Genomic DNA, 72,089 nt, shown 5'->3' with positions numbered 1-72,089 from the left:
CTCCCCTGTCCTTCACTATCTCCAGGAGTTTGCTCAGATTCACCTCCATTGAGTCAGTGATGCCATCCAACCATCTCATCCTCTGCCACCTCCTTCTCCTTTTGCTTTCAATCTTTCCCAGCATTAGGGTCATTTCCAATGAGTCAGCTCTCTGCATCAGGTGGCCAAAGTATTGGCCCTTCAGCCTCAGCATCAGCCCTGCCAGTGGATTAGGGGGTGGGTATTATTTAACATGTGTGTGTGTCAGGTGGTGGTGCTGAGTCCAGAACCGGCCATGAGGGTAGGTAGCTTGTGAATAGAGATCCGAAGGAGTGAGTCATGTGGACATCTGCAGGAAGAGCATTGTGGGCAGTGGAGACATCAAAGACAAAGGCCTAAAGATGCAAATGCACTTGAATGACATGAAGAGTAGCAAGAAGGCTTTTCTTAGCAGGATAAGGGGTAGAGACGTGGGAGAGATGAAGGAGAGAAACATGGGGTCAGATCGTATAGGCATGATGAGCACTTTGGATTTTTTAAAAGCAGCCTTGGTGGTGGTGTTAGTCGCTCAGTCCTGTTTGATTCTTTGCAACCCATAGACTGTAGCCCACCTGGCCCCTCTGTCCACAGAATTCGCTAGGCAAGAACACTGAAGTGGGTAGCCATTCCCTCTCCAGGGGATCTTCCTGACCCAGGGATAAAACCCAAATCTCCTGCACTGCAGGCAGATTCTTTGCCATCTAAGCCACCAAGGAAGCCCACTGAGATTTAAATATGCAATAAAATAAAATATATGCAATAAAATAAGCCCATTTAAAGTGTTCGCTGGATGGGTTTTGACAAATGTGTATACCCATCCAGCTACCGCCACCATCATGATACAGGGCATTTCCATCATCCTTGTTCACCCTTGCCAGCAATCCCTGCCCCTTCTGGAACCGTCATCTCGCAGTATTTGCACTGTGTCTGACTCCTTTTGCTCAGCACATTCATCCAGCTTGTGGTAATTTGTATGCTGCTCCTTATTATTGCAGAGCACCTTTCCCTGTAGTTCATACCCAAGGTATTCATCCATTCACCTGTTGATGACGTCTGGAATTTTCTAGTTTGGAACTCTAATGAAGAAAGATGCTATGAACATTCTTGTCCACTTGTTGCGGACATATGTGTTCATTTCTCTTGGGTAAAAACCTAGGAGTGGAATTGTGGCTCATAGGGTTAGTGTACGTTTCAATTTATTAGAAACTGCCAGTCTTCTAAAGCGGTAGTGCCATTTTACACTTTCACCAAGAGTGTGCAAGAGTGCCAAGGGCTCCACACCCGCACCTCCATTTGGTAGGGCGAGTCTTTTTAATGGTCCCATTCCATGGCTGTGTAATCGTATCTCATGTTTTACTTTGCTAGCAGCATCTTGATCTCAGGCAATGTACTCAAATTCCCTGAACTTTGGTTTCTGTGTCTGTAAAACAGGAGTAGTAATAGTTCCCACCTCCTAGTGATGCTATGAGGATTACATGTAGAACTGCAGGTAAAGCATTAGCTCAGGACTGAGCATATGTCTAGTGCTCAGGAGAGAGCTAACTATGTTATCCCTTGGCATAAGAGATGCTCTGTCTGTTCCCCAACACAGCCACCTCTCTTTCGTCATCAACCTTCTATGGTGTTGCTGGGGCCCACTGACCCCCCCCCCCCTTGGTGAGGCTGTGTTTTCTTGTATCCCCTTATCCTTCTCCCCTGACCTCTAATTACTGAAAGATAAAGCCTCCAAAGGAATAAACTACCTAATAAAACCTATGTTGGGTCTCACCTTCTACACCAAATACCTCTTTGGGGCATTTTCCCATTGAACTTAATTTTTGCCTGAGAAGAGTTCTGGGGACAGCCATTAAGATAATTGTCAATTATCGCCTCAAGCCCTGCCAAGACCAATTCTTATGGGATTGAGGACTCTCCTAGGGACGCCTGGGATAGACAGTGGAGCTGAGGCTGGAACCGGGCATCCCTCAAAGGAGAAGGACTTTCATGCGTCCCTTTGGCTGCCTCCACCCAACATTGGCGATGATCACCCCCTCACCCAGCTCTCCGTACATGCTTCCTCAAGGAGATCTTGAATATTTATCATGTATTAGGTGAAAAAAGAAGTAGAACAGGAGGAAATTGTGTCACTGCATATGAAATTTGCCTGAAAAGTTTCCACTTTTCTCTAGTTGGAAAATAGTTTTGATTTGAAATATGAAGCTTCTCTCCAACTTATTATCTCAGAGACAAGAACAGAAAGCGATGCTCCTTGGGCTTCAGGTGGAGCCGCTGGATGTGGTGGGCGGTTGCAGGCACTGCGGGTTGTCTGCAGCAATTGCCCCTATGCATCAAAATTGCAAATTTTCTTTTTTTCTTCTCTTGCTTTCCCCCCCTCCAAAATTTGCCTATCGCTAACAGGCAGCAGTGAGCCAAGCGGAAGCTCTTCAGGGAGCAGCAGGGTCCCTGCATCAGACAGAATGCCCAGGCTCATTTTGTCCTGGACACTCATTTGAATGCAGTAGCCTTGACTCCATTTCACTTAGTTCTAGGCTGGAAAGGATCTCTTAGGTCAAGAGGCCAATCCCCTCTGCTGCAGATATACTGTGCTTTACTGGGTCACTGCTTCCTCTGAGACTCAGTAGACAGCCTGTGGATCCACGCTGCGAATAAATGCACATATTCCCCAACAGGTGCATGCACCTGGTGAGGAGCGGGGAGTAGGGATTCACAAAATTTAATTCACAGGACACCTTCAGGTCAAGAGCACTCTGTGTAAAGTGACTTCAGTCGTGACTGACTCTTTGCAACCCTATGGACTGTAGCCCACAGGGGTCCCCTATCCATGGGATTTTCTAGGCAAGATTACTGGAGAGGGTTGCCATTTCCTTCTCCAGGGGATCATCTCAACCCAGGGCTCTCGACCCACGTCCCTTAAGTCTCCTGCATTATTAGCAAGTGGTTTCTTTACCACTAGTGCCACCTGGGAAGCCCCCAAGATCTTGCATGACATTAAAAACACCACAATAAAATCATGATAGGTGTCTTTAAGGAACACTTAGGTACCAGTCACTACACTCAGCATCTCTAAGTGAGTTAGCACAAGCGGAGGTGCTTAGCAGAGTGCCTGGCACTTAGTAAGTGCTCTTATGATTGTAATTCTCACATCATCCACACAACAACCCCTCACTGTTGCATTATCTCTATACTATAGATAAGATAGATAGATACTATAGATAAGAGGCTCAGAAACTTTAAGTCATTTGTCAAATGTCCCCAGCAGTAAGCAGCAGGAACAGGTCTTTCTGACTCCAGCCTTGTGTTCTTCAAGTATTCACGGTACAGGTGGTCCTTGCCTCTCTTTCTACACCTCCTATGATAGGGCCTCTGCAATCACTCAAGCTGGGCGTCTTTCCAGGTCTGGGTTGTTCTGACACTTAGAAAGACTTTCTCTCCTCCAGGGTCCAAACTTATGCTGGGTCTTAGCTCTATCCTCTGGCCACAGGCAGCGTAGGTGCTCTAGTGGTTTTACAATTACCCTGCAAAGGTCTGGATCCTGTGACCCTTTCCTCCAGCTCAGTTCTTTTCACTGCATCTCAAAGACTTGTTCAAGGTCATATTCATGTGGAGGCAGGATTCTCACTGGCTCTATTAGTTTCTTGGGGGTGTTGTAACAAACGAGTGTAGACTGGGGAGTTGGAAACAAAGAAATGTATTCCCTGATAGTTCTAGAAACCAGAACTCTGAGATGGAGGTGTTGCCAGGGCTGGTTCCTTCTAGAGATGCCAGGAAGGAAACTGTGTGTGTCAGACCTTTTCCAGCTCTCAGTGACTGACAACACTCCCTGGGGTGGAGCCACAACTTCTCTGCCTGTCTTCACATTGCCTTCTCCTTTGTGGGTTTTTTTCTCTCTTAAGGGCCCTTGTTACTGAATTTTGAGCCCACCCAGATGATCCAGGATGGTCTCATCTCTAGATCCTTAATCAATTAATAAAGTAGCAGCCAAATGTAAAGCAACAAAACTTATGAGAAATACAAACAGGAAGAGAAACACAAGAATAGTGGAAGATTTTACTTTATTTTGTGTTTGACAGAGTAATTAGGTAAATGACAAACATGAGAAAACAAGACTGAAATAGTATAGTTAACAAGGTCGACATATATACGACAAAAAGAGACAGAGGGAGAACTCTTCTGCTACAGCCTGCCTTTAGGTGTCCATGAGACGTTTTCAAAAATTGGCCATTCCCTGGTTATTCAGCAGTAAAGAAACCATCTGCCCATGCAGGAGACACAGGTTAAATCCCTGGGTGGGGAAGATCCCCTGGAGAGGGAAATGGCAACCCACTGAAGTAGTCTTGCCTGAGAAATCCTATGGACAGAGAAGCCTGGTGGGCTCTAGTCTGTGAGGCTATGGTCCAATTCTCACATTTGTACATGACTACTAGAAAAATCATAGGTTTGACTATATGGCCTTTGTTGGCAAAGTGCCTTAAATACTCCACCTAAAATTCAATAAACAAGAATGACAATAAAGCATCCAACCACAAAGTTAGAAAAGGATAACAAAATAAACTTAGAAGTAGAAGCAAAAGGTAACAAAGTAATTTGAAAGAATAGTTTAATGGTCTAGAAGATAGAATAACAGTAGATAATTGAGATCCAAAAAAGGTTTAAAAAACGATGGTAAGACAGATATATTTATAGCTCTAAATAAAGAACAAATTTAGAAGGCAAATATACACAGAATAAGATAAAGAGGAACTAGCCCAGAGACAAAATTAATCATTAACTTTTTTTGTTTAGCTCTATAAAAACAAATTTGAAAACCAGAATGGCTATGGAATTTTCTGATTCCAGCAGACAAAAAAAAAATTCTGAATGTAATGATACACATGGAAAAATGGAGAAAATTGTCAAAGAGTTATATTCCCAAAATCACTAGGCTAAATGTCTTGACAGAAGAATTTCATCAGCTTGAAAACAAATAATTCCAATATTTCAATATTAATTGTTCTGTTCTAGAAGTTGAAGAAGGAAAAAATCCACATTATTTAAATGAATCAAACAATCCACTGAGATTAAATCTTAGTGAAAATTGAACATAGAAAGAAAATGCCAAACTAATTTCATTTATGAATGTCAATTTTGAAATCCTAAATGAAACATTACCAAACAGAATCAGCAGCACTTAAAAGTATAATAAAATATATCCAAGTGGAATTTATTCTAGAAATGCAAGGATGGCTTAACATTAAAAAAAAAAGATTACTTGACTCATCATATTGAAATGATTCATCTGTGAAAAGGAAAGACCAATTTTTTATTTTAAAAAATTCAATAAAATAGAAATAGATGGATATTTTCTTAACATGAAAAAGAATCATAAGGAATAGGAAAATGCTGGAAGATTTCCTACTAAAGTGAAGAACAAGAGAAGAAGTCCCCCTTTCAGTACTATTACTTAATATTGTACTGGAAGCAGCAGTGAAATTAGATAAGATGAAGAAATTAGAAGTATGAAAATTATAAAAGAGAAAATAAAATTATAATACTCAGATGATATTATTATATATCTGGAAAACCTAGAAAGATACATTTTGGAACTGTTGTCAAGAACTAAATCCAATAATGTAGCAGTGTACAAAATAAATATACAGAAATCATTAATATATATATATGTGCATCCCTTGTGGCTCAGAGCTAAAGAAGCTGCTTGCAAAGCATAAGACACAAGAGACATGGGTTCAATCCCTGGGTCAGGAAGATCCCCTGGAGGAGGGCGCGGCAACCCGCTCCAGTATTCTTTCCTGGAGAATGGCATGGACAGTGGAGCCTGATGGACAGCAGTCCATAGGGTCGCATAGAGTTGGACATGACTGAAGCAATTGAGTAGGCACGCACACATATATATACGTATAGAACCATGTGGATTGATGGATGAGTGGATAGACAGACACAACTAGAGTATATAATGGAGGACACAAGCTCATTTACAACAGCAACAAAAAGATAAAATATCTAGTAATAAATTTGGCAAGAAATGTTCAAGGCATACATGAAGAAAAGTTGTTTTTAAGACCTCTGAAGACTCTTGAACAAATGGGAAATCTGTCTGTATTCTTGGATGGAATGACTTGAACTCATAACTATTTCATTTCTCCAAAGTTAATTTTTATCCAAGTTAATATTTAAGCTTAACAAAATCCTAATAAAAATGCCAGTAGTTCTTTTGGGGAGAGAAAGTTCAGTTCAGTTCAGTTCAGTCGCTCAGTCGTGTCCGACTCTTTGTGACCCCATGAATCACAGCACGCCAGGCCTCCCTGTCCATCACCATCTCCCGGAGTTCACTCAGACTCACGTCCATCAAGTCCGTGATGCCATCCAGCCATCTCATCCTCGGTTGTCCCCTTCTCCTCCTGCCCCCAATCCCTCCCAGCATCAGAGTTTTTTCCAGTGAGTCAACTCTTTGCATGAGGTGGCCAAAGTACTGGAGTTTCAGCTTTAGCATCATTCCTTCCAAAGAAATCCCAGGGTTTATCTCCTTCAGAATGGACTGGTTGGATCTCCTTGCAGTCCAAGGGACTCTCAAGAGTCTTCTCCAACACCACAGCTCAAAAGCATCCATTCTTCAGCGCTCAGCCTTCTTCACAGTCCAACTCTCACATCCATACATGACCACAGGAAAAACCATAGCCTTGACTAGACGGACCTTAGTCAGCAAAGTAATGTCTCTGCTTTTGAATATACTATCTTGATTGGTCATAACTTTTCTTCCAAGGAGCAAGCGTCTTTTAATTTCATGGCTGCAGTCACCATCTGCAGTGATTTTGGAGCCCCAAAAATAAAGTCTGACACTGTTTCTACTGTTTCCCCGTCTATTTCCCATGAAGTGATGGGACCAGATGCCATGATCTTCGTTTTCTGAATGTTGAGCTTTAAGCCAACTTTTTCACTCTCCTCTTTCACTTTCATCAAGAGGCTTTTTAGCTCCTCTTCACTTTCTGCCATAAGGGTGGTATCATCTGCATATCTGAGGTTATTGAGATTTCTCCCGGCAATCTTGATTCCAGCTTGTGCTTCCTCCAGCCCAGCGTTTCTCATGATGTACTTTGCATATAAGTTAAATAAGCAGGGTGACAATATATAGCCTTGATGTACTCCTTTTCCTATTTGGAACCAGTCTGTTGTTCCATGGGGGATTGAGAAATTGATAAGGTATTTACAAAATTCACATGGAAAAGTAAACAAGCATAATCCTTCTGCAATTTGTTCCTTCTTACTCAAAATTATTATTTTTTAAAAAATGTATCTGTGTTGATACATATACATCATTCATTCTAAATGCAGCATAATACTTTTCTGTTGTATGAAGACACTTTATTAGTTTTCCTGTTGATGGGTATTCAGATTGTCTCCTGGGTTATGGAACGCCCTTAAACGGTTCCGATCATCCTTTGTGTTTGTATGTGTGTGTGTCAGAGAGAGAGAGAGAGGCAGGATGGGGGTCGGGGGACAGAGGCATCTTGGGCTTGAGGCTCCTATACTACCTCTAGCATATAAATTCAGACCTATACATGACAGTCACCTGGGATTTTGAATTTTTTCAGACCACTTGAATTTTTTGTTTCCATAGTGACTTGCCTGATGCATCCTTGGGCTGATGGAAAAAGTTTTCCTTGACCCTGTGTAAGAGTTTTATGCTCTCTACCTGCACAGACTGAAGACCACGGTGCTGCCTGTAAATCGCAACCCTTGGGATTTAAGTCATTAGGTTCAAGACCCTTGTGGGTCACCATAGTATCAGTTTCTGCTTCCACCTCCGGCTTTGCGGTGCCTTGTTTTATCTGACTTCTGGGAATTCCAGTTCTTTCTTTCAAGCTTGACTAGTATTTGTAATCTTTCAGTTGTGCTTTACTTAGCATTTCTATGTGGCTGTGGGAGGTGGGAGGCCCTTTTGTGTCAGCTCTGTTCAGGGCAGGGCTGGGAGTCCCAGGACCGCAGTGGGTCCCCAGGACATTGCATCTTGTCTGGTTGCTCCAGCCAGTGAGTTCATGTTCTGCTTCTGGCTCACCAGTACCTGCTTTGTCAGCCCTGGTTGCCTTTATCCAGGTCATGGAGGGGTGGAATCTGGGAAAGTGCTGTGCACGGCACCCAGCACAGAGGCTGCCCCCAAAGAGTGTGTGCTGATTTAGGACATGAAAAACAGACATTAAGAGCATTTAAACAGTTCTTCAGGTTGGCACTAACCCATTAATCAATATGAACAATCAGTTATTTTCAAACCTATGGGATTACGTTACCAACCAGACCCTGAGCCTCCAGAACCTCTGTATTCAGAGCCGGGGGAATGAAGGATGTGGGGACAGGGAAAAAAACCTGAACAAGGCCAGTCCAAGTCTGGGGAAATGAACTCCCCTCTGGACATGCCCTACAGGAATCATGACCTTCAGGCTCAACGGAAAGCAGGTTTAGTGTGATCTGCAGATCCTTCTAAGGGCTCTGATTTGGGGTTTGGCCCATAGCCAGTGTGATCTCTGGACCAGAATCTTTCCTATCATAAAAGATTCTGCAGAACAAGGTTTAGGGTAATCTATGTAAGTGGAGAAGAATTTGTAGAGGTTGGAAAGAGTTTCTACCAGGGAGAAGCTCAAGATGGGGCTCCATCCCAGGGACATGGCAGGAGAGGGCAGCTCAGCAGCCCCCTGAGAGCTGCACAAACACTTGGATTTTCTATCCACTGGTGGAGGGGTAGGTGGGGCTCCTGGTATGCAGCCAGGAAGCTCCCCAGGGCCTACCAGTGGAAAGATTGTGGCAAAACATGTGAGTGATGGGGTGGGAAGTCTCAATGTATTTGGACAGTGTCACTCACCTCAGACTTTAAAAAGCAGAGACATTACTTTGCCAACGAAGATCCATGTAGTCAAAGCTATGGTTTTTCTAGTAGTCATGTGCAGATGTGAGAGTTGGGCCATAAAGGCCAAGCACCAAAGAACTGATACTTTCAAACTGTGGTGCTGGAGAAGAATCTTGAGAGTCCCCTGGACAGCAAGCAGATCAAGCCTGTCAATCCTAGAGGAAATTAATCCTGAATATTCATCTGAAGGACTGATGCTGAAGCTGAAGCTCCAATACTTTGGCCACCTGATGCAAAGAGCTGACTCATTGGAAAAGACCCTGATGCTGAGAAAGATTGAAGGCAGGAGAATGGGATGACAGAGGATGAGATGGTTGGATGGCATCACTGACTCAATGGACATGAGTTTGAGCAAACTCCAGGAGTTAGTGAAGGACAGGGAAGCCTGGCATGCTATAGTCCATGGGGTAGCAAAGAGTGAGACATGACTGAGCGAATGAACAACAACTTGCTCAGAAGGACTCAGTGGAGCAGGAGATTCCATAAAGTGCTGGATCATCTTGAGGAGGTGGGGTTGAATTCTCAGTCACAGAACAGTGTTCATTCTCTTCTGTTCAGTAGAGGACTACTTTCTGATGGAGAGGGAGCACAGATCCTGCAAACGTGTTAGTCTTTGTCAGAAGAGTCTGTCTTGGAGGATGAAAGACATTTAGGGGATTCGGGGGATGCATTAGGCAGTTTGTCAAAAGTTATCCTTATATTGACTGCCAAAGTTCCCACAGATTTGATCCAAAGAACAGTAGGGCCTCCTGACCTGAAGGGGCAGCCAAGAGCAGCTCAAGGCACAGAGAGCAGAAAGGAATCACTGGTCCATCAGCCCAGGTGGGGAAAGAAGGGGGAGCATGTAAGCAGGCAGGTGGACAGAGTGGGGTGAGGAGGTAACACTCTAACTGCCTCCGGGGACCCGAAGGCTGCCTTCCTTCTACTCACCAGTGCCACCTTGAAAGGCCTGGGGGTGATGCTACGCCAGGAGGATGCTAAGAAAGGAGACCCAAGGTTTTTCACTGGTTGTAGCCTATTTTGTAACACAGTGGAGAAGGTACTTCCCACCTCCATCACTCGTACATTTTGCCCTGATCCCTCCGAAGGGTAGGCCTTGGAGAACTGCCCGGCTGAGTATCAGGAGTACCCCCCAACCCCTCCCCTACTAGTAGATAGAAGATCCAAGTGGTTGTGTGGCTCCCATGGGCTCACTGAGGTGCCCTCTCCCAGGTCCCTGGGATGGAACCTCATCTTGAGTTTCTGCCTGATGGACTTGCCTGATTCCTGGAACCTCAAAGCATCCCTCTTTTCACTCTAGGGGAAGCTATGCAATCCCCAAGTTGGGCAGTTTCCACAAGGCCTCTATTAATAGCTTTTACTTTTCTTTCCTTTAAAAAAAATTATCTGGAAGAAGGTTCTCAATCAGGGGCAATTTTGCATGCTCCGCCCCCTTCCCCCCCCACCCGCCCCCAGGGGAAGTTTGGCAATGTTTGGAGATACTTGGTTATTACACTTGTAAGTGTGGATGAGGTGGGTAGTGCATCTGTGGACCGGGGATGCTGCTAAACATCCTACCAAGAGACCTCACAACAGAGAACTACCCATCCCCAAATGTCAGTGGCGCTGGGGTTGAAAAACCCTGATCTAGAATCATTTTCTCACCGAGTTTCTGTTTTTTCCAAAGGCAAGTGCCAAGCTCCAGGCTACTTTTGCTTTCAGTTCAGCCAATGCCACATCTCCAAGGCAAAACGTCCTGGGTATGTTCTTAGAATTGGTGAGGAAAAATGACAGAGAATAAAAAACTCATTGGTCTCTGATTCTCCGACATCAGGAAAACAACATGTAAATTAAATTTTCGATCCATTATTCTGCCACACCTTCAACCTGCAAAGCTCTGAGATGCCCGAGGACTTCCAATGCCGCAATTTCACTTTGCTTCCTTTTCTCTGCCCACTTTCAGGTTTATGTATCCGTGTGGGGACACAAGTCCAAAGTGTGGGGGTGGATGAGATCACTCCCAGAGCGTTCTCTCCGTGGGGGGTAGGGGGAGTAGAGGAGCAAGGACAGGGCCCCATTCAGAGATGCTGGTGTGAGCCAAGAGAATGCGAGATCTGTTCATTCATCCACTCACTCATTCATCCACTCACACTATTGAGTGTTATGTGTCAGATGCTGTTCTGGACACTGAAGCTGTGCTTGCGCTCAGCTGCTCAGGTGTGTCTGGCTCTTTGTGACTCTACGGACTGTCGCTCGGCAGTCTCCCCTCTCCATGGGGTTCTCCAGGCAAGAATCCTGGAGCAGATTGCCATTTCCTCCTTCAGAGGATCTTCCCGACCCAGGAAGACCTGCATCTCCTGTGCCCACTGCTTTGGCAGGCAGATTCTCTACCACTGACCCACCTGGGAAGCCCTGGATACTGAGATCAGTGGTCATCAAAACAAAGTTTCCCCACTCGGATGACAAAGACACGGGGGAAAGGGTGAAGAAATGTTGCCAAAGAAGTTAATTGGGATGAGAATTGGAAAGAGGCCGTTCAATCTGCCTTCCCTGGGGGGGCCACAGAAGAGCAGTTCTGGGGGACGGCTGCTTGCCAAACCTGGTGGTCCAGTGGTTAGGACCCCATCTTCCAGTGCAGGGGGTGGGGGGTTCGGTCCCTGGTCAGAGAACTAAGATTCCACATGCCTTGCGGTCAAAAAACCAAAACATAAGACAGAAGCAATATTGTAATGCATTCAATAAAGACTTTAAAAACTGGTCCACATCAAAAAATAAAACAACAACAAAAAAAATGGCCCAGCGCAGGGGCCAAGGTGGGGACACGGGAGGGCCTGGCACGTAGTGGGCCTCACCAAACATTGGATCAACCAGCTAGTTTCTGGGTCACTGCCTAGAAATAGTCCCCATCCCCTTCCCGGGTGATTTATTGAATCTGCTGTTACAGCCTCTGCGATTTTTCTGAAAAGTTTTATGGAGAGCAGGAAAGGAAAAGTGCCGGAGTCCTAGATTCAGAAAGGGGGAAGGAGGTATTTATTATTCCTTTAGTATACGACAAGGCACAGCACCAGGAAAGGAATAATCAAAGTTGACAGCCCAGAGGAGATGACAGGAAATGGTTTGGAGGAATCTCCTTTGGTCAGGAATGCTAAGAGAATTTGTGCCGAACCAGGGAGTTAACTGTGAGAGATTTTGCCTCAAAAACATGTCTAATTTCATTTTTTAAACCCTGCTAGTAGAGGTGAAGCAGGCTTGTATCTGTGGATTATACCACCCCGAGAGGGCTTCATAACAGACATGAAAATAAATGAGTTATGACAGTCACTTCCTGAAGTCGGCAACACTGCTTCTCACTGGAGATCCGGTGGCCGTCAGAGTTGCAGTGAAAGGAGTTTCTGAAAGCCTTCATGTGGGTGGGTTTTAGGGCCTGGAATCAGGGAAAGTCCGCGGTGATGGTAAGACCTCCAAATATGTTAAGAACAAGAGTTGTTCCTTGAGGGCTTGTTTGGAAAAAAAAAAAAAAAAGATCTTGATACCAAACCCTGATGAGACTTAATGTTCACACCAAATCTGAAGCCAGGAGGCTTGAGTCTGTTGCCGTGTCCACACCTGACCTCTCTGAGTCTCTGCAAAACCAGGAGACTGGACCCATGACCTGTGAGGGTCTGATCTTGCTTGTGCTTGTCTAGCACCCACTGTCTGTTTGTTTGGTAATGACATGTCCATTTCCTTCAGGCTAGCCCGTTGCCCATCATGAACACTGTTCATGAGCTTGGCAGTCTATTCTCCTCCTCTGATTATGATGGTGGGGTGTCATCTCTGCTCCCCATCTTCCGGGAAGCCTGGACCTCCAGTCTTTCCTTCAGTCCTGCACACCATCCCATTCTTTCCACTGAAGTTTCTTTTTGCCTCCATTAGCAAGCATTGTTTCTGTTGTGTTGCATCCTAAAGGCTCTGGATTTTGAAGTCTGGGTGGGAATAATCCCACTTTACAGTATTGTTGAAGAGATGAAAGGAAACAATGTATATGAAGAATGTATATGAAGCTCCTGGCCCAGTGCCTGGCAGGGCCAGTGCAAGGTGAATTCCCTTCTTTCCATGTCTCTATATCTCATCCATTGGACATGCCATGGGTGATGGATTTCCTCCATCATATCCTTCCAAGAGGAGCTTTTGTAAGAACTAAACTGAGCAAAGATTATTGTGGAGAATAAATGAGATCATTCATTCTTTCTTTTGGCAAATATTTAATGAGTACCACCTAATAAGTGCCAGGCCCTTCTAGGCACTGCAGATGCAGCAGTGAGTAAAACCAAGGTGCTGCTGACCAGCAGTTCACAGTATAATGGAAGTTACACTTACAGTTCGGTCGCTCAGTTGTGTCCAACTCTTTGCGACCCCATGGACTGCAGCATGCTAGGCTTCCCTGTCCATCACCAACTCCCGGAGCTTGCTCAAATTCACGTCCATCGGGTCAGTGATGTCATCCACCCATCTCATCCGCTGTCGTACCCTTCTCCTGCCTTCAATCTTTCCCAACATCTGGGTCTTTTCCAATGAGTCAGTTCTTCTCATCAGGTGGCCAAAGTATTGGAGCTTCAGCTTCAGCATCAGTCCTTCCAATGATATTTGGCACTGATTTCCTTTAGGATTGACTGGTTTGATCTCCTTGCAGTCCAAGGGACTCTCAAGAACCTTCTCCAACACCACAGTTCAAAAGCATCAGGTCATCAGTGCTCAGCTTTCTTTATAGTACAACTCTCACATCTATACATGACTACTGGAAAAACCATAGCTTTGACTAGATTGACCTTTGTCAGCAAAGTAATGTCTCTGCTTTTTAATATACTGTCTAGTTTGGTCACAGCTTTTCTTCCAAGGAGCAAGCATCTTTTAACTTCATGGTTGCAGTCACCATCTGCAGTGATTTTGGAGCCCAAGAAAATAAAGTCTGTCACTGTTTCCATTGTTTCCCCATCTATTTGCCATGAAGGAATGGACCAGATGCCATGATCTTGAGGAAGGCAATAAACCAACAGATATTTGGTTTAAATGGAGTAGTCAGGGAATGTGCCTCTCTGGAGATGACAGATGGGCAGAAATATGACTGAAACGAAGGAGGGGGATATGCCAGTATCTAGGGGAGGAGCTTTCTAGGCAAGGAGGAAAGTAAGTTCAAAGGCCCTGAGGCAGGTGTGGCTGGGAAATAGCAAAGAAGCTAGTGTGTCTGAAGTACATGGAGCAGGGAAGAGAAAGGTAGGAAAGGAGGCCAGAGAAGTAGCAAGACTCTACAGCATCCCTGCCAAGTGGTCCATCCTGCCTTTGCTTACATACCTCCAGAGATGGGGAGCTTACTCCCACCCATATTAGGACAAGTTTGACCCTCAGTATTTCTTCTCACTCTGAACCTCCACCCATCAGCCTTATTTTGCTTCTTGAAGTCCCACAGAACCCATTGCTTCTCCTGGCCAACTCCTTGGAGACCTGAAGATCTTAATCTTATTCCTTGAGATGTTGCTCTTCAGTTATCATTTGGAATCTCTTTGGAATTCATCAGGACATTTCCGCCCCTTGTTGTAGGCACAACACCTCCCTTAATTCTGCCTGAGATGATGTTGGTGTTTATAGCAGGCTGTTCCACAACTATCAGTGCCCACGGCACCAGGCTTTTCTTTTTTAAAAAAATATCTGTTTATTTGACTGCATCCAGTCCTAGTTGTGGCACACAGGATCTTCATTTCTTCCCAGGGAGTCTTTGAACAGGGCAGGGACTCTCCAGTTTTGACGTGCGGGCTCAGTACTTGCAGCGGGCAGGCTCCAGGGCGTGCGGCCTCTCTAGCTGTGGTACATGGGCCCAGTCACTTTGTGCGTGAGATCCTAGCTTCTGGGCCTGGGACCAAAACTGCACCCCCCACACTGCAAGGCAGATCCCCAACCGCTGAACCACCAGGGGAGTCCTAGGCTTTCCTTTCATGAAAGAGACTGTTCACCCTCTCCCGTGGGTGAGTCCTCTCCCGTGCTGAAGTCACTGGTTTGAAATACAGGTGCAGAATATGACATTTACTTCTGTTAAATGTCTTCCTGTTGGATTAAGCTCATGGGTCCGACAAGTTAGACCTCTTGAGACCCTGATTCTGTCACCCATCAGACTGATTCTTTTTCTCCTCTTCTCACACACAAGTCTTACCCCAAGCCCTCTGTGCAGGGCTCTGACCAGGCACTGCAGGTGCAGAGATTCCCTCAGGGAACCTACAATCGTGGTGGAGGACGTGAAATCACTGTCATTACAGTCCAGTGTGGAGCTTCTGTGGGAAGCTGGCAGCAGTAGGTGTCAGGAAATGCCAGTGGAGGTGACCTGGAGCAGGTACTTGTCAACAGTCCAGCTGGAAGGGAAGGCATTCCAGGAAGAAGGCATAGCAAATGCAAAGTCATGGAGACAGGGCAAGTCAGTGCTGTGTTCGTGGAACCCTTGTCGTGTGAGGCATCTAACATGTGTACAGAGTATGGAGAAGCTCTGTCTGGCCAGAACAAGTAGATTATCAGAGCATGCATGTCTTGAGTGTTTCCCAAGGACCAACTGGATCCAGGGAACTCTCAGTTTTCAGTGTAAACACACCCTGTGGGTTTTCTGCAGGGGCTCTTGTGGGTGCACAGTAGTCATTTAGTGGGGCTACCCTGTGAGACCACCACAGATCAGATGTTCCTCTCTGGGGTGGGAGGTGGGCTGTTCCTTTTGAGTCCCAGCCAGGCCAGGACTGGCTTGACCTCTGAGCTGGTGGGAGCTGGTCACAAACACTCCATTTTCACTCAACACCTTCCATGGTCTTGATCCAGACTTTCTCCAGTCTCTTTACCTTTCCTGTGAGCTGGTGGGAGCTGGTCACAAACACTCCATTTTCACTCAACACCTTCCATGGTCTTGATCCAGACTTTCTCCAGTCTCTTTACCTTTCCTGTGCTACGTCTGTCCCTGTAAGGTCCTTGAAATTTTGGGGACCCAGAATGACTTCTGTTCCAAATTTAGCACCTGAGCCCAGCAGCATTCTGTCTTGCAAAACTACTACTATGCCAGCTTCACATGAAGGGCCCATTTAATATGCAGCTGAGAAACAGCCCTACAAAGCAAGGAAGATAAGGTGGGAATGTTGAATATTCATTTCTGTGGTTAGAGGGTGTTTTTCCTGGGATTCTGTTATTCAAATTAGCTTGGATTGTAACTTCCATTTCAACAACAAATACTTAAAGAAACACAACAGGATAATACTCCCTGATGTGTTCTCCTGAGATCTCCTCTAGAGTGACCTGCTTCCCCAAAATGCCACCTTGAAGGCAGGGACCATGGCTGACCACTTCCTGCAGCCTCACGGGCCTAACCCAGCAGACAGGAGGAGCATGGATGACAGCTAGCTGACCTCTGGTCCTGAGGTCAGTGCCTGCAGTCCCAAGATCTGCCAGTTGATCTATAGCATTTGGCAGGGCAATGGGCCATCCTGACCCTCGGCTCAGCGTAGGAAGTAACCAGGCAGGGAGGTCAGCTGAAGATGTCTGGAAGCCACTGCCCCTTGTTCCCAGTGGAACTGGTGAAGCCTGTTCTACCCGTCCTGGAAACTCAGTCGGAGACCAGACAACAATGATCAGTGATGGAAAGCCAAGCAGCAGTTTGCATTTCTATTATGATCAAATAGTTTTGCATCCATCTGTGTCTTTCCATCTCCCCTGACACCTCTTTGTTCAAACCTGGATAGACACTCACCTTCTAACAACTTCCTGCTTTCACCCTCAATCCTCTCAAATCTCTACCTGGCAGCCGGAGCGATTTTTGAGAGTGTAAATTGGACCATATCATCCTGCTTAAAAGCCTTCTGTGCCTTCCCATTGAGCTTAGGATAAAATCCATGGCTCACATGGTCCTGCAGGGTCAGGCTCCTGCCTGCCTCTCTGAACCCCTCTTTTTCCACTGTCCTCTGTGCTTCTGCTACCAATTCCTAGAATGCGCCAAATTCTTTTCTGCCTCAGGCCCTTTGCACAGGCTCTCCTCTCTCTTGGGATATGATTATCAACTCCTCTCCAGGTTAGCTCCATCTCATCTTTCAGTTTCAATATCACTTCCTCTAAAAGGTCTTCCCAAATCGCTCAGAGCTGGTTTCCCTATATGAGTCTGTTATAACACTCTATTCTTCCTTCTAACTTCCTTACTCACAGTCTATGAGTGGTTTACTTGTTATCTGTCTCCTCCATTAAAAGGCAAACTCCTCTAGGGCAGGGGTCTTCTCTGTCTTACTATCACTGCAGCCTCAAAACCCAGCACAGTGCTCGCTAAATAGTGACTAAATGAATTAACTGAGTGCCACCTATGTGTCAGGCTCCTCATACACTTTTTCTCATTTAACCTTTACAGTCATGTTGTGGAGTTGGTTGTTGTTGCCCATCACGGGGAGTGAAAGCAACTCTCACAACATCACACAGGGCATAGCAAGACATTGAACCCAAATCAGCTGACCCTGCAGTCCACTTTTTTCCACTGTCTCCTCTGCACTGGAAGACCCAAGTACTAGCTTTGCTGCTTTCCACCTATGGGACACAGGACAAGGCCTTAGCTTTTTAAACTTCCTTTCCCTCATCGGTAAAATGTGGGCATTAAAAAAAGTATTGCTGGGAGATTGCTGGGAGAAATATCAATAACCTCAGATATACAGATGACACCACCCTTATGGCAGAAAGTGAAGAGGAACTAAAAAGCCTCTTGATGAAAGTGAAAGAGGAGAGTGAAAATCTTGGCTTAAAACTCAACATTCAGAAAAGTAAGATCATGGCATCTGGTCCCATCACTTGATGGGAAATAGATGGGGAAACAGTGGAAACAGTGTCAGACTTTATTTTTTTGGGCTCCAAAATCACTGCAGATGGTAACTGCAGCCATGAAATTAAAAGATGCTTATTCCTTGGAAGGAAAGTTATAACCAACCTAGATAGCATATTGAAAAGCAGAGACATTACTTTGCCAACAAAGGTCAGTGTAGTCAAGGCTATGGTTTTTCCAGTAGTCATGTATGGATGTGAGAGTTGGACCATCAAGAAAGCTGAGCACCGAAGAATTGATGCTTTTGAACTGTGGTGTTGGAGAAGACTCTTGACAGTCCCTTGGACTGCAAGGAGATCCAACCAGTCCATCCTAAAGGAGATCAGTCCTGGTTGTTCATTGGAAGGACTGATGCTGAAGTTGAAACTCCAATACTTTGGCCACCTCATGTGAAGAGTTGACTCTTTGGAAAAGACCCTGATGCTGGAAGGGATTAGGGGCAGGAGGAGAAGGGGACAACAGAGGATGAGATGGCTGGATGGCATCACTGACTTGATGGACGTGAGTTTGAGTGAACTCCAGGAGTTGGTGATGGACAGGGAGGCCTCACGTGCTGGGATTCATGGGGTCACAAAGAGTCGGACACAACTGAGCGACTGAACTGAACTGAACTGATGGCTGCCTCTATAGTTATCTATTATTATATATGCCTCTATAGTTTAGCTTGGACTCTGGAGCCAAATTATCAGGGTTCACCAACCAGCTACAATCCATGTGACCCTGGATGAGTAATTCAGCTGCTCAGTGCCTGAAATTTTTATTTTTAATTTTTTCTTTGGCCACATCACAGGGCTTATGGGATCTTAGATCCACCACCAGAGATCAAACCTCACCCTGGGCAGTGACAGCAAGCAGTCCTAACCAGTGGACCACCAGGGAATTCCCCTGATTTTATAATCTGTAAAATGGGCATAAGTGGAAATGTTGAGAAGATCCCACAATCAAATGTAGGTGAAGATTTTAGAATGATGCCAGGCACTTAGCTCATTAGTTAGCATCTGTGAACTTTCTCTCCAAAGCCCTTCCCCTTTCAGCCTCACAAAAACCCTTGAGAGCCAGGAAAGGCTTTGTTTTCCTATTTTATAGGCGAGGAAACTGAGGCTCAGGAGGTCTTGCTCAGTCTCGCCCCCAGCGGGTGGACGCGCAGGACTCAGCCCAGAGCAGAAGCCAGCATCCTTTCCTCCAAGCGCCCCTACGGCTTTTCTCCTGACTTCATCCCTGACTTCACCCCGGGGCCCGCGCCCCGCCTCCTGCCCCACCTGCCTTGCTTCTGCTGATCTGTCTTCTGCTCCATTAGGCAGGGCCATGGCCCCGGCCCTCGCAGGCCCCGGTGCCCTTGGCCCGCTCCGGCTGCCAGCGCCTGCTCGCCCCTGACCGGGAGGTGACAGCGAAGTGAATTAGCGCGCGGCCCAGGGCTCGGGGGCGCGGAGGTGCCCGGCAGCTCCGCAGGCGCAGCACTTCCGGGCCTGCTATTTGCACCAGGTGCTCTCAGGGCCTCTTTACACTTGCGCTTGCCAGTGGAGTTATCCGCCGAGCGCGACTTCTCCAAAGGGCGCTCGCAACCTGGTTTTGAGGAACCGAGGGGGATCCTAAGTCTCCCTGTCTCGGTGTCCCCAGCTTCTGGGTTCTCTGCTCCGGGCCGGCTCTCGCCTCCTCCCTCCACCTCTCAGACTCGCTCTCCATCCTAGGAGATTCTCTCTCCCTCTAGGTTCTTTGCATCTGCCTTCTTCCATTCACCCCATCTCTTTCGTCCGTTTATCTCCGTCCATCTCTCCCCCGAGTCCAGCTCTGCATCTCTCTTTCCCCGTGACTTTCCCTAAATCTTGCTGTCTCCCTCTCCACTAGATCTTCTCCGCCCGCACCCCCCCCCCACCCCGCAACCGCTTGTTCCATTTCCCCTCCCTGTCTCTCCACTTCCTGTCCTTCAGCAGAGCCAATAAAGACGCAGGACGCAGCCGTGCCTCACCTTCCCGTGACTGATACCTCCATCGTGGTTTGGACCCGATTCTTGGCCCTAGTGTACTTTCAGGTCTTTTCAGAGGGTTTTTGGGACCCTAAGAGAGAGGAAGGGCTCTTGGATCCCACCTGGATCAAGCTCTCGTCATCCCTGTTGCTTTTGGGACAACCAGGGCAGGTTAAATATTCCAATGGCGTTAACTCCGGCGTGTGTGCATGCGAAGTCGCTTTAGTCGTGTGCCACTCTTTGCAACCCTATGGATTGTAGCCTGCCAGGCTCCTCTGTCCATGGGATTCTTCAGGCAAGAATACTGGAGTGGGTTTACATATGCTCCTCCAGGGGATCTTCCAGACCCAGGGACTGAACCTGTGTCTTTAACATCTCCTGTGCTTTGGCAGGTGGGTTCTTTACCTCTAGAGCCACCTGGGAAGTTCTGGGCATGAGCCCAATTTGCTTTCTTCTCTCCATTACCTCCTTGGGCTTCCTTCTCCCAGTCTTCGCCTTCGACCACTGATCAGAAGCTCGCTGAAAATTCTTTCTGGAAAATTCTAAATCTTCTAGCTTCTCTTAGTAGGTAGAAACTCTAAGCCAGAGCTGCTCACTTGATCTGTCAAGAAATACCATCCCCTCCTACCCTCAGAGTAGCCAGGTGGTCCTGGAACATCTGAAATTCATGAGCTGGTGATCTCTGGTAGAGAACAGTCGGGGCTGGAGTCCCTTGGATGGAACTCTGAGGTTCCTGCAAGTGGCCAATAGCCTGGGATGGGCTGGGTGTGGTCCAGGAGGTGCTCTCTGCCTGAGCATCTACTACATCCATCGATTTGGGAGTAGATCCCTGCTTGTGGTGAACAAGGGGCCTATGGAGTAACTGGAGTTTGTATTCCAGGTGCCCAAGGGGTCTCTAGCCCAGGGTGGGATCAAGGGTGGGGGATAGCGGGGTGATGAAGCTCCAGCGGTGACCGTGCTTTTCTGTTTCACATGTATCAGGACATTTCTGTCCTTCCTCGACTGCTTTGTCCGTCTAGAGGCATCCCCGCTCTCTGCAGCCTGACAGCTCTCACGATGCATGCCTAGTCTGCAGAATGGAGCCGCATTGTTTTGAAATACTTGGCGTGAAAAAATTTGACTGGACCGTACAACCATTTGCTTGAACACAAGAAATTCCAACATTACTTCTTCCAATAAAGAAAAGACCTATTTGATTCTGTAAATATAATTTCAATCACTGCATTGCACTGAATACTTGTTTAAAATGATTTTAAGTATTTCATCACTTACATGTGAGAACAAACTTTCTTGTTAATGGTACCTGTCAAGAATTTGAAAAGATCCTCATTAAAACTCTTGATTATTTGTGTGGAGTTGTTTGATCAATTGTGTGTAATCAGTTCCAGTTCTATATGTGATATTGAAAAAAAAATGTTTCTGGGAGAAAACTGAGATTTCTCATTAAGACATTTGAAAAGATTTAATTTGGACGTTATGTACAAACTCAATATTTACTGTCTTCCCTGGTACTTTGTACTTTATTTTTTCTTATCATAATTATATTTTATAAGGAAAATGAAATTATAGATGCCTCCCAATGGATCTACATGAATTGTGTAGGGGAGCAGAGAATTGGACTTTTGTTGGGACTGTGGCAGCAAATGGGGAATTTCGGAGGATCCTGCCACATGAAAGTTGGAGAGTTTTTTCTGGAACAGGAAGTTATTTCTGGTCATGCGTAACCTTGGCTTGAGGGGCTATCTCTGTGCTTCTTCTTCCCAGAATACAGTCCAAGAGAATGGAGTCCCTGATTCTTCTTCAGGAGACTGGATTCCGGCCCCAGTTCCAGATGCTGTCTGCAACTCTGGCAGAAATGCACCTGCCTTCAGCCAGTGCTGCTGCTTAAGACAGTGGTCAACACGGGCCAATGCAGACACCCCCCCCCCCACCACCACATGCAGGGTTTTCTCATGGAGGGACCTTCCTTGAAGTCCTCCTGAGAATTGCAGGCTCTGGATAGGAAATGTTTGTCCCCAAAACTTGCTTTCCTGGGAAGTGAACTGCTCTGGGGCTTGAAAAATGTTGCTGCCTTGTTACCCCAGATACCAAGTCTGATCTGTTAGCCTGGGAATTTTTATGCACAGTGATGGGGAGGTGTAGGGGTGGGGGCTCTGTCTACCCCTTGCTAGTTGCATGACTTTGACCTTGACCTCTTTATTGTCTCTGGGCCCAGTTTATTCATCTGTTATTAGGAGGCATTCATACTTGCCTTGCAGGATCCTAAGGGGAAAATGAGGAAGAGTATGCAGCATTGCTTTGTAAACTGTAAAGTCCTGGATACATGGAAGGGTTTTCATCATTGCTGTCAGCAAAAGTGGTACCACTGTGACTCCTACTGAAGCAGGATGGTCATAGCAAACTCCGTAAAAGCAGTTCTACAGTTAGAAGCTTCTCTGGGGTTCTGGTGGCAATGTACGGATGGTTAGGGGGCCTCGGCCAGCAGGGGATGACTTCCGCTTTAAGATTCAGCTCAAATTAGTTTCTGGTAACACAGTAGAGCCCTGTTCTTTCATTCATTGAGTAAACATATGCTTATTTATTTTAATTTATTAAAAATTTTGGCTGCACCACGCAGTATGTGGGATCTTAGTTCCCTGACAAGGGAGGGAACCCAAGCCCCCCCTGCATTGGAAGCATGGAGTCTTAGACATTAGACCACCGGGCCAGTCCTACTTATTTAATTTTAAATAGCTTTTCTCTTTTTTTTCCCATTCTGAAAGTAATATATGCTCATTCTAGAACATTTAGAAAGACATGCTGAAAGAAGATTTACCCCAAATCCTGCTGCCTGAATGAATATCCTGGGCACACAGATATCTCCCTGTGCTCTTTCAAATATATTTTTTAAGGAAAGTGTTATATCAAATAATACTTGCTGTTTTGTGATTGGCTTTTTTAAGAATCTGATAATGATTTTCGAACGTTTATTAGGTCATGAAGTGCCTTTCTATAGCATCATGAAGATCACTGGCTAGCTGTCCCTAACATGAAACATTCAGTGGTGCCCACTGTGTGCAAGCCCTGAGTGAGCCTCTCACTGGAACAGAGGGGATGAGTAGAGCCATTCTTGTCTGCTCTCTGGGAACCCATCATCTGCAGAGGAAGCCACATCACCCCAGGGAGACAGGACCTGAGAAATGCAAGGCAGGAATCATTTAACTTTGCGGGAGAGAAAGGACATTTCTAAAAGAAGGAGCAGGGAAAGTGTCCTGCAGGACAGGACTGGCCTGGAAGGGTGATCTGTATTTATTTCTTTAAGATGTATTTATTTTTGGCTGTGCTGGGTCTTTGTCGCTGCGCATGGCCCTCTCCAGTTGCATCAAAGGAGGGCTGCTCTCTAGTTGCGGTACGAGGGCTTCTCACGCCCGCAGCCTCTCCTGTGGTGGAGCACGGGCTCTAGCGCACGGGCTTGCATTGCTGTTGCCCTCGGGCTCCAGAGCACAGGCTCAGTGGTTGTGGTGCCCCGGCTCAGCTGCCCCATGGCATGAGGGATCTTCCTGGACCAGGGACAAAAATGTGTTTCCTGCATTGCAAGGCGGACTCAACCACTGGACCACTAGGGAAACACTGATCTGTATTTAAACATGTGAAAATGTGAAGGATGTCTGGGTGGCAGGGAAAACATGAATTATGGGAGTGGGTGAACCCACGCATCTTCAGAAAAATGATAAAAATCACGCCATGTTCTCTGTGCTTTTGTGGAAGCTAGTGAAGAGGGTGGGCTTTTGTATCAGTGTTGGTAAGCTCAAGGGATGGGATCTCGCCTGTTATCCCACCAAGGGATGGGAACATTTATAGCAGGGTTGTATCAGTGACCTTGAGCAAGTGTGCGTGTGTGCATGCTAAGTCACTTCAATTGTGTCTGACTCTGTGTGACCCTTTGGACTGTAGTCTACCAGGTTTCTCTGTCCCTGGAATTCTCCAGACAAGAATGCTGGAGGGGGTTGCCATCCACTCCTCCAGGGATCTTCCCAACCTAGGGATTGAACCTGTGTCTCTTATGTCTCCTGCTTTGGCAGGTGGGTTTTTTACTACTAGCACCACCTGGGAATCCCCCTTGAGCAAGTCATATAACCTCAAAAGTTTAAAGCAGGAAAGACTGTTTGCCCTCCTTCCAACTTTCCATTTCATAGAAGAGAATTGAGACCCAGAACAGAAGGCAACTTACCTGAAATGCCACAGCAACTGTTGGAGTTGATGCTAGGAGCTGATGGACTGCTTCAAGTTTAAGGCCCAGATTGTTCGCAGAAGGCCACCCGGCACTTGGCACAGACTTGCACAGGAACTATTCCACACCACCACCACCCCACGCCCCGCAAAACAGGTTTATTAAACTCAACTGAGCTACTATGGTTCCGATAACCAGCCCAGCCTTCTAGCACTATCCTGGGGAAGACCGTGAGAAGGAATGAATTTGCCATGCTTCCTAAGATGCACAGCCAAGAAGGAAGTATTCATTTCTGTCCATTCCTGAACCTAGAATCAGGGTTCCCACCTAAGTCAGACTCGTTTGGTGACAAGAATCAGAGAGTCACTGGAACTGTGTTAAACAGAAAGGAGTTTGCTATAAATATATATAGAATCTTTGGGGAATCCAAGGAAGGGAATCATAGGTTAGTCATGCCTCCTGGGAACTGGAGCTGAGACCTGAGAATCTATTAGAGTCAACCCAGCTGTATCTTCTCCCTGGATACCAGTCTCTCAGGGTAAAGATCCACCCACCTAAGCATGCATTCAACCCATCCATCTATCCAGCCATGACCCATCTATCCCATGATTCCATCTATTCCATGATCCACCTGTCCATCTATCCATCCATCCATCCATCCACCACTGAATCAAATGTTGCGTGAGCTTCTGTCCTCTGGTGAGCCTCTGCCATTAGCTATCACATACTATGGTGGAGATAGAAATGAACAAGCGCAGTCCGTGCTCTCAAGGAGCTCACAGTCTAACAGAAAATTGCTGTCATACTTACTCATTCCCTCATCCTTCAGTAAACATTTCACTGTGCTAGGATGGGACTGGCATTGGGAAGGCAAAAATGCATGAGGCCGTCACGTCTCTCTCTAAGAACCAAGTCTAGGGAGGGGGACTCATGGCTACAATCATAATGCAATCTGATTGGTGCTAAAAGAGGGATTGATGGACTGATTTGTTGATATTCTGCCTTATTCTATGAAAGAGTTAAGATTTAAAGATATGTAGATTAAAGGCTCTGGGATGTGTATCAATGCAGAACTATTTTGTGATTGTATTGTTGGGGTCATAGGGTTGGAGCATCTCCTTGTGGATGGGAGTGGGGTTTTCACAAAAGGAAATGAAAATGTCCATTGTCAGTCTTCTAAGAAAGATGTCATTTGTGCTGCAGGAAATGAGGACTTTGGCAAGCAGGCATTAGATGGGGGAGAAGAAAAAGACTTTCTGTCTGCGGTGCAAGCTGCGGCAATCTCTGGTACATTCCTAGAGGTGGTGGGGTAGATGCGCGGGTGGAAGGTGATCTTCCCTGGACCCCATAGGAGCAACCAAGAAAAAGGCCTCTAGCCTGTCCTGAAAGGGAGTCTGGGACAGGTTTGGGCCTCCACCGGCCTCCTCTCTATGGTAATTTCTTCCCTGTAAACAAGGTGACAATACAGTTGAAGGTATTGGCATTATATACTTTCAAATATAGTGGCATCATCAGAAGTGAAAGGGAGCAATTAATAACTATGCTTAAGCTGCAAAAAAAAGTGGGAGCATGGAACCACCTGCTTATCATTAACCTATCAGTAAAGTGTCTTTCAAAGTTATAGATCGGTCTGTCTTCTGGAGAGAAAGAGGGAAGGGCCTGTGTTCATGCTTGAGGCCTATGAAAAAGTCTGAATCCTGAAAGAAATGATTATTGACCCCCAAATGTGAAAAGAAAATGGCAAGAGAAAAAAAAGAGTAAGTGTTTAATTCAATGTCTATAAAACATCAGGCCGACATTGTTCATGGCTAAATTCATAAAGACTCCTTTACATTTGAAACCCATTTACAGCTTTGATTCTCTCTTTTCTCCAGAATCCTCAGGAAATACTTTTGAGAAATCATAGCCTGACATAAATCAGCTACTCATAGCCAAATCACTTCAAAAGTCAAATCGTAAAAATTAAAAAAAATTTATAGCCAGAAATTATATATGAGTGTGTTTTTATGTAGAGTGGGGACTTCAAAAGTCAGAGTATCCCAAAATCAATAAAACTCTTTAAAAGTCCCCAGCATAGGCCAGGCCACTGTGGCACACAGGATCACTACTCATATGGTCTCTGTGAATGGTGCCATAGAGTTGTGCAGTCAACAGCCTGCACAGCTGTACGGGGTGATCATGAACACAAAGTGGGCAGAGTGCTCTTTCAGAGGCCAAAGAGAGAGTAGCAGAGGGTGAGGCAGTCTCCAGAGAGAACAATCGTGCCTGGGAAGCAGCTCAGTGTTGAGGCAAGGAAGGCAGAGCAAATACACTCGTGTGTAAGAGTAAGTCTTGACTCTCTGCTAACAGTCCAGCAGGGAAGACAGCCCAGCACACAAAGAACTGGGCTCAGAGGTAGTGGCTATGACAAGGGTTAGAGTAGTGGTCAGACAGAGTGCAGTGGGGACATGAGGTGGAGGAGAAGGTAATCCCAAATGAAGGGACTGTGGGGGCTGTATAAATAAGCGTTGATTCACACTGAGCCTTAGCATAGAGCCAGGATTCATTCAGGCAGAGAACCAGGGGTGGCAAGCACAGGACACAGAGTGCCCTGGGGTCCCTCAGGGAGCCTCCCAACCTGCTCCTCTGGCCATTTCTCTGCTAAAAGATGTCAGCCATCAGATGCTGTTTAATTCCAGCTGGACAAAACCTGCTGGATGGGAGAGTTGGGTGTGACTTGGCTGGAAGCAAAGGTGCTCAGATGGCAAGCACCTTTCTCCTGACACCGGCTCCGGTCTTGGCAGAGCACGTGGCTGCAGGGGGTATGCTGGAACTGCCTCCTCCTCTCACTCTATTCTGGGGCCTTCTGGCCAAAGATAATTTTTTTTTTCTTTTTGTCGTAAAACAGCTTCCCTGTTTACTGTACATCCGTAATACTGTTCCTGGTGGGTGAAGAAGTGTGCAGGTGATCTTTAGAAGCTATCCAGGGAGACTGGTGTTTGCATGCAGAATCACCTACCCAGCTTTAGAATTGGATAGGGCCAGTCTCTCATCTCAGGGGTAAAGAAATTATTAACTAGCCCTTTTCTACCAACCAGGAAATTAAGACAAAGAGGTTAACTGCCTTGTCCATGTTCACCCAGAGATTATTGGAACCAGTGTCCTGGTCCCAATCTACCAGGCATAGCAGCAGAGGTGACAGTTGAGCTAGATTTTAACATTCAGTGGATATAAAGTACAAGGATTGGAAGGGAAAGATTCTGGGCTAAGGGGTCAGCTGAACAAAGGTGGGAAGAGAAGGCAGTGGCAGCCATCCTGCACTAAAAAGATCTGACATTTTTTATCTAGGTAGGATTTTTAAGTGTTTTACTTATATTATCAGTGCTTCCCTGGTGGCTCAGGCGGTAAAGCATCTGTCTACAATGCGGGAGACCTGGGTTCGATCCCGGGGTCGGGAAGATCCCCTGGAGAAGGAAATGGCAATCCATTCCAGTACTATTGCCTGGAAAATCCCATGGACAGAGGAGCCTGGTAGGCTACAGTCCATGGGGTCGCAAAGAGTCCGACACGACTGAGCAACTTCACTTCACTATATTAGCTCACCTACTCCTTACAACAACATTATCAAGTATGATGAATCCCATTTCATGGATGGCAAAACTGAGGCACAGAGAGGTTAAGTGATCTATCCAAGGTCACCTGGGGCTTGAACTGAGACAGCCTTGCCGCAGGACCCCCTGCTTAGCCCTCAGGCAGTAGCGCCACTCACTCACTGAATGCCTGCTGAGGTGCAGTCACATGCCTCGCTAAGTGCTTTCTACGCATTGTCATATTTCATCTTCATCCCAACACTGAAGGCGAGGATGATTGTTATTCCCATTTCACAGACGCAGAAACCGAGGTTCAGACAGGCTAAGTATCTTGCCTGAGGTCACACTCTGCCTTGCATCCCAGGAGTTGTTTCTAACGAGCTCCTACTTCATTGAGAAAAGCCTAGCACTCCCCAGAATTCCCTAGTCCCAGATCAATCGCTCCCAGCTTGCCACGGAGGCCCGTGTCGCCGCTAGATCAGTTTTAAGGTTTTCAATAATTCTGTGAAGAGACAGAGCAGCATAAAGCAAAGCTAAAAATATCATTTTTCTGTAGCTGTCATAACAACATTTGGGCTAATTGATTCTCAATAGAATAATGACATCCAGTATGTAGTGGGAAATATTCATGAAGAGATCTGTGAAATCCTCGAGGTGCCGAGCCACACCGGCAGCCCAGGACAATTAGGGATGTGGCCGCGTGGCCGGTGCATATGCCAGGCATGCCACGCAGGCTGGTGACCACCAGCCAGTGCCACCCTGCCCTGTCTCCGGCCTGAGTTTGGACATCAAAGCTTTTTAGTTGAGGATTGTGGCTCCCAACCCCCAGGCTGCTTTAATCAGAGAAAGGTGATGAAAAGATTAGAGGGTATGATTTATGGAGAGAGATTAACATCAGAGGAGTCAAGGGGGAGAAAAGAGAACTCTCTTAAAGTAGTTGAGATAACAAAGGCTGTAGAGAGTGATGGGGGACGGTGGGGAAGCAGCTGCGAGACTAGAGTCTTGAATGATTCCTGTAGGGATGGGCTGGAGGGGAGGGAGGCACCTCTGGGCCTGGGGTCGCCCGGCCTAGCCCGGACCTGCAGAGCTGCTCCTAGGCCGTGTCTGGTGGCTCAGGCTCTGCAGGCATTCCTGGCCAATCTGCCTCCGCTGGGCTTTCCAGAGGGTCCCTAGAGAAGGGAGGTAGACCTGGAGTCTTGGGAGTGATGTGTGGGGCAGTACCCTAGCCTGGTGGGATGGTCTTCCAGGGCTGGAAGCTGTGATGTCCAGGGCAGCATGTGCCGTGTGTGCTGTGTGATCACTGGCAGACACAGGTTCCACAGAGGGACACGTGGTCTGTGGGGTGGGATGAGGGTGAACCCTGATAGGTACCAGGGACAGTGTTAAGGACCCGCCATGCATGAGTTCATCTCATCTTTACAGCAACCTTGTGAGATTTGGGACTCTTACAGTTCCTGTTCTACAGAAAAGGGGCACTGAGGCTCCAAGAGTTTAAGGAATTCAACTAAGTCACATAGCTAGTTCAGTGGCAGCACTGGGATAGGGGCCCCAGAGCCCACAGGGTGCTAGAGCGAGGGGTGGGGGAGGGGTGGCACGTGGGTGGAGAGGATTCTCTGGTGTATGCCTGCTGAGCGCACAGCAGGTAGCTGAGTGTTTTAGACACGCATGTGCAGAAGGAATCGTGGTGGGTGGGGGGTGTATCCAGTGAGTCTGGGTCTCCAGGCAGACCCTGCCCAGGGCATAAACCATCTCTTTCTGAGGATGCAGCCCCCTATTCTGCACCCTCGTTCCACCCCCATTTTTCTGGCTCTTAGGTAAAAACATAGCTCCTTAAGCATCATAGCCCTAAATTCACCCCGCCTATAGGATGTCTGCCCTTTCATGAGCTCACCTATAATTTCTGGAAGCCCCCCTGGCGCATCAGTTCCCTGATCTTCTGCTCCTCTAAACTCCTCCAGGAATGTTTGCAGCCTGGACCTGGCTGAGGAGGGCATATCCTCCTGCCTGAGACCTCTAAGATTTGCCCCTAGGTGGGGATGCCTCAGAGTGTGGTACAGCCCCAAAGGCAATTCCAGATGGTGCGCTTGGGGAGGGGGGGGGCTGTGTCTCCCATTCATCACTCAATCCTCAGCACCAAGCACAAGCTTGGGAACACAGTAGCTGCTTAGTAAACAGATATCTTAGATTCCTTGGAGATGCCGTGCACTGCACCATCCTGTATCACCCTTTGTGGCCGGGGTAACTGACAACTGCTTCTGCACTCTCATTTTGCCTTCTGCTGGCTCCTCAGCAGGGATCTGGCCCCAAGCTACTCCAAGGACCAACCTCAGGATGTTACCTTACTTTCCTTCTTACCCCTTCAGTCAAAACCTCATGCAAACTCCTACCAGACTTGTCCGCCAGTTTATTAGCAAAATTAATACTGGCTAATAATTAATAGGCAACATTTACTGAGTCCTGGTTAAGTGCCAGACACCGTGCTAAGCTGTGAATGTAAATTAACTCCTTTCATTGCAAAGCAGCCCCGTGAGTGAGGTACTATTTTTATCCCTATTTTACTGGTGAGGAGTCTGAAGCTTAGAGATGGTAAGTAACTTTCCCAGAGACAGACAGTTAGTGGATCAGAGTAGAAGATGGGGGTAGAACCAAGGTGGTCTGAAGCTGAAGCTTGCTGAGCGGCAGCCCTCCATACAGGTCTGAATTCCAGCTACACATATTAACATCTTATAAGCAAAGCTTTGATGGGAGTGTTGTGATTCTGATTTTATATATGAAGAAACTGAGCTCAGAGCAGCTAAGTGACTTTTCAGTCAGCTAAGTAGTAAACAGGCTGAGCTAGATTTGAATCCAGGGTTGATCCAAAGCCTCATTCCTCGTGCTATTCCATCCCTCTGGGGGACTGGGGACAGAGCTCGGTCACAGGCAAATGGGTGGGAAGAAGCAGTAAGAAAGGGGACCCAGCCAGTGGCATGCAGTGACAGAAACAGAAATTCCAGCACACCAAGGGAACTGGGAGCTTCCCTGGTAGCTGTTGGTAAAGAATCCGCCTGCAGTGCAGGAGACCTGGGTTTGATTCCTGGGTTGGGAAGATCCGCTGGAGAAGGGATAGGCTACCCATTCCAGTATTCTTGGGCTTCCCTTGTGGCTCAGCTTTAAAGAATCCGCCTGCAATTCGGGAGACCTGGGTTTGATCCCTGGGTTTGGAAGATCCCCTGGAGAAGGGAAAGGCTACCCTCTTCAGTATTCTGGCCTGGAGAACTGCATGGACTGTACATAGCCTATGAGGTTGCAAAGAGTCAGATATGACTGAGCGACCTTCACCTTCACTTTCAAGGGAACTGGGCAGAGGATCAGGGAGGTGACTGGGCATCTGTAAGCGGACATTTGGAGTTGCTGCCACCCACATTCAGGCCTTCAGCAAGGAGACTCCAAAATTGTTTTCCTACCGTGCACTCCCATGGGACAAGCGTTATCAGGACCATGCCTGCTGGCCTCTTGTTGGTCTGGGAGGGGTGGGGCTCCCCTCACAGCTGGATTCCTATTATGAGCGGAATGGCATCTGTATCCAGAGGTAACATGTGATTAAATAGAAAGAGAAGAAAAAGCAGATATCGTTCAGTTCACACAAATCCAGGCCCTGCTGTTCAGGAGCCATGTGACTGCAGACCAGTCATGAGCCTCTTTGAACCTTGTTTCTTTATGCTTAAAATGGGGATATGAATGTTTGTTCTTCCTGCCTTCTGCTCCTATTGCTGGGCAGGTGTGCACCACATGGTGCATTAGAATGGAAGGAGTCTAGGGGACTTCGCTGGTGGTCCAGTGGTTAAGAATCGACCTTCCAATGCAGGTTTGATTCCTGGTCAGGGAACTAAGGTTCCACATGCCGAGGGGCAACTAAGCCTGCGTGCTGCAAGTAAAGAAGCCTGTGCACTGAAACCAAGACCCAGTGCAGCTCACGTTTAAAAAGAAGGAGAATGGAAGGAGTCTAGTAGAGAAGGCAGTTTCCAGGAGAAAGGGAGCGGAGACGGCACAGAGGCACATTCACCAACGACATCGAAACTATGAGGGTGTGTGCTCTCTGCTTAGTCGCTCAGTTGTGTCTGACTGTTTGCAACCCCATGGACCATAGCCTGCCAGGCTCCCTGTCCATGGGGATTCTCCAGGCAAGAATACTGGAGTGGGTTGCCATGCCCTCCTCCAGGGATCTTCCCAACTCAGGGATCAAACCGCAGTCTCCCGCATTGCAGGTGGATTCTTTACCATCTCAGCCACCAGGGAAGCCCAAGAATACTGGAGTGGGGTAGCCTATCCCTTCTCCAGGGAATCTTCCCAACCTGGGAATAGAACCAGGGTCTCCTGCATTGCAGGTGGATTCTTTACCAGCTGAGCTCCTAGCAGTCAGGTCAAAATGGGAATTCTCACTCCAGAGGGTCTTAAGTCCAGGAGCATAGGACTTTTGTATTAGCAAAGCAGAGATGTTTTTATTTCCCAAGATGAGCCAGTTTTGTAGTTCATTTACTCATGTATCTAGTTTTTGAATCAACGTTTACGATTGGGAGTGCATGGGAGACACTGGGCCCACAGCAGAAACAGGCAAGAACCTTGCCCTCAGAAGACTTCCTGGCTTATTTGAGGAAATAAGACATATACATAGTTGTCATGATATGAGACACAGGGCAACTTGGGAAATCACCTGCAGGAGTGCATAGTTGGGGGACACCAGTTCCTGCCAAGGCAATCAGGGAAAGCCACCTGGAAGAAGTGGCATTTGGAATGCAGAAGTAGCCTTGAAGGATGTAAATACACTGTCAGGCACAGAATGAGTCTCCCAGGGAGATCACACTTTGTGTATTTGAATTAAACCATGTATGTGCACACAGCATAATAATCATAATAATAACAAAGAGTGTGTACAAAGACTACAGTGGGGGTTCCCACCCCCATCTTACTCAAGGCTGGGCCTAGAGCAAGCACGAGATGGGAGAGGGATCCTGCTGTTTCCTCAGTGGCTTTCAATTCTCTGCACCTCTTTTCCCGTGAATATCACCCTGAAGGTGATTCTAGCACTTCAAGACATGCATCTCTCCCATAACTCAGCCCCTCCCATCAAGCCAACAACCTCTTCTGGTGCTTAACCCAAAGAAAAGTGGTTTGTTCCAACACTGAAGGAAAGCCCACCGTTCTGGATTTACTGAGATGGGTCTCCCTCCTAAGGGATTGGGAAAGATCATTTTGACCATGCCTGGTTTCCCTGGTATACTCTGGCTTTAAACGCCGTCTCTAGATCACACAGACTACTGTCGTGGGAGCCACGTGGCTCAGGCCTGGCGGTGGGTACAGCTGAGCCGTGTAGGGAGCGTAATTAGAGGGCTCTGCGACTGCTAAGGGCCCATCGGATTCCAAGAGCTCGCGAGTCGACTGTGATCTTTGGAATCCTCATTAGAAATTCTCTCCAGAGCCTGGGGCATATGCTTTTGCTCGTCTTTAATAATGGCAAATCTTCATGCTTTGAGGTTGGATTTGATTTCAGGAAACAACCACGAGAGGCATTTGGAGCCCGGCCTGGTGGAGGAACAAGCTGGAAAATGTGCTTCTGGTTAAATGGGAGGTGTGACTCTAATTGGCACGTGGGGATGCCAAGTTCAGGTAGAAGCCAGAGCAGGAAGCTCCAGGGAGAGCTCCAGAGTTGCTGTAGGGGATGCCAGCCTCGGGGCAGGCGGAAAGGGGATTCTGCTGGCCGTGGCTTATCCCTACTAGGTACCCCAGCAGCTTGACTGGACTCCATCTCCCTCCCACAGCTCAGCTATAGACAGAGTCGTGAATGGCTTAGGGCTGTTTTCAGAGTGTCTGGGCCCAGCTGAAACCAGCAAGTGTACCATGAAGGCAGACAGAATCCAGGAAGGTGGGCAGAGGGGGACCTCCAGGCTTCTCTCTGAGCTCCTGGCACTACAAGATGTCAGGGGCCATCTGTGAGGCAGCCTTGTGGACCTTGTCAGCCCCAAAGCTGGAGGCTGGCCAGAGGGAGAGTCCAGGGATCCCTTACTATGCTTTTCGATGGGAGACCAACCGCCAGACCCCACGCGGGGCTCAGCCTCCCCGGGACAAGGGTCCCCAGCACCTGCCTGGGTGTCCTGCATGCTCCCCCACGGCCCTTGGGCACAGTGGCACGGGGCGCTGTGTCCCACAGGGATTTATTATGGCTGTTCTTCCCTCCCCTGACCCCTGCCATCTGGGACAGTTGGCCTGATTCTACTGGGACATTTCTGTGTCCACATCCCACACCTACAAGGCCTTCTTTTCTGGGTGACCTGATCACTGATCCCAAAGGTACTTCCAGAGAGCAACTCCCAACCGTTGGGTCATGTCCTGAGCTTGCAGGGGGAGCCTTTTCAAAAATTAAAAAAATTTTTTCAAAGCTACTTTCCCTTTACAGTTATTACAAAATATTGGCTATATTCCCAGTGTTGTACAATATATCCTTGTAGCCTATCTTACACTAATCTGTACCTCCCACGCTTCATCCCTATAGCGGCCCTCCCCCTCCTCTCTACTGTAGACACTAGTTCGCGTCTTCTACTTTTTTTTTTTTAATAGTCACTAGTTTGTTATATTTTTTAGATTATAGGGAGCCTATTTTGAGGGAGACTGGGCAGGTTTTTTTTTTTAGCTTGTTTGTTTTATAGGCATTCCCAAATGGTCTGCATAGAGTGAGCCACTGGGTCTTGTCCTAAGAGGCTTAGAGAGTCCTTTGGACAGCAAGGAGATCAGACCAGTCAATCCTAAAGGAAATCAGCTCTGAGTATTCATTGATGCTGAAGCTCCAATACTTTGGCCACCTGATGTGGAGAGCTAACTCATTGGAAAAGACTCTGATGCTGGGAAAGACTGCGTGCAGGAGGAGAGACGGGTGGCAGAGGTTGAGATGATTGGGTGGCATCACTGACTCAGTGAACATGAGCGCGAGCAAACTCTGGGAGACAGTGAAGGACAGGGGAGCCTGGTGTGCTGTGGTCCATGGGGTCACAAAGAGCTGGACGAGACTTAGAGGCCGAGCAATGACAGTAACAAGAGACTCAGCTCCTAGGCTCTGGGCTCTGAAGACGAAGTGCAGAGTGACCCACCAGAGGAGGAAGCAGGGGAGGCTCAGATCACACGCATACGTATGCCACACACCACACCCCCCAACAGACAGGCTCTCAGCGCCCCCTGCACTCCACTCGCTCAGACTCACCCAGCCCACACACGGCCCGCTCCACTGCAGACACATCCCCAGCACTCCCAGACAGCCCGCACATAGCTATTCACGGCTCTCGCCAGCACAAATGCACACCGCCCCATGCCATTTCCTGCATGCTCCTGGAGGACACTGGCACTGGGGGAGCGTCTGAGAGCATCTGATAAATCCCCCTCTCCCCTGTGAGCTTTTGAACAAAATGATGTAAGAGGAAAAGCACTATCTCGTAGCCGAATGAGCTGGGCTCGAAGGCTGGAATTCCCGCATGTGAACTGTGCCATCCTGGGCAATCACTTCCCAGCGCTGTACTCTCCAAATCTGTACAAGGAGGGCATCATAACAGTGCCTCCCCCGCCGCAGTAGTGAGGGTAATGTGGCTCACGGAGGAACCCACTTTACGTCGTACCCTGCAGAGTATAAAACATGTTCATCACCAGAGTCGTCATCAGTATTTCCAAACAAGGAAGAAGTCATACTCAGATTCAATGGACCTTCCTCAGCCTGCTGGTCCCAGGTAGAATGGGCCATGTGGGTGCATCTCATATGGGTAGAATCATTTGTCCCTGTCACTCATGAGACCATCTGGGGCTGTGCCCCCTCCCCTGGTCCCTGGCTCAGGTGGTTTGATGCTCCTGACCCAGGAGATTCGAGACATGTGTTGGAGGTGGACCCAGTCAGTGAGGACCCAGAAATGGCCAGCCGATTCCCAAAAGAACTTTACATAATCAATGCAGCATCTATTACAAACCATCTATATGCAAAGATGACTCTTGCCCCAGCAGATGAAAAAGTGACTATTGGCAAATCCCTGACAAATGTTTCTGGGACGCAAAGGCTCTGGGGAAGGTAAAGAGGGGACTGGAGCAGGGGGATCTAAAGCCCCTTCAGCTGGTAAAGAAAGCATGGGGATCAAGGCCTGGGGGTTGGGGGAGACAGGGAGAGGAGGTGTGAGGGGTCTGAGCAGCAGCTGAGAAGGACACCCACTCCAGAAAGGCTCCCGGGAAGGTGACTTGGGGTCACCGATGGCTGGAGGGACATGCACTTGAATGATGCGTGGATTATGCTGCGAAGGAATGGACAGAACACAGGCTTCCTGTAACTACTTGAGAAGCAAACAGTTCCAATAAAACGGTCGGGGGTAAGGAAAGGGGTGGGGTGGGGTGATGCACATATAGTGGTTGGAAACTCAAAGAGAAAAACAGTTCTGCCTTCCAAGGATACAAACTTTCCAGATGGGAGCGAGCAGATAAGATTGGGAAGCGGAATTTGGGTATCATGCTTTTGATGTAAAGAGTAGGAAAGGGGTGGGCTGGTGGAGGTGGGACCCCTCCCAGTCTCTTGTCCTACAGGAGAGATGGAAGCTCAGAGCGGTAAGGACTGTGCCTACGTTTCACAGAGCGTGGCATGGTGGTGGGGTCCTCGGGATAGATGGTTGAAGGTAGGTGCGTCTGCGAATGCTAAAATTAAATGGTGGTATGTATACATTAGGAGAAGGAAATGGCAGCCCACTCCAGTACTCTTGCCTGGAAAATCCTATGGACGGAGGAGCCCGGTGGGCTACAGTCCATGGGGTCGCTAAGAGTTGGACACGAACGAACGACTTCACTTTCTTTCTTTCTATAGTTCCTTTTGGAGAAGGAAGTGGCAACCCACTCCACTGTTCTTGCCTGGAGAATCCCATGGACAGAGGGGCCTGGTGGGTTGCAGTCTATGGGGTTGCAGAGAGTCTGATACGACTGAGCAACTAACACATGTATATATAATGTTCATTTTTCCAAGGAAAAGAACTATAGCTTTCCTTATATTTCCAAAGAGTTTTAAGACTTCAAACAAATAAAGAAGTATAATTAAAGGCCAGGTTCAAACCCCAATTGTGCCCCTTTCTGCGTGACTTTGGGCAAGTTATCAGGCCACACACACCTCCCTGTCTCATCTGTAAAATGGGGATAATAAAAACCCCACTCCCTAGGGTTATTGAGAGGCTTAATTAAATAAAATCACATCAAGTGTTTAGCAAAGTACCCTACATCCAGTAAGTCCAGAAATAGTAGCTATTGTGATTTACACTACTATAACAATTAGCTATTATCTTGAAGATGTGGGTAAAAAAGTAAACACCTCTTGCTTGCACCGGGCCATGGTTCACACCGGTGGGTGAGCGGTGAGTCCAGCCAGGTCTGGCCCATGGAACGTGGGGTGCAGAGCCAGAGGACACTGGCAGGAGGGCTGGGAGGCAGCCCCACACCCGCCTGGCGGTTTGTATGCAGCGGCTGTTGTGAGAGTGTGTCCCCGGGAGGGGAGGGCTGCTCCATAAGACTGATTTGTTGCTGCTGAACCTCATTAATCAAATCTTACCGGAGAGAGCCTCCTGCAGCTGCTGGCAGGTCAGCGTCGGGGAGATAAGTGATGTAGCCAGACCCAGCAAGGGGGAGAGACGCAGTGGCCATAAGTCTTGACAGTGGCAGGCTCTGAAGCAGGGACTCCGAGCAGGCACATCCTCGGTGCCGGGGGGCAGAGCTCCCAGTCACAGCGAAGCTCTTCCTCCCAAGGAATGCTCTGGAGAGATGGGGAACTGGGGTGAGGTGTATCTGGGAGTGGCCCCCGAGAAGCAGGGCAGTTCAATATGTCTGGGGACACTCGAGTCAGCCATGACCCACGACCTTACGGAGTTCTGCAGACCAGAGTTCCCCTCCCAGAAGCCCAGCCTACCTACGCCCATTCAATTTAACATAGTTGGTAGGGGCCACATCTCCTGCTTCAGGCTAGAGATTCATTCTGCTGCTCTGCACCTCGGTTTCATCACTGAGAACAGCAACTGTAGAATGGGGAACTCCAGCTATTCCACTTCAACCTCATGGACAAGCATTTGATGTAGGTGCCATGATCTTCCCATTTTACAGAACAAGAAACTGAGGTCGCACAAAGCAGCTTTTGTGACTCTACTTGGAGCAGCCCCCATCTAGGGTGTGATGGCCCGCTTGGCAGAACCGGTCAAGGGATGAATAGGCTCTTGCTGGTGTCTTGAGGGGGTTGCTCTGGGGTACCAGGAATCCTGAATGGGTCTGAGGGGTCTCTGCTCCTAGTGAGCTGGCAGGAGACTTTGAGCTGACTTGATGATCTACTTGGACCAGAGGGACCATTTCTGCTCTTTCTCATCACAGGTACAATTCTTTCTTCTCTGTGACAGGATGCTCCCTGGAGCCAAGACCTGCTTGTTGAGATAGTAATGTGAGCCTGACTCCCTGGGTTGGTGTTCCTGTCCTGTCTCTCACTGTCTAGCTGTGTGACCTTGGGCCTTGACTTCTCTGAGTCTGTTTCCTATTCAAAATTAATAATACCATTTCCACGCACTGAGGCTTATGTGGGGTGGAAGAAATCTAAGCTCACATAGCATTTTGAACAGTGGCAGGCATCTGAATGTGTGTTCAATCGTGTCCGACTCTTTGTGACCCTGTGGACTATGGCCCGCTAGGCTCCTCTGTCCTTGGAATTCTCCAGGCTAGAATACTGGAATGGGTAGCCTTTCCCCTCTCCAGGGGATCTTCCCAACCCGGGGGTTGAACTCATGTCTCCTGCATTGCAGGCATATTCTTTACCATCTGAGCCACCAGGCTAATGCAGTGAGCACTTAATTGCTGTTGTTACTGGGGACCCAGAGAAGAACGCCCCCACTTGCTCTCCCTGGAACCTGCTTGCATCACTCCTGCCTGCGGTGATGCAAGTCCTCTGCCTCTGGGAGTCCCGCTTCCTTCTCTCCAGGCTCTGTTCTCTCCGCATCCACCCCAGGCCTCTCTTTCTACTCTGCTCACCACCTTCCTGGGATCACAGTTTATCTTCAGCCCCTCGAAAGAGATGTGTTGGACACCCACCTCCATGTGCAGCATTGTCGGTAAGCTCAGAAGCTGAAAAAGAAAGAAATCCGTATCCATTGCCCCCATTAGTGGCTGCTAATTACAGTGTCTTGCACAGTTAGCGTGTGCCGGGCTTCATGCTCCGTGCTTTACAAGCCCTGGCTCACACAGACCTCACAACAGCCTGCTCCAAGAGTTTAAGAAACTCTACAAAGTCACACAGCTAGTTAAGTGGCAGAACTGGGATTAGGGTCCTATTTCAGGCCTGTTTTATAGCAGAGGAAACTGAAGCTCAGAGAGGGTAAGTTATCCAAGGTCACCCAGGTGGTGAGTGGCAGAGCTGGGCTTCAGAGCCTGGCTGGCTGACTGCAAAGACCGTGCCCTTAACCTGAACTCTGAGCCGCAGGTTAAGCCCCAGCACAAACAGCTAGGCCTCCACTAGGTCCTCAGAAAATACTGGTCCCGTTGCTCCCCACCCCACTCTGTGCCAGAGAGGCCTCCACATTTAGAGGTAAGCTGGGCCCAAGTTTGGAAGTTGTTAACTTCTTAGTAGTTCTTTCTTTGCCTCGTTACGGGGTAAAACTGCATTTGGTTTTTAAAATTCCCTTTTTATTTAGTCGCTGTGAATGTTAAGAACTGCCAGTACTGGAAGCTGAGATCCCATCCATATGCCAGGTTTTAAATAGCAGACTAGAAACAAGTTTACACAGGAAGATCAAACTCATCCCAAACACGCAGCTCCTGCACTGTTCAGACAAGAAACCCGTGCCCCCCGCTCCGCCCCCCCAACCCCCCCGCGCGCCCCTGCTTCCCACTTCAAACCATCTCGGAGAGGAATCTTTTCTTGTTTTAGAAAAACATTTCTGAATTCCGTCTGCTGCTCTCCGTGCACGAAGAAGCAAGTGATGACCCAGTCATCACAAGGTGTATGCTTGGTTTTTTTTTTCCTTCAATAGCTGGGAGGATCTCTGATAATCTCTCTGCATTCACCCTCACCAGTGGTGGCCACCTGCCTGGACTTGGATGGGTTCCACCCACGTCCTGAGTAGCGGGCTGATTCGCATGCAGGGTTTGACCTTCCCTCTGCCAAAACTGCGTGGTGACCTTGGGCAACGGCTTTGGCCCCTCCGAGCCTCAGTTTTCCCCCTCTGCAAAATGGGTGTAGCCCACAGAGCACAACGGTTAAGTGCCTGGACTCTGGTGTCACACGCAGATTAGTTCTGCATCTTCCTCTGTGACCTTGAGCAAGTCCTCTCTGACCCTCCCTCCCTGGAAAGTGAAAGTCTTAGTAGTACCTGCCTCCTCGGGTCCTTTGGCTGTGACAGTTAAGAGGGTTAAGATGCTACAGAAAAGGCAGGGCCTGGCACAAGGTGAGTGGTATCAAATGCCAGTTCGGGTCATCAGAGCCCCCCGCCTCATGAGGTGCTGATGATTCTCTGTATGAGGGCCTCGAGCCCACAAATGAGTACTTGCTACAGAAACTCATGGTTTCAGGTTTGGTTCTAACCTGACCCGGACCTCCACGGTGGGGGATCAACAGGATGTGTGGCTCTCACCCACCCATTTTTTACCAACCTGCATTCCCTTGGGCTTGTCCGGGCTGCAGGGAGTGGGTGCCGTGATCTATGGGCTCGGTAACCTGCCTGGGGGAAGGGAGGGGGCCTCTGACCCAGGGGGTAAATCATGGGCTTCCCAAGGGCCCGTCAGTTCCCCAGGAAAGAAGCCCTGGGCATTTGTTATCTCAATGCTTCCCCTGAGGGGCTGACCACATGATTCATTTCACTCACACTAATTGGATGTAAATTAGATGAGAAATCAGTAATTTGTCCAAAGATTTGTCATTCCGGTGGCTTTCCAGACAGAGTGAAGTTGGTCCGGAGGGCCAGTGAAGTCGCCCCCAGCTGTAAGGGAGGCACACATCTCCATTTTAGGAGATGAGAAGCTTTTCCTTGGTGACTTCTGTGTTTGCAGTTTTTTAAAAGCATGGATTTAAGGTGGAGATAGCAGGAGGTGGAGAGAAAGAGAGAGGGAGAAGGAGGGCAGACAACGAGAGGGATAAGGTGCCGATGGAGGAGAGACAGAAGGCAAGCATGAGGGGGCAAGCGTGAAGTCCTCTCTGACCCTCCCTGAGCGGGGTGGTAGGTGAGCAGGGCAAGAGAATGGGGAAAAGGGGGGAAGAAAAGGAAAGGAGGGGAAGAGAGAGGAGGGGAGGGGGTCGGAAAGGGGCGACCAGGACAGAGGAGTAAAGGGGGGAGGAGAGTGTTTCTTGATTTTCTGGCCGCCTTCGCCGCTGGAGGGGTGGGGGAACCTTTAGGTAACACTATTTACTGTCAATAAGAAAAAGGCTGCTCCAGACCTCCTTCCCTACAACAATATGCTAATCAACCCCTTGGGCCAGCTCAGATCTGCAAAGCCAGGCAGCTGCTTCTGTCGCCTCTTGGGCTCCGGGAAGCGGGAAGCGATAGCCGCTGACTTAATGAGGAAGGGGGGCAGGATGGCCCAGCTCTGGGAGTGGGGGTCAGGCAGCCTGGAGGGGATGGGTGTTACAGGGGAGCCTGCCTGGCAAGGATAGAGGCAGCCAGGGCTCCCCAAGAGGCCCCAGTGCTGTTCCAAGGTGGAGCACCAGTAGCCACTCATGTTCTGTTTATTAGAGAGACAGCTGAGTCCCCTGAAAGAGGGCAGAGATTTAAAAAAATTATTTCAAGGGAATCTGAGGCCTGAGTCAGGCTGGAAAGGAACAGAGGGCAGTGCTCAGGGTGGTAGGTTTAGAGGAAAAGGGGGTCCCTGGCCTGGAGACCCCTTGGGAGTAGTCAGATCCTAATAATAATAGACACAAAAATCCCAGCGTGGAGCTGAGAAGGCCACGGTCCTTGTCTAGTCTGCCAGGAGAGAGGCCCCTCTCCCACTGCCGTGGGAGAAGGCTGGACTCCACGGATGCTACAGAACAGAGTCAGAAGGTGGAGGCCCTAGACACAGGGGCTGGGTATCGTAAAAGGTAAAGGAGAGTGTCTGAGGCGTTGAGACCTTGCACTTGGAAAGACTCATTGCTATGTGCTCACTTATTCCTTTCAACATTTGACGTATGTTTCTGAAACTTACTGCATGCTGGGCACTGTGCGAAGTGCAGGAGAAACCCAACAGATTCGGTGCCCCAGACTCTGAAGCAGCAGGGCCTAGGAGGGGAGGCAGATAGTAGGCAAATAACCGTGAACATCCCACTGTATGATGAGCTATGTCAAGTGCCACGCAAGAGAGGAGCTCGGGCTTTTGACAGCATGTAGCAGAGGAACTGGGGCTAGTGGGGGTGGGGGGAGCTGGAGAAAATAATGCTAAGATAATCAATTCAAAGTGATAAAAGGGTAACTGCTTTTGATTCTCACAAGGAGAAGCGGTGACCTTGGCCGCTCAGACCTCGTTGGGTATGCATGTGGATGTGCGGGTGGGTGTGCAAGAGAGCGTTTGAAAATGCCGGGAGAGGTGCGTGCCCTGTGTTTGTGAGCACGGGTCTCAGGTGAGGTGTAGCTGATTATTTGGGGGTGTATTTTAAAGCAGCATAAGCAGCAGCGATTGAAATCTGGGGGTACTCTAAAGTGGATCCCCATCTCTGTCTTCGCTTCATGTCTGTAAATTTGAGAAAGAAAAAGACAAAGCAGCCCCATCTCTCAGTTTCCAGGATCAACTTTTCTGTGATTCTCGGGTTCTCCATGTGGAAGGGCCTGGTCTAAGCTGAGCAGGGGTTCAATCCTATTTCCCTCCCCGTCTTCCCATAGCCTTTCATTTCTCTCTCTTTCTTTGCTTCATAGCTTATTGAGTTATTAATCCCCCTTATTAATAAGAATTTGCCTGCCAAAGCAGGAGATGCAGGAGACATAGGAGATGCGGGTTCAGTCCCTGGATTGGGAAGATCCCATGGAGAAGGAAACAGCTACCCACTCAAATATTCTTGCTTGTTGAATCCCATAGACAGAGGAGTCTAGAGGGCTACAGTCAATAGGGTTGCAAAGAGTTGGACACGACTGAGTGACTGAATATTCACTCATGAATATTGAGACCCAGCAACATCTTGAGCCCTTCAAATACTTTATTTCTTGGAGTCATGCTAAAAACAAGACAACATAAGAATGGATATATATATATATGTACAACTGATTCACTTTGTTGTACAATAGAAACTAACACAACATTGCGAATCAGCTATACTCCAATAAACATTAAAAAAACAATAGCAGCAGCAATAACAACAACAAAAAACCAGACAGCATGCCCCAAATGGGATTTAATTACGACTCTGGCTTTCCCAGAAATGGAACCTTAAATTAGTCCAATGGAACGTTAAGTTAGGTCATCTGAGAGATCCTTGCCATCCACTGAAGGAAAAGAACCTTGCAATAATCAACCTGGTATAACTTGTCCCTGCTCCCTTCTACCTACAAAAGTCTTTCATTTTGCACAGTTCCCTGGAGCTCCTTTCTGCCCACTAAATGGGATGCTGCTTGGTTCATGAACTGTTGAATAGCATCAACAAGATCTTTAACATGTACTTGGCTGAATTTGTTTTTTCAATAGTTCCCCATTAACCCTGCGAGGTAGGGCTTTCTATCCCCATTTCAGAAAACTGAAGCCAAGAGAGGTTAAGTGACTTGTCCAAGGTCATGCTGCCAGGGAGGAGAGGAAGCTCAAGCTCACAGCTTCCAACCCCAATGTGCCTGCTCTGAACCACTTCTGTTTTCTTTCCCTCTCTCCCTTCCTTCCTTTCCCCTCTCTTCCTCCTCTCTCCCTCTTTCTCCCTTCCTGCCTTCTGTAAACATCTAGGAGTTTATGACGAATTACAGGCTGGTTAGTCACATTCTGCCTGACCCTCTGCTTTACACCACGTGGTTGCACAGCAAGGATCTGATTCATGCACGCATTTTGAGGACTCCTATATCCGGTTAACGTTGCCAAGTTCCTTGGCAAATGTGAAGGTGTTGTGAGAGAATCATTGACATTTCAAAGCTGGAAGTGCCCCCTCCTCTTTCCACACTGATGAAACAAGGAGGCCCAGTGAGGAGAGAAGGGCCGAGGCTGGTCTACATGAAGTGGCTCTCCAGCAGAAGAGTGAAGACCAGAAGCCAGAATGCCCCCTTCTGATTCCTACCAAGTTCCAGCCAGCACACCTGGCCCCAATTCTGGGAAGTCAGAGCATCCTTTAGAAGACCAGCACACCCCTGGGAATGCAATAAAAAGGGTTCCCCAAATCCACATAGAGCCTGGACCTGGGGAGCAAGGTGCCTTCCATCATTCTAAAGTGAAAGTATTAGTGGCTCAGTGATGTCTGACTCTTTGCGCCCTCATGGACTGTAACCCTCCAGGCTCCTCTGTCCATGGAATTCTCCAGGCCAGAATACTAGAATGGGTTGTCATCCCCTTCTCCAGGGGATCTTCTTCACCCAGGGATCGAACCTGGGTCTCCTGTTTTGGCAGGCAGATTTTTTACCATCTGAGTCACCAGGGAAGCCCCCTAACCATTCTAAAAGTTCTGACAAGTATCTCTCAGGTCTTAGGATGCCAAGGGATGTTTCCTGTCTTCAGCATAAGCTGTTGTCCTAACTGTCATGGAGGATGTCATTATGCTCAAAAGGGCCATATTCTACCCTGTTGATTGGAGGACAGGGAAAGGGCTTCCCTGTGGCTCAGATGGTAAAGAATCTGCCTGCAATGTGAGAGACCCAGGTTCAATCCCTGGGTCTGGAAGATGCCCTGGAGAAGGGAATGGCTACCCACTTCAGTATTCTTGCCTGGAGAATTCCATGGACAGAGCAGCTGGGTGAGCTACAATCCATGGGGTTGCCAAGAGTCGGACAGGACTGAGTGACTAACACACTTTTAAAGGGGAGCCCAAGAGAGATAAAAATGGTTGAGCAATCAAAAGACACCCCCTCTCCACTTTTCTCTCTCCCCTCCCCAGCCCCCATGCTGATGGTGTGTGTATGTGGCTATGAGAATATCAACTGTCATTTCCACTGACACCGTTCAGGGAAGCTCTGGAGTCAGGAGGCTCAGGTTCCAGATCAGGTCCTGATACTTAAGAGTCTTGGTTTCCCCATCTGTAAAACGAGAACAATGGGCCTTTCATTTGTTTATCAGAGTTGTCAAGAGAATTGACTGGAGTTATAATAAGCTTGAGGACAGAGGTATTTTGCTTGGCAGAGTGAGAACTTAATGAAATAAATAAATAAAAGACTCATCACTCCTTCCCAGAGCACAACACAAAATTCAAGTGTAGAGCTTCTAGACCAATAGCTAGATTGACTTGATCAGCAGATTAGACATTTGTTGATTCAGGGTCTTAGGCTCTTGCCCCAAAATCGAATTTTAGACTTACAAAATTTGTGCCAAAGTTATTTTTCTTTTGTTTTTTCCTTCTTTTGGTCTTATCTTTGATACTGTTCAAAGTTAAATTGATAATCATTTATATATGCTGCTGCTGCTGCTAAGTCACTTCAGTCATGTCCGACTCTGTGCAACACCATAGACAGCAGCCCACCAGGCTCCTGTGTCCCTGGGATTCTCCAGGCAAGAACATTGGAGTGGGTTGCCATTCCCTTCTCCAATACATGAAAGTGAAAAGTGAAAGTGAAGTCACTTAGTCATGTCCAACTCTTTGTGACCCCATGGACTATACCCTACCAGGCTCTTCTGTCCATGGGATTCTCCAGACAAGAATACTGGAGTGGGGTTGCCCTTTCCTTCTCTAGGGGATTTTCCTCACCCAAGGATTGAACTCTCATCTCCTGCATCTCATGCTTTGGCAGGTGGATTCTTTACCACTGAGCCACCTGGAAAATCTATATATATATAACAACAGTTAACATCCACTGAGTGACTACCCATTACATATATTAACTCAGTTAATCCCAGTCTATTGCTATGAACTGAATTGTGTTCAGTTTTGGGAAGTTCATATTTCGTATCTTAAAAGATGATGCTATTAAAGTTCTGCACTCAATATCCCAGCAAATTTGGAAAACTCAGTAGTGGCCACAGGACTGGAAAAGATCAGTTTCATTCCAATCCTAAAGAAAGGCAATGCCAAGGAATGTTCAAACTACTGCACAATTGTACTAATTTCACAAGCTAGCAAAGTAATGCTCAAAAGTCTCCAAGTGACGCTTCAACAGTGCATGAACCATGAAATTCCAGATGTTCAAGCTACATTTAGAAAAGGCAGAGGAACCAGATATCAAATTGCCATCATCCGCTGAATCATAGAAGAAGCAAGAGAATTCAGGAAGAACACTTCTTGAATTACTTCTAATTCACTGACTATGCTAAAGCCTTTGACTGTGTGGATCACAACAAACTGGAAAATTCTTCGAGAGATGGGAATATCAGACCATCTGACCTGCCTCTTGAGAAATCTGTATGCAGGTCAAGAAGCAACAGTTAGAACTAGATATTTAACAATGGATTGATTCCAAATTGGGAAAGGAGTACGTCAAGGCTGTATATTGTCACTCTGCTTAGTTAACTTATATGCCTAGTACATTATGCAAAATGCTGGGCTGGAGGAAGCACAAACTGGAATCAAGATTGCCGGGAGAAATATCAATACCCTCAGATATGCAGATGACACCACCCTTATGGCGGAAAGCAAAGGGGAACTGAAGAGCCTCTTGATGAAAGTGAAAGAGGAGAGTGAAAAATCTGGCTTAAAACTCAACATTCAAAAAACGAAGATCGTGGCATCCGGTCCCATCACTTCATGGCAAATGGATGGGCAAACAATGGAAAGAGTGTCAGACTTTATTTTTCTGGGCTCCAAAATCACTGCAGATGGTGACTGCAGCCATGAAATTAAAAGACGCTTGCTCCTTGGAAGAAAAGCTATGACCAACCTAGACAGCATATTAAAAAGCAGAGACATTACTTTGCCAACAAAGATCTGTCTAGTCAAAGCTATGGTTTTTCCAGTAGTCGTGTATGGATGTGAGAGTTGGAATATAAAGAAAGCTGAGTGCCAAAGAATGAATGCTTTTGAACTGTGGTGTTGGAGAAGACTCTTGAGAGTCCCTTGGACTGCAAAGAGATTAAACCAGTCAACCCTAAAGGAAGTCAGTCCTTTATATTCATTGGAAGGATTGACACTGAAGCTCCAATACTTTGGCCACCTGATACAAAGAGCCGACTCACTGGGAAAGACCCTGATGCTGAGAAAGTTTGAAGGCAGGAGGAGAAGGGGGATGACAGAGGATGAGATGGTTGGATGGCATCACCAACTTGATAGACATAAGTTTGAGTAAGCTCCAAGAGTTGGTGATGGACAGGGAAGTCTGGCATGCTGTAGTCCATGGGGTTTCAAAGAGTTGAACATGACTGAGTGACTGAGCTGAACTGAAAGTTCATATATTGAAGCCTTAACCTCCCCATGTGACTGTATTGGAGATAGGGGCTTTAAAAAGGTGATTAGGGTTAGACAAGCTCTTAAATGTGGAGCCCCGATCCTACAGAAATGATGCCTTTATAAGAACTAGAGCTGTCTCTCTCCAACATGTGAGGACATAGCAATAAAATCCTCATCTGCAAGCCAGGAAAGGAGTCCTCGCAAGAACATGGCCATGCTGGCAACCTGATATGAACTTCCAGCATCCAGAACTGAGAAAATAAACTATAATAGCTTAAGCTCCCAATCTGTGGTGCCCTGAGCTATGATAATACCTCTGAAATAAGTGTGTTTACTATCCCCACTTCATATCAGAGAGGTTGTCACTTGAGCAAGTCCACACAACTGAAAAGGCCAGAATTTGAACCCTGGATGTCTGGCAAGAGCCTGTGCCCTTAAACTTGAGGCCATGGCCCACAGTCACCTCGAGAGTCACGCTGCAGGAGAACTCATCAAGGGGTCAGAGTCAGTGTCTTCCCTGCCCGCCACGTGGTGTTAGCCATTACTTAAATCTTTTGGCCAGAAGAAGTGGAGGAGAAGAGAGAAAGGGTGACTCGCTAGTTATTCCCACACATACCATAAGTGCTGAGCAACAGTCAGCAGGAGTGCCAGCTTCTGAGGGCCAGTCTGTGCATCTTTTCCCAACTCCTTATTCAGGGACATCATGTGGGTAGGTTGAAATCTTTTGGGGTGGGAGTATTTACACCTCAGAAATTGGCAAACACTACAAATCCAAGCTTTTTCACTGGCTAGCCAGTTGTTAAACATTTCCCAGCACACTGCTTCATTCTGCATCAAAACATAGAGAAGGTATGGGTAGCAAGACTCCTTGACAGCATGGACCTTGCCTGCTAACCATCCTACTTGGTTCTCTTTTGATAGAATCATAGACCCTCAGGACGCTGAAGCTAGAAAGGTCCGTAGAGACAGTCAAGTCCAATGTCTATGTTGCAAATGGACAACCAGAGCCCAGGGAGGGGAAGTGACCTGCCTAAGGTCACACAGCCCGTGTCACAGCAATTCACGTCAATTTCCATCCATCTCGTCCAAGCCTGTAGATCTAGTTAGGGGAGAATGCCACAGGTTTTCTGGCATAGACTAGACATGGATGCTGCTATTTGGGGAGCTATTCTGTGAGGATGGGGTAGTGTTTTCCGGATTTCCTGGCTGTTCCCTCCTCCTGCACTTCCCTCCCCCCACGGGGTGTAGTAGAGAGATAAGCAAGATGCACACACTGTCATCAGTAATGCGGCCTCTTCTGTCTCCGAGTGGAGTCCGTAGCAGTCGATGCAAATAGCACAGCTTGTAAATGTGCAGATTGGATCAGAGCCCTAAAGTGCACCCTAGAAAACACGGCTGCGTGTTCTTCATCTACGGCTAATTATAACTTTATTCATTACAGTCTGGCTCATAAGATTATAGACCTAAATCAGGAATAGAATATGTGTTACATATATATTTTTGTAATACTTTCCCTCCGTCAGAAGTGAGTCTCTGCCTCTAGCGAGAGGCGTGAAGTCAGAGTCCCATCCCCAAGTCGGGCATCTGCAATGTGGCATTTTTCTGTCGTCGCCCCACACTTTTGCTCAAAGCAACGTGGAGGTGTTAATCAACTCAAAAAGCACCCAGCCCGCCAGTCCCGCCCGACAAATCAGAGCAACTGTCAAAGGAAGATGTAAAAGGGGTTATTAATCTCGGGGGCCAAATGTTTTTAATTATGTACACACAGTATTCAAATGAAGTTAAAAATTGTCTTATGGGTTCGCTCTTTCCCTCCGCGGTTGATCCTGCAGGGCTGCGGGGCACATGAGAAGGAAGAAGACCCATGAAAGATTTCTTCTTGTTACAGAAGGCTTGACTTCTAAGTGTCAGATTACCCTAAGGTCCAGCCCTTGAACCTCTTATTCATTTTTTAAAAATTTATTTTTTTGAACTATGGTTGATTTACCATGTTGTGCTAATTTCTGCTGTACAGCAAAGAGATTCAGTTTATATGTATGTACACTTTTTCCTATTCTTTTCCATTCTGGTTTATCACAGGATATTGAATATAGTGCCCTGTGCTCTACAGTAGGATCTTGTCTATCCTGGACCTCTGTTTCTCTCATTAGGGGATAATCCATTCCTTGGCTTTAAATATCATTTAGATGCTGAAGACAGATTTTTAATCTGTACCTCTTTCCTGTACACTGTACTCCAGGATCAGATAACAAACCCCTGTCTCTACTTGAATATTTCTTGGACCATTCAAACTTTAAAAGCTGAAAGTGAAATATCTCTTTTTTGTTTTTCTTTTTCCCTCTCTTTCGAAACGTGGTCTTCTCTGAGCTGCCCCTAGTGAAAGCATTCTCCACTGTTATTCATTAAAGAGCATTGTCTATCTGCTTCCTTAACCTACACACCTAGCAGTAATTCTGGATTCTTCTTCACTTCACCTCTCACAGCAAGGAGCAAGTCCAATGGACATTTCCTGTCAATTACATCCCGAGTTCAGCTCTTTCTCTCCCTGTTGTCACCTCTCATCCCTGACCACAGCAGGACTCCCCTCACTAGCTTCCCTGCTTCCTGTCTTTTTTTTTTTTAAGTTTATTCTTTCTTTCTTAGCAAAAGTTAAGATTTTTTTTTTTTTTTAATGTGGACCATCTTTTAAAATCTTTATAGAATTTGTTACATTACTTTTTTTATGTTTTGTGTTTTGGGAGGCAGTAAGGTGTGTGGGATCTGAGCTTCCTGACTAGGGATCAAACCCACACTCCCTGCATTTGAAGGCCAAGTCTTAACCACTGGACCATCAGGGAAATCCCCGCTGCTTCCTGCCTTGCCTCTTCCTCCACACTCCATTCTCCCTCCAGCAGCCAGAGGAATACTTAAAAAAATCAGCAGTCATACCCCACTCCCCTGTTGCTAACTCTCTAACGGCTTCAGAATATAGGCCTTATCCCCTTGCAATGCCCTTGGGGTCTTACAGAATCTGGTTCCAGCCCACCCTTCTGCTCTCATTGTTATTATTCATTCCTTGAACTCTGCCAAACTCATTCCTGCCTCAGGCCTTTGACGTGCTATTTCTGGAAGACTCTTCTTCCTGTTCTCAGCCTGACTGGAATCCTCCAAATGTCTTTCTAGAGGACCTGAGCCTGGGCGGGGAGAGGAGTGACCAAGGTCCCCCTATATCTTGAAGAGGGTGTGTTCTCTCTCTCCAGACAAGCTTCCACATAAGAGAAAATTCTCTTAGGCAACCCAGGAGCTGAAAGGAAGTGGGTGCTGAATGCTGACAGCCTCCAAATGTCAAGAGTGGTCTGCAGTGGCTCTAAGTTCAAAGGTAGGTAATGAATTTCTGTGCAGTCAGTGATTACAACCCACAATCAGAACTTGCCTGGTGACTTTGGGTCCTAGGCCTTAAATGGAAAGCACTACCATGTGCTGAATGTTACCATTCTTGTAAGACCTTTCTAATTCACATCTCTGGTTCCTAGTTAGATGCTCTCTCACATTCCACAGAGTTTCTAAAGCACTTGGGCTCTAATCCTGAGGACAGAGAGGGTGACTTTTGGCTTCTCTCTCCTCCATGCTTGGCACTGCACTTGGCACACAGTTGACACTCAGTAAAAAAGTGGGGAAAGACCATGGCTTGTCTGCAGGATTGTCTTGTGACAGTAAAGATTTGCCTTTTTGGATGGCATCATGGACTCAGCAGACATGAGTCTGAGTAAACTCCCAGAGTTGGTGATGGACAGGGAGGCCTGGCATGCTGCAGTCCATGGGGTGGCAAAGAGTTGGACATGACTGAGCGACTGAACTGAACTGAATAGGGAATTGACTTTCCCCGTGTTAGTAGATGCTGAGTGTATTGAGATCAAAATGAGGTCTTACCTTTCTAGGCATTCTCACAGTATACCGTATCAGTACCTGGTGCAGTGCTGAGCATTTCATGAGCTCTTAGAACATTTCTGTAGAACTGAATTCACTGCTGAAGGGAACAATTCCATAGTCATTCAGTTTAATGAAAAGGACCACTGGCGATCAGTGCAGGTCTGTGTCTCCTGGCAACCTGGCATCCCAGTGAGTAAAGAGGTAGGTATGGTCTCTGACATTTTGGGAGAAGCCAAGGGGACAGTTAAGGTGGTGCTGAGGTCTCCTTTAGGGGCTTCCTTTGGAGAAAAAAGAGTTTTCCCCTTTTACTGAAGATGCCAAATGAGGCCTGGCATGAAACATGGATTCATATGGTTTTTTGTGTGCAAACAATATATCCATTATAGAACAGTTTTATATTTCCTCATCTGACTTGAAAGGGTGGCGCTTTGTATAAACCACATTGTTTGAGCTGAAAATTGTATTCTGCAGATTTCATTTTGATAAGAGAATTCTGGCTTTGTCGCCAACCAACATTTTAAGAAGTCACATAAAGAAGCAATGCCTTGAAAATGCATGTTCTTAGCAAGCTAATTCTGGTAGGTCTCATCATTCTCCACAGCTCCTTCACTTGTTGCATCATAAACAGTCTTTGTTTAGCCAGAAGTATGTGCAGGCCCAGGCAGGGGTCTTGGAGTAAATGCCATTGCCCCTCTTCTGTGGCAGCTCCTATGAGTGTGTCCCCTAGGCTGTGTCAGTGATTCCAGATTATCATCATCACCATTATTATCACAATCGTCATCAATATTTACATCATTGAGATTTTTCTGTGTGCAAGGCATCTTGCTAAGCACTTCATATGCACTATCTTGTTTAATCCTCTCAGTAGAGGCAGGTTTTAGTATTTATCCTCATTTTATGGATGGGGGAAAAAGGTTTCAGAGAGGTTAAATAGATTGCCCAGGTCATAGGGTTGGTAAAATCCCCATTGCTGGAACAATGCAAAGACTACTCTCTTGAGTACTATCCAACGCTTGAAGTAGTGATGGAAGCCATCCATTCCCTGGGGACGTCTGATCTTCTGAATTAGCTTTGGAAGACACCTGGCATGTCAGAAAGAGCATTGATGTTCTAGTCAGACAGATCTCAGTCCTAACCCCAGCAGAATCACCAATCAATTAGGTGACTTTAAGCAAGGCTTCCCTGGTGGCTCAGACGGTAAAGCGTCTGCCTACAATGTGGGAGACCCAGGTTCAATCCCTGGTCAGGAAGATCCTCTGGAGAAGGAAATGGCAACCCACTCCAGTACTCTTGCCTGGAAAATCCCATGGATGGAGAAGCATGGTAGGCTACAGTCCATGGAGTCGCAAAGAGTTGGACAAGACTAAGCAACTTCACTTTCTTTTTTTTAATTTTTCTTTAAGCAAGTTTGTAATTTATCTGAGCTTCACTGTCCTTATCCCTAAAAGGAAGATAAGAATTATATTTGTGAGACCCAACCAAGCATCTATAATAGATCAGATGCCCATAGAATACTATTTTTCTAACAGTTATGGGCACATGTGCCAGGCTAAGAACTTTATTTTCACAAATTATCTCATTTAATCCTCAACACAACTCTAGGAGATTGGTCTTTCATTCTATCTCCATTATATAGAAGGGTAAATTGTGGCTTAAAGAGGTGTAAATTATTCAACAGAGGCCAGTTTTGGAGTCAGAGGAAACTGCCAGTGAAATGTAATTCTTTCAACTTGACTTTGGAAAAACCCCTTAATGTCTCTGAAGTTCAGTGTTCACACATGATACATGAAACACCAGCCCAGTAGGGGGTGGTGGAAGTGGAGTGACGAAAGGTAAGTAACAGACAGTCCCAAATGTGCTGTCTTTCCCTTTCCCTTTATGGAGCCCCTGCCTCATCACTTGCCTCTACATTTCCATTGAATATGGTCTCTCTCTTACAACCTGTGTTAGTAAGGTGCCTCAAATGTTGGGTTATAGTCTCCTAAGCAGCAGAGTGATGCTGTCTTTGTTTTTGGGTCCCTCCCCACACCTTTCCCAGCAAACTGACTCATGGTAGGTGTTAACTAATGCCGCCTAAATAAATGGATGTGCAAACAAAGGAATAACGTAGCCCCCCTAACCAGAACCTCGGTGGCTGAGCCTTCAGTGGGGTGTCTTTGAAACTCATCACCTGGGCAGTGCAGGAGACAGAAACCTGTCTCTTCATTGCTGCAGCTGTCCCCTTACAGCAAGGGGAAATTCTAGCCAGTCGCTCTCAGATCTGAAGCAGAGAGAAAGCCTGGGAGTCCATGTGCCAGAGGAGAAATGATTCACAGTCATCGCGCTGTGTAGGAAGGACGAACTGGGAGGCAAACTGCTAGCATGCTCCAGGGTTTGCCTCTCGGTAATGTGAGCTTTGCAGTCTGGCCAGGAGTGAGCTTTTCACCATAAACATTCAGGGCATGCTGCTTATGTTTTAAAAGTGACGTGTTTTAATTTCCAGCCAAAAATACTATATGTTTGGATTGCAGTTTCTCAAGTTGCTAAAAAATTATTCAGAGGAGATGAAAACCTGCCATGCGGTAGAGGAAGCAGCCTGATGTTTAATGCAAAGGCTAAATCAGTTCTCTGGGAAGCAGGGTCTTCTTTTGAAGCCAGACCATGCAGTGGACAACTTAGAGCTAGGACATTTCCAGTCTCCTGTGGTGGCCAACTTGGATTCTTTAGGGCATAGAACAACATCAGGACACTTGGTTTTTCATTTGTTAGGATTAGATCTGATAAAATAGGCTAGTTAAGCTGCAGTAACAAACAACTCTTAGATTCTAATGACTTATGACAATAGGTTACTTTCTTACTCATCGACATGCTGCTTATTGGTCAGCGGGAGGCTCTGCTTCTTGTCTCCTCTTGAGGGACTTGGTCTACACGATGGAGCAGGCACTGTCTTGAACATTGCCCATCACCACCACAGGACAGAGCTCTGGAGGACTTGAGTGATGTCTAAACAGTCAAATGCTCTGGTCCGGAAGCAGCACATGGTGCTGACCACACGTCAATGAGGGCTGTCCCCCTGGTGGCATCCAGCCACAAGGAGTCAGGAAAGGCAATCTTATTATGTGTCTGGAAGGAGAACCAGATATCAGCAAGCAGCACCAAGATCTACATAGGGTATTTGATGCACTTGAAACCATTGGGAGAAAAGAATAGAGAAATCATAATCATAACATATCTCGAAGAGAAATCTTAACTCAGATTTTTTAAAAAAAAGTCCATTCTGAGCAGAATACAAGATATTTTTCTTCTTCCTTTAGCTTCTAAAGAATTGTTTATAAGTTCCCTCTGTACTTGAAAATCAACTAAGCCATTAGAGGTGAAATGGATTTTCTGGTGTGTGCATGTGTGTGTATGGTGTAGGGTAGTTCAGTTTAGGAAGTAGATCAGAAGAAAAAGACCGAAAGTGCTTTAGTCTAGTGTCTTCTCTGAGCCACTCAAGGGCTTAGAGATTGTTGCAAAGCTAGAGAACTGCAATATCCAGTCCAGCGGTTTGGTCTCTTGAACAAGCTCATGAGAGACCTTATAAAACAGAAAAGACAGACCTTGTGGGTGGAAGTTATCTCCTTTCTTCAAGTAGTTCAAGATGATGTTCAGATAAGACTTCAAGGCAGGCAGGCTCCTGCACTGCACTCCCCTTCTCGGACAAAGAATACCAAGGCTAGCAGACACTGAAATAAAACTATAACAGCTACAACCCCTTCCATCTGTCTGTACCCAAACTCAAACTGATCCTCCCAACAACCTTCTGCAGAAGACTGAACATCATCATCCCCGTTTCTCAGAGGACAGGTCTATGATCTGCAGAGGTAAGATGATTTCCTCAAAGTTGCCTGGTTAGTAGGGGCTTCTGGGGTGGGACAGTGGTTAAGAATCCATCTGCCAGTGTAGGAGACCCAAGAGACACAAGTTGGATTCCTGGGTCAGGAAGATTCCCTGAAGGAGGAAATGGCAACCCATTCCAGTATTCTTGTCTAGAAAATTCCATGGATGGCAGAGCCTTGTGGAGCCCAGTTCAGAGTCATGTCTGACTCTGGTCGCAGAGTCAGACATGACTGAGCTTCCATGCATGCTTGGATAGTAAATGATATAGTCAGGATTTAAACTGAGGTATCTGGACACCAGAGCCAATGCTCTTTTCATTGTGGTTCCCATGGAAAGCAGGAGCCTTCTTGTCCCTTGTTTAGTGTTATGGGCTGAATGTTTTTGTTCTCCCCACATTAATATGTTGAAGCCCTAGCCCCTAATGTGGAGGTATTAAGGAGGTGGAACCTCTGGGAAGCAGTTAGATTTAGGTGAATTCATGAGAATGGGGTCTCCATGATGGGATTAGTGCCCTTCTAAGAAGAAAAAGGAAGACCAGAGCTCTCTCTCTCCAACATGTGAGTACATTGTGAGAAGGTGACTGTCTAATGTCAAGAAGAGCTTTCTCCAGGAACTGAAGATATCAGCACCTTGATCTTGGATTTCCCAACCTTAAGAACTATGAGAAATAATATCTGTTGTTTAAGCCACTCAGTCCATGGTATTTTGTTATAGCAGCCCTAGCAGATGATGACACTCATCTTCATATAATTTAATCTTAGAACCTCAGCAAGTACCAAGTGTCTAGAGAACCTTCATTCCCTTCATCCCATGTCTTTAAGTTCAGGAGTGTCAGCAGAAGTAACACTCTGGCCTTTATGCACCTTTATTAACTAGTCCCTGGAGGAAGAAGTTTTATCTGATGGGCAAGTTTCAGAAAAGGAACTGAGTGAGCATGCTCAGCTCAGCCATCTCTGTATTTTCTTGGATCTATCTTCAGGCATGACATATTTGGGACCTAGTACTGGGTGGTAGTAGGTCTTAAAAATGTTCTTCCTGAAGGTGAGCAGGTGGTAGGGGCTTCCCAGGTGGTGCTAGTGTTAAAGAACCCACCTGTCAATGCAGGAGACATGAGAAATACAGTTTAGATACCTGGGTCAGGAAGATCCCCTGGAGAAGGGCATGGCAATCTACTCCAGTATTCTTTCCCGGAGAATCCCATGGACAGAGGGAGCCTGGCAGGCTACAGTCCATAGGGTTGCAAAGAGTCAGATATAACTGAAATGACTTAGTGTGCACTGGGTAATAAGTTTCCCAGGCAAGCCTTGCCCTGGGCAGCAAGCACACTGTGGTCATCCCATTTACTGAATGGGTAAACTGGTACCTGAAGTATAGTGCTGGGTATACCTGTGACCACAAGTATACCTGTGGCCACAAGTCTAAAGGCATGTTCTTCAAATCACCTTCAAAGATAATATTTTGATTTCCATATGTATCTTATGTCTTATATCTTTGTTGGTTTCAAACTTACTTATGGAAGGGCAGGAAAGAGTGGGATTGGTGATCACTTAAAAAAAATCTGACTCACATCTATGGATAGATGAACTAAATAGAAAATTGGCAAGGAAACAAACTTTAAATGATACAATGGACCAGTTAGACCTAATTGATATCTATGGGACATTTCACCCCAAAACAATGAATTTCACCTTTTTCTCAAGTGCACATGGAACCTTCTCCAGGATAGGAAATTCAAAAAAATTGAAATCATTTCAAGCATCTTTTCTGATCACAATGCGGTAAGATTAGATGTCAACTACAGGAAAAAAAAAAAAACTATTAAAAATACAAACATATGGAGGCTAAACAACATGCTTCTGAATAACCAACAAATCACAGAAGAAATCAAAAAAGAAATCAAAATATGCATAGAAATGAATAAAAATGAAAACGCAACAACCCAAAGCCTAGGGGATTCAGTAAAAACAGCGCTAAGGGGAAGAGTCATAGCAATACAAGCTTATCTCAGGAAACAAGAGAAAAATCAAATAAATAACCTAACTCTACGCCTAAAGCAACTAGAAAAAGAAGAAATGAAGAACCTCAGGGTTAGTAGAAGGAAAGAAATCCTAAAAATTAGGGCAGAAATAAATGAAAAAGAAACAAAAAAGACAATAGCAAAAATCAACAAAGCTAAAAGCTGGTTCTTTGAGAAGATACATAAAATAGATAAACCACTAGCCAGACTCATCAAGAAAAATAGGGAGAAGAATCAAATCAACAAAATTAGATATGAAAATGGAGAAATCACAACAGACAACACAGAAATACAAAGGATTATAAAAGACTACTATCAGCAACTATATGCCACTGAAATGGACAACTTGGAAGAAAAGGACAAATTCTTAGTAAAGTATAACTTTCCAAAACTGAACCAGGAAGAAATAGAAAATCTTAACAGACCCACCACAAGCACAGAAATCAAAACTGCAATCATAAGTCTTCCAACAAACAAAAGCCCAGGACCAGATGGCTTCTCAGTTGAATTCTACCAAAAATTTAGAGAAGAACTAACATCTATCCTACTCAAACTCTTCTAGAAAATTGCAGAGGAAGGTAAACTTCCAAACTCATTCTATGAGGCCACCATTACCCTAATAACAAAACCAGACAAAGATGCCACAAAAAAAGAAAACTACAGGCCAATATCACTGGTGAACATAGATGTAAAAATCCTTACCAAAATTCTAGCAAACAGAATCCAACAACATATTAAAAAGATCATACATCATGACCAAGTGGGCTTTATCCCAGGGATGCAAGGATTCTTTAATATTCACAAATCAATAAATGTGATACACCAAATTAACAAATTGAAAAATAAAAACCATATGATTATCTCAATAGATACAGAGAAAGCATTTGACAAAATTCAACATCCATTTATGATAAAACCCTCCAGAAAACAGGCATAGAAGGAATATACCTCAACATAATGAAAGCCATATATAATAAACCCACAGCAAACATTATCCTCTATGGTGAAAAATTGAAAGCATTTCCCCTAAAGTTAGGAACAAGACAAGGGTGCCCACTCTCATCACTACTATTCAACATAGTTTTGGAAGTTTTAGCCACAGCAATCAGAGAAGAAAAAGAAATAAAGGGGATCCAGAGTGAAAAAGAAGTAAAACTCTCACTCTTTGCAGATGACATGATCCTCTATACAGAAAACCCTAAAGACTCCACCAGAAAATTACTACAGCTAATCAGTAGTAAAGTTGTAGGATATAAAATTAACACACAGAAATCCCTTGCATTCCTATACACTAACAATGAGAAAACAGAAAGAGAAATTAAGGGAACAATTCCATCCACCATTGCAACGAAAAGAATAAAATACTTAGGAATAAATTTACCTAAAGAATCAAAAGACCTATATATAGAAAACTATAAAACACTGATGAAAGACATCAAAGACACAAATATATGGAGAAATATACCATGTTTCTGGATCTGAAGAATCAATATAGTGAAAATGAGTATACTACCCAAAGCAGCCTATAGATTCAATGCAATCCCTATCAAGCTACCAACGGTATTTTTCAGAGAACTAGAACAAATAATTTGACAACTTGTATGGAAATACAAAAAACCTTGAATAGCCAAAGCAAACTTGAGAAAGAAGAATGGAACTGGAGGAATCAACCTGCCTGACTTCAGGCTCTAGTACAAATCTACAGTCAACAGGACAGTATGGTACTGGCACAAAGACAGAAATATAGATCAATGGAACAAAATAGAAAGCCCAGATATAAATCCATGTACCTATGGACACCTTATCTTTGACAAAGGAGGCAAGAATATACAATGGAGAAGACAATCTCTTTAACAAGTGGTGCTGGGAAAACTGGTCAATGACTTTAAAAAAATGAAACTTGAACACTTTCTATCTAACACCATACACAAAAATAAACTCAAAATGGATTAAATATCTAAATGTAAGACCGGAAACTATAAAACTCCTAGAGGAAAACATAGGCAAAACACTCCGACACAAATCACAGCAGGATCCTCTATGACCCACCTCCCAGAGTAATGGAAATAAAAGCAAAAATAAACAAATGGGACCTAACTAAACTTAAAAGTTTTTGCACAACAAAGGAAACTATAAACAAGGTGAAAAGATAGCCTTCAGAATGGGAGAAAATAATAGCAAATGAAGCAACTGACAAAGAATTAATCTAAAAAATATACAAGCAGCTCCAGCAGCTCAGTTCCAGAAAAATAAATGACACAATTGAAAAATGGGCCAAAGAACTAAACAGACATTTCTCCAAAGAAGACATACAGATGGCTAACAAACACATGAAAAGATGCTCAACATCACTCATTATCAGAGAAATGCAAATCAAAACCACAATGAGGTACTATCTCACGCCAGTCAAAATGGGTGCTATCAAAAAGTCTACAAACAATAAATGCTGGAGAAAGTGTGGAGAAAAGGGAACCCTCTTACACTGTTGGTGGGAATGCAAACTAGTACAACCACTATGGAGAACAGTGTGGAGATTCCTTAAAAAACTGCAAATTGAACTGCCATATGACCCAGCAATCCCACTGCTGGGCATACACACTGAGGAAACCAGAATTGAAAGAGACACGTGTACCCCAATGTTCATCGCAGCACTGTTTACAATAGCCAGGACCTGAAAGCAACCTAGATGTCCATTGGCAGACAAACGGATAAGAAAGCTGTGGTACATATACACAATGGAATATCACTCAGCCATTAAAAGGAATACATTTGAATCAGTTCTAATGAGGTGGATGAAACTGGAACCTATTATACAGAGTGAAGTTAAGTCAGAAAGAAAAACACCAATACAGTATATTAATGCATATATATGGAATTTAGAAAGATGGTAACGATGACCCTATATGTGAGACAGCAAAAGAGACACAGGTGTAAAGAACAGACTTTTGGACTCTGTGGGAGAAGGCGAGGGTGGGGTGATTTGAGAGACTAGCATTGAAACATGTATATTATCATATGGGAAACAGATCACCAGTCCAGGTTTGATGCATGAGAAGGGTGCTCAGGGTTGGTGCACTGGGACAACCCTGAGGGATGGGATGGGGAGGGAGGTGGGAAGGGGGTTCAGGATGGGGAACACATGTACACCCATGGCTGATTCATGTCAGTATATGGCAAAAACCACTACAATATTGTAATTAGCCTCCAATTAAAGTAAAAAAATTAATTTACAAAAAAAAAAAAGAAAAAGATCTGACTTCAGGAAATGATCATCACATATGAATGGATGAAGGTTAGTGTTCCGTTCAGTTCAGCTGCTCAGTTGTGTCTGACTCTTTGCGACTCCATGAACCTCGGCATGCTAGGCCTCCCTGTCCATCACCAACTCTTGGAGTCCACCCAAACCCATGTCCATTAAGTCGGTGATGCCATCCAACCATCTTATCCTCTGTTGTCCCCTTCTCCTCCTGCCCTCAATCTTTCCCAGCATCAGGGTCTTTTCAAATGAATCAGCTCTTCGCATCAGGTGGGCAAAGTATTGAAGTTTCAGCTTCAACATCCATCCTTCCAGTGAACACTCAGGACTGATCTCCTTTAGAATGGACTGGTTGGATATCCTTGCAGTCCAAGGGACTGTCAAGAGTCTTCTCCAACACCACAGTTCAAAAGCATCAATTCTTCGGCACTCAGCTTTCTTGATGGTCCAACTCTCACATCCATGCGTGACCACTGGAAAAACCATAGTCCAGGACTCTGTGAAAAAGCTTGTATTTTATTTATGTTTGAATTTCTCATGCCTAATACAGTTCCAGTCCACAATAGTTTCATAATAAGTGTTTGTAAAATAAAGTCCACTCTGGGCTCAGGGAGCCAGGTCAGGACAATGGACAGAGACCATGAGCCAGCCTGAGAAATCTTGACACCTGGACTTCGGAGATTTAGCAGAAACTAGGAAGGCAGCTCTTACAATGGCCTCATGTATGAGGAGCCACAAAGGCCTGAGTCACCCACAGGCCTGATGACTAGTTTTCTTGCCTGGACAGGTTTGATGCAGAGCTCAGGTCTATTGAGCTCCTTACCAAACAGAAAGAAACCTTGACTGGAAGTCTTTCTTTAGTCTTGTCTGCAGAGGTACAGAAGCCCTCTTCTTGCATGGGCTCTGTCTGAGGAGTCACGTGAATCCCAGGACCCCAGCAGGCCTAAGGTCCAGGACTCTATTTTGGTCAAAGACTCAAATCTTAAAGAATCCTAAAAACTCTGTATGTATCTGTATTTGTGTGAAGGCATCTATATACACTCTGTGAAGATCTCTTGGAGGAGGGCACAGCAACTGACTCCAGTATTCTTGCCTGGAGAATTCCATGGCCGGAGGAGCCTGATGTGTTAAAGTCTACAGTGTCACAAAGAGTCAGACATGACTGAAGCCACTTAGCATGGCATAACACTCCCTTGTTAGGGAGAGCCATCTGCCTTGTTCAGTCTACCAATTCAAATATTGATCTTACCTCCAAGCACCCTCATAGACACACCTAGAGTCATGTTTGACCAAATGTCTGTACAGCCAGTGGCCCAGTCAAGTTGACACATTAGCAATCACAATAGGTAGTCAGTAAATATCATTTAATTAACTAGCTGATTATTAACGAACGAAAATATTTTGGCTGCAAGGTTGTATATCACTGTAGTTGCAGGCTCCTGTTGCTGGTCCTAAAATTGTCCTGGGCCAGCCTCACATCCTGTGGAAGCTGCCCTGATACAGTGAGAAGAATATGTTCTCCCTCACAGTCTCTTGGCACAGTGCAGCCAGTTGCATTGCTTGTGATGTGCTCTAGGAAGGCTGCCCTGGACTCCCATTGTCTCACTGAGATCCTCTCTGCAAACATTTTAAGTTCTCTGCTGTGTGTGTCTCTAGGACTGAGACCTGCATGGTGAGGGTGAGATGGGCACCTTCCAGAAACCTGGTCCAGAGAAGCTGTCCTCCCTAAGCCCCTCCCACTCAGGGAGCACTTTCCCCCAATCCCCTCATCCCCCTCCTTATCAGTCCAGGATTACCCTCCTCCAGATTTCAACATTAAGTTTGTGCTCACTCCCTAGCTTTTCACAGTTACGTATGAACATATGACTCCAACGCCAGCAGGATCTTCAGCAGCCAGATCATTGGCTCAGTGCTTCTGTTTGCATTTGCTTCAGGGCACTCTCAAAGTATTTAGGGGCTCACTGTTGCACCTTGTTTGGGTAGAGTGATGGTGCTTACTGAGTGCTTTCTACCATTACCTCTGGATGTCACTGCCAGGAATGAGCCTTCTCTGTTCATCTCTGCTAGACCAAGACCAGGTTGTTCCTGGTGACTGACTTGACACCTCTTACTGGAACATCGTCATCAGGCATGGGAGGCTGCTCCCAGGGTTTCAGAAATGGGAGTAGGGGTGCTAGAGACTGGATATTTTTTGTGTTCCCCAAACTCATATGTTGAAATCTAACCCCCAGTGTGATGGTATTTGGAAGTTTTGGACCTTTGGGAGGTGATTAGGTCTTGAGGGTGGAGCCTCCCATCTCTGAATGGGATTAGTGCCCTTATAAAAGAGACCCTGGAGGGATCCCTCATCCATTCTACTATATGAGGATACACTGGGAAGACAGCTGTCCAAGAAAAAGGACATCAAACCTGCCAATGCCTCGATCTTGGACTCCCAGCCTCCAGAACTGTGACAAATAAATTCCCTTGTTTATTAAGTCACCCAGTCTGTGGTATTTTGATTATAGCAATCTGAGTGGACTAAAAAGAGGGAGCATCCAGAGCCCAGGAGATGTCTTAGTTCTCCCGGCACCTCGAGGCTTGCCTCTAAATTATGCATCTTCATCATGTGGTCAGTCTTTGAATGTGTGTTTACAGACATTCAGTGCTTGTTACTACCTAAGACAGCGTGCCGCAGTGTTCAATCACCCTGACAATAAGAGTACCACTGTGATAATAATAATTTCTGCAGATAGAATTTCTAGAGCACTTCCATATGCCAAATGCTAAGCACTTTACATGGATTATCTCATATAATCCTCTGAAGAACTCTGTGAGGTAGATGATTTTATTATTCTTATTTTACAGACAAGGAAGCTGACACACAGAGGGGTTAAGTAACAGCTAAGTGGTGATTCAAATCCAGGCTGTCGAACTCCATGGCTTGAGCATTTAAATATCTTATTTGGGTGATTCTCTCTCTTTCTCGCTCTCTTTCTTGCCTCTTAGCTCCAGGTTTGCTCTTTTAGACCCCACAGGCCAAGTCTTCCCATTCTTTCTCATGATGGCCCTTCAGAGTTTTGCAAATGATAGTCATGGCCCCTGAATGATGTATGATCCTTCCCTGTTCTCCTGTGACGTGGCTCAACCCTCTCCCCATTGGGCTTGGAGTTCTCAAGGGCTCCAGTGATTGCGCCCACTTTGAAGCACAGAGTGAGTGTAGGCTCAGATAAGACAGATAAACACAGGACACTCGGGTGCCTTGTTTGAGACACTGGGAATCTGGCATGAATACAGCCCCAGAGCATCAGGCAACCCACATCTAGAATGTTGACTCATTCTTGGCTCCACCACAGTCAAAATCCCTACCGGGAATTTCTCATTGTCTGTGGCTAAATTTCCCCTTCCCAGTCTTGTACTTGAGCAGTTATTTTTTTTGAACCTGAGAGCTGGACCTGACACTGTGTCTATTAAGAATCTTAAGCAATGACAGTTCCACTAGGGACTAGACTCACCGATCAGAGCAAAGCTTTCCCAGACATTTTGTCTGGAAGTGACCGTTAGTTTTGCACTGGTTTTAGTTGGCAAAGTCATCAGCACTGTCAGTCTCAGAAAGCAGAGACACCCAGGAAAAAGGAGAGCTGCGGAGTCAGAAGACCTGAGTTCCACTCCCAGGCTTGAACCTGTTAAAGTTGCCAGGGGATGCTTCACCTCTGCTGGCACACAATGTAATTCACTAATTTTAGGTTAAATTTTGCAGTGTCTGGAGATACGTGGACCCTGGGGCCCGACTCCTGGGTTTGAATTCTGGCTCTTTTACTAACAAGCTGTGTGACCTCAGGCAGGTTATATAATCTCTCTTTGAGTCAGTTTCCTTATTTTCATTGTGGGAATTTTAGAAGCACTTACTTTAAGAGTTGTTTTGAGGGTCTGTAGAGTTAATAGAAGATACATGCTGGGTAGGAAAAGGGAGGGGAAAGTACTAAATTATCATTCACACATCATTTTATAATAATTATAAGAAATATAACACACTAGTTATACAAGCTAAAAGTACATTGAGCATTAGTTTCATTGTTTTCTATGTGATAACTTATTTATGTAAATTGAGTAACTAAATACATGTATAATAAGACACATAACATAGCATATAATCAGAACAAGACATAGCATATAATCAGAACAAGACAGTCAAATTCTTCAGGTTCTACTTACAAAAACAAAAAATGATTTAGGACCATATGTGATTGATCAGAGTCAGTTTTTGCTTTGTTTTTCCTGCCAACATCCACCTCTCTGACTAGATAACATTTCCTGGACCAAGACAAAGGGAAAGTGGAACAGAGAGAAGAGAGGAAAAGTGAACATGTTAAGTGAGCAGGAGGTGGAAGGACCCCTACGCCTTGCCTGAGCCCCACCCGGACCCCAGATGGAGTATTACAATGGCAGAGGGGACAGCCACTCCTGCTGAGCTTGGAGGATGCAAGGACATAGATCTCTCTTGCCTTGCCTCTGAGCAGAGCCTGGGAGAATTTTCCTGTAGGGTGGGGAGCAGTTGACTAGAGATGGCTGTGCAGGGAAATGGGTGGCGGCGCCCGAGAGAGCCTCCCAGAGTTCACCCTGGTTCAGGCAATGAAGGTATAGAAGTGACCAATGTGGAGAGACAGTGACGACAGTGGACCAGAGGCCTCTGATGGCTTGGTAATCTGTAAGCCCCAGTGACTTGATCTCAATAAGATTATGTTTCTGCCACAAGAGGAGTAAGGGTTCGAAATAAGATTTAAACTTACTTATGAGAAAATTATCCAAAATAATTTAAATCATCCACAGAAAACTACTGCTAAAATTTTCACATGGCACACACACACACACACACACACACACACACACACACACACACCCACCACAGCTTAGATACCTAGAAGGTCTGAATGTGATTTATTTTGCATTAACAACATTACTGGGATTTAGATTCTTAACTTCAAAGGAGCACAGTGATGGCAAAATACATTAAAATGGAAGATATGATATGCAGTATTTACTAAGAATAATTAAATGTAAAAAATTACTTCATATAATTATGCCCTGTGAGTGTATTGTATTGATTATAAATGTCACCAAATTGTATCTGTTGAAAATGTCTCCTTTTACCTGAAAATCTGAGGGAAGAAACCTACACAAACCTATATATTTAATCATGTAAAGGCACTACTTTGTTTTCTTTATGAATTTTTGTACTGTTTTCTTTAAGAAAACATTTTTTAAGAAGCTTTACACAATAATAAAAAGCATATCAAATTTTTATGTATAAGGAAATCCTTTCTGATCTATAGATGTGGTAAAAATCACATATCATTAGGATTTTCTGTAACAGCTTTTGAGAAACTGCAGCTCTTTTTTTTTATAAGTTACACCAGCAGCAACTACTTGTTCTCAACACATCTTTCCTTTCAAATTTCCTTTTACTTGGGGCATCTGGACACTGTTCAGCAGGGTGATAAGTGACCTTCCTCCAGGAGGCAGGATCCTCACCACGCAAAGTGATCTCCATCACAGTCCTCTGATCTGCCTGTGACCACATGCTCCACCCTGTCCAAGCAAGTGTCACAAAAGCACTGCACATCAGTCTCTGGGCTTCACAGAACAGATCCTTCTCCACTTACAGTGGGCATGTGTCCTGATAAGACCATTGCAAGTTGAAACTATCATAAGTCTAAAAGGCATTTTTTGTTGCTGTTTGGTTGACAAGTCATGTCTGACTCTTTGCGACCCCATGGACTGCAGCACACCAGGCTTCCTTGTCCTTCACTATTTCTCAAAGTTTGCTCAAACCCATGTCCATTAAGTCAATGATGCCATCCAAACACTCATCCTCTATTGCCCACTTCTCTTCTTGCCGTCAATCTTTCCCAGCATCAGGGTCTTTTCCAATGAGTCAGCTCTCCGCCTCAGGTAGCCAAAGTATTGGAGTTTCAGCATCAGTAGTTGTGGCACTTGGGTTTAGTTGCATCACAGCACATGGAATCTTCCTGGGACAGGAATAGAACCCGTGCCGCCTGCATTGGCAGGCAGATTCTTAACGGCTGGATCACCAGAGAAGTCCTAAAATGCATTTAGTTCACCTACCCTACTGGAAATTGTTGCTTGGCCTAGCCTGCTTTGGAAGTCCTCAGAACACTTCTGTTGGCCTACAGTTGAGCAAAATCTCCTAACACAAAGCCTATATTGTTACATACAGTGTTGAATCTCATGTGATTTATTGAATACTACACTGAAAGTGAAAACAGAATGGCGGATGGGATACAGTATGCTTGTAAGCATATCCATTGTTAACCCTTGTGATGGTGAGGCTGACAGAAGTTGGCTGACGCTGCCCAGCAGCAGCATGAGAGAGTACGGCACTGCATATCTCTAGACTGGGAAAAGGTAAAAATTCAAAACGTGGTTTCTACTGAATGTGTATCAGACCGCCCTAAAGTTGAAACATTCTAAGTTAAACCACTGTAAGTCAGGGATCGTCTATAACTTGTCATTAATTATTACAGGGATAGGGTTTTTAAAAGAATTGTAAAAAAGCACTCAGAATAAAACTTTCTATTCTAAAGATTTTAGAACTTCCATCTGTGTCCTCTGTTCCAGTGTTTAGATGCTTCTAGTTTTAGACTCACAGATAAAATATCTTTTACCATTTCTATATATATGTATGTCATGTATATATAAAATGCATACATCTTTTTCTTTTGTATACTGCTTTTATAACTAAGCAGTATGTCATTCAACTTTTTATATATCTATACTGTTTTTATAAATAGTTGCATGGAACTCCATTATATGGAGCTGTCGCATTTTATTTAACCAACCACCTACTGTTGCATATTTGATTGTTTCTAATTTTCATTATTACCAAAAAAATTGCAGTGACTATCCTTGAACGTACAACTTTGCATGCTATTTAAATTATTTCCTTAGATGAAATTTTAAGAACTGGGTGAATCAAATGGTACGCATATTTTAAAAATTGTGATACTCATTGCTAAATTATTGCCCAGAGGGGTGGTGGCAATCTACACTGAATCCAGCAGAGCATAAAAGTGTGAGTTTCCATATACCCTCTCTGACCCTAAGTACTGTCATCCCTTCTATTTCTTGCCAATCTGATAGGTAAAATCAAGGTATCACACGGTTGATAAAATTTTATGTTTATTACTGCTTCTCTTTCTTCTGGTTTAAGAAGCTTCATGTCATAAGTTCACTTCTGTTCTATACAGGTCCTCAGATCTGTGGTTACCAGAAGTCGGTAGAGGGAGGAGGAAATTGGATAGAGGCAGTCAAAAGGTCCAAACTTCCAGTTAGAAGATAAATAAGTACCAAGGATGCGACGTACAACATGAGATGTACAACAGCTCTGGGCGCAGGTATAGGGCTGCATAGGAAGCAAGCATAGCAACAATGTCTACTCATTAGGTTGTTGTGAAGATTGAACAAGTGAATACGTATCAAGGGTTTAGCTATATAAAGAATGAATAAACAACAAAGTCCTACTGTATAGCACATGAAACTCTATTCCCTGTGATAAATCATAATGGAAAAGGATATGAAAAGGATAACTGAATCACTTTGCTGTACAGCAGAAATTAACACAACATTGTTAGTCAACTATATTTCAATAAATTTTTAAAAAATTAAAGGGCTTAGGACAGTGCCTGGCTCCTGGTGAATCCACAAGAAAGTTTAGTTATTCATGTTATAACTAAAGGGCAGTGCTAACTAAGGGCACAGGCTCTTGAGCCAGTCTGTTGTTGTTGAGTTGCCAAGTCCTGCCCAACTTTTTGCGACCCCATGGACTGCAGCATGCCGGGCTCCTCTGTCCTCCATTGTCTCCCAGAGTTTGTTCAAGTTCATGTCCATTGAGTTGGTGATGCTATCTTACCATCTCATCCTCTGCCACCCGCTTCTCCTTTTGCCTACAGTCTCTCCCAGCATCAGGGCCTTTTCCAGTGAGGAGCCAGTCTACCTGGGTTCAAATGTCAGGTCTGACAGAAGAATTTGGGCAAATCATCTAATGACCCCTCCATCCACCTTGCACTTTAGTTTTTTAAACCTTGAGATGAAGTTAATGGTAATAATATCTACCTCGTAGGACTGTGAAAATTCAATGAGTGAAGATGTGTGAAGCAATTTAAATGGTGCCTGGCGTCTAGTAAATGATATAAAAAAAATTTTTTTTTTTCTACTGAAGTTGTTATATAAGTGTAGCCACCTTGAGTGTGTCCTCCCCAGGAATGAAAATGTCTCTGATAACTGAGGCTTGTTGAATACTGAACCTTCCTGGGGTCAGGCTGGGGAGACCAAGAAGGTGGATGATCCCTTCTGGCTCAGGGCTTCTAGGAGGGCAGATGGGTTGTAGGATGTGAATCCCAACCTGCCACAGACATCACTCAGATAGCTTCTCTCTCCCCTTAGTGTCTCACTGGCCCAGTTGTAAAACAGTTAGAGCCAAGGTTTCTTTCAGCCCACCAGCCTGCGAGAATGTGGCTGAGTTTCCTCCAGGGAAATCGACTCTCTAACACAGGCTGGGAGTGAGCCAAGCCCTAATGCGGTGTCCTTTGAAGGCGCGTCCAGCTTCACCATTTCAAATGCAATATGCTTATTGCCGGCCTGATTTTTATTGGGAAAAAGCAATGGTGTACTTTCCAGGTCCCTGGGGTCTGAATTAAAATAAAGGAAGTACTTTAAAAAATCAAATCCAAATAGCAGGACTTGGAAGCGTGCTGTTAAGTCAGAGTATCACAGACCTCGGAAGCAGCTTCCAAACGGAGCCTCAAGACAAAGCCCCATGGTAATTGCATTTGGAGGTCCCAGAGGCATTGGTAATGGGGGCAGGCTTCTCTTGGAGTCCTGTCTGCATCGCAAAGCAGATCAATCACAAAAGCTACTAGGTATGAGGTACCTACTGAGTGCCAAGTCCTGTATCATAGCATATATACTGGTAAGATAGTTATAAAATGTCTTCGTTTTACAGATGAGGAAACTGAAGGTCAGATTTTTTTTTTTTAAAGCAAACAAAAAACTGTCCCTATAGTAATAAGTGACAGAGGTGGGATTTGATTCCAAGGATTTTTTGTTTTCAACATCAAAATCTGTGTGCTTTCTGTTAGGCCAGTGTTTTTCAAATTGCCAAGTACTGCAACCCCATAGTGAGTCATGAAATCATTTTAGTGAGGCACAATCAGCATTTCCACAAATGAGATAGAATAGAATGGAAAAAATGACTGCTTTCCTTGGATTTAATGAAATATGCATGCATACATATCTATACACACACATATATGTGTTGTTGTTGTTCCTCCCGTAGTCACGTCCAGCTCTTTGTGACCCCATGGACTGAAGCACGCCAAGCTTCCCTATCCTTTACCATCTCCTGGAACTTGCGCAAACTCATATCCATTGAGTTGCTGAGGTCATCCAACCCTCTTGTCCTCTGTTGTCCCCTTCTCCTCCTGCCTTCAATCTTTCCCAGCACCAGGGTCTTTTCTAATGAGTTGGCATGCATTATACAACTATAACATGTGTTTTTATGTTCTGGGTGATGATAAAAAACTTTAGCAATAGGTGAACCGTGAACTTCCAGATGTTCAAGCTGGATTTAGAAAAGGCAAAGGGAGCAGAGATCAAATTGCCAACATCTGCTGGATCATGGAAAAAGCAAGAGAGTTCCAGAAAAACATCTATTTCTGCTTTATTGACTATGCCAAAGCCTTTGACTGTGTGGATCACAAGAAACTGTGGAAAATTCTGAAAGAGATGGGAATACCAGACCACCTGACCTGCCTCTTGAGACATCTGTATGCAGGTCAGGAAGCAACAGTTAGAACTGGACATGGAACAACAGATTGGTTCCAAATAGGAAAAGGAATACATCAAGGCTGTATATTGTCACCCTGCTTATTTACCTTCTATGCAGAGTACATCATGAGAAACGCTGGACTGGAAGAAGCACAAACTGGAATCAAGATTGCCAAGAGAAATATCAATAACCTCAGATATGCAGATGACACCACCCTTATGGCAGAAAGTGAAGAGGAACTAAAGAGCCTCTTGATGAAAGTGAAAGAGGAGAGTGAAGAAGTTGGCTTAAAGCTCAACATTCAGAAAACTAAGATCATGGCATCCAGCCCCATCACTCCATGGCAAATAGACGGGGAAACAGTGGAAACAGTGGCTGACTTTATTTTTTGGGGCTCCAAAATCACTGCAGATGGTGATTGCAGCCATGAAATTAAAAGACACTTACTCCTTGAAAGGAAAGTTATGACCAACCTAGATAGCATATTAAAAAGCAGAGACATTACTTTGTCAACAAAGGTCCATCTAGTCAAGGCTATGGTTTTTCCAGTAGTCATGTATGGATGTGAGAGTTGGACTATAATGAAAGCTGAGCACCGAAGAATTGATGCTTTTGAACTGTGGTGTTGGAGAAGACTCTTGAGAGTCCCTTGGACTGCAAGGAGATCCAACCAGTCCATCCTAAAGGAGATCAGTCCTGAGTGTTCATTGGAAGGATTGATGTTGAAGCTGAAACTCCAATACTTTGGCCACCTGATGAGAAAAGCCAACATCTTGATTCCAATCTTGATTCCAGTTTGTGCTTCTTCCAGTCCAGCATTTCTCATGATGTACTCTGCATAGAAGGTAAATAAGCAGGGTGACAATATACACCCTTGACGTATGTACACCCTGACTCATTTGAAAAGACCCTGATGCTGGGAAAGATTGAGGGCAGGAGGAGAAGGGGACGACAGAGGATGAGATGGTTGGATGGCATCACTGACTCAGTGGACATGGGTTTGGGTGGACCCTGGGAGTTGGTGATGGACAGGGAGTCCTGGCGTGCTGTGGTTTTGGGGTCACAAAGAGTTGGACACAACTGAAGGACTGAACTGAACTGAACTGATCATTACAACAACATTGTGAGGTGGATGCTATTAACATCATCCCTGTTTATACATAAGAAAGAGGACAGGTTCCGAGAGATTAAATAATTTGCCCAAAGTTACAAAGTTAATACACAGCAAAGCTTGAATTTGAGCCTAGATTGTCCTGTGTTAGCATCTGTGTTCTTGATCTTGCCTACTGAGAGACCTCTTGACCACCAGCACCTCACAGCACAGTGGATGGGTCGTGAGAAATCTGACACCCTTTGGAGTAACTGGCTCTGTTACTATCTTCAATTGCTGCAGTCTCTCACTTTCCCATATTTTCACTGGCAAGACAGGCTTGCAGAGCTCTGTACTGAATCTGTAGCTTCAAATTTCTCTCATCCTTCTCTATTTTAGATTAATTAACCTCCTAATTATTTAGACATTCATTCACCAACTTGTGTGCAATTCAAATCTATTACACTTCAGGGGATGTGTCTATATCATGTGTATCCTGCTGCAAATCCCACGTGGTCAGGAGAGAAGTGGAGGGGGGAGATTTGTAGAATCAATTTTTAAAAATTCCAATGCATTTCTGAGGCATCTGAAGTGTTGATGAGATAGCTGGGGTTCTTGGGTTCTTGACTTTTAAATTCACATTTCTGAAAAGCAAGATACAAAATTGATTATACAGTATGATCTCAACTGTGTTAAAAATGTATATAGAAAGGATTGGAAGGAAGTGAACAGTGGTTGCCTCTGGGTGGTAGGGTGATGGTGATTTTGATTTTCTCCTTGCGTTCCCCTCTCCCCACCCTCCGAATTTCCTGCAATTGATAAAGAATGTGGCTTTAAAAATTCACTAAGTAATACTTAATTTCCAAGGTAGAATATGGACTTGGATCTCATTTTAAGGAGAGTGCAGCTTGTAAGCCAAATGCATCATGCTTTTGGTGCAAATTAGGAAGTGTCAGAGTAGCTTATCAGTAGGGTCCCAGTCATATGGCACAATGACCCTGCCCGCCTGACTGCTACCCACCCTTTCCGTGCTGCTTCAGTCTGATGTGGGGAGCAGCCAGACTGGAACCAGTCTGGAACTCTGCATCTGGCAGACAGTCCCATGGGTAGGGTTAGGATCTGCTGCTCAAAAGCAAACCACTGCAGAGCCTGACTTCCCACTAGACTGTGCTGCTG

This window comes from Capra hircus, chromosome 3 (genome assembly GCF_001704415.2).
Source record: "Capra hircus breed San Clemente chromosome 3, ASM170441v1, whole genome shotgun sequence".
Lineage (NCBI taxonomy): Eukaryota > Metazoa > Chordata > Mammalia > Artiodactyla > Bovidae > Capra > Capra hircus.
The sequence above is the reverse complement of the archived record's forward strand: the minus strand, read 5'-3'. Positions refer to the sequence as shown.